This window comes from Zingiber officinale, chromosome 2A (assembly GCF_018446385.1).
Source record: "Zingiber officinale cultivar Zhangliang chromosome 2A, Zo_v1.1, whole genome shotgun sequence".
NCBI lineage: Eukaryota > Viridiplantae > Streptophyta > Magnoliopsida > Zingiberales > Zingiberaceae > Zingiber > Zingiber officinale.
The window spans coordinates 994,858-1,063,394 of record NC_055988.1 but is presented as its reverse complement, the minus strand read 5'-3'; the positions used below and the strand labels follow the sequence as shown (position 1 = coordinate 1,063,394).

Below are 68,537 nucleotides of genomic sequence, written 5' to 3'. Positions count from 1 at the left end.
TGACCGTGCACCATCGAGAGGCAGCTACGGTGGCGGAGGCTCAAGCTTCCCAGCTGCTGCGCCATCAATTGAAGATCCTGGCCAGTTTCCCACACTCGGTGGGAAGTAGAGCATTATTATTAAGTTTTAGATTGAGTTTTTATCAGCCTGCGAAAATTTTAGAGATTTTTAGTTCTTAAGTTAAGACTTGCCGCGTCTCCTGAGAAATCAATGTGTGTCGGTTCGGTTCTTCGGTTCGCTTAAACTTTCTATACTGAAGCTGTCTCATTAACAGTATTTTCTTAAATATGTTTGCTACTTGCATTTAAACACTATTAGTCTGTCGAGTTTTCTTCATCACAAATCTTTTCCTAGTTATGGTCCCTGATCAGTGGGAAAAAAGAATTCACTTTGAGAAGTTCTGCTTATGAGAAATTTTCTGGTTTCTTCGATGGGAACTAGTGACAAACAGAAATAATAAAGGATGGTAAGTTGGTAACTAGTTCAGTTGGTAAAGATCATAAAGTTGTTGATATTATTTATCCCAAAACTATGTAGAAACAAGATCACTATAGTCAAGAGATACCAAAACTATGTAGACCCAAATAAGCTAATATTACATTGCAATCTAACAATGTGACAAAATCTAGATCATTCTCATTAACACTCTTCCTCGCTCCCAGGCTGTTTGTGAAGTATCGTTTGGTGGTCTTTCTGAGACAAAACCTCCAAAGTTTGTTTCACTATAGAAATATTGTTGACTCCACAAGTCATCCGAGATAGTAAGTGATGGCATGCTTGCCACATAAGATCGCGGGGTCAAATTGCAGGGTTGTCGGGCCGTAAATCCCTAGATCCTGTGCAACTCACTTCACCACCATTTGCCTTCTTGACTGTCGTGATTTATCTCCCTCGTAATGGTCTGGGGTCGGAGGCACTGGGGGCGAGCAATTTCACCTTTTGTCACACAATAGGAATATTATTGTTGCTCAGGTCGCTCTTGTTTCCATTAGCATACCTTGGCGTTGAAGTGTAGCAAGAATCCTTCAAGTCGCCCTCCAAAATCCTAAGAACCTTCGCGGGTAAATCCAGTGTTAAACCTAAGGAAATCAATTTTCTTCGCGTACTCTGAGCTGCAGAACTCTTAAGGACGTACCTGGGACATCCGAGGCCTGGCATGAGGATCTCGTCTAATGCACAAAGACGCAGCATGCAACATCCAGTGTATTTCATCGTCAGAGTAATCGTTACCTAAACAAGGATCTATAAACTCTTCCATAGCATGTTCTTCGAGCAAAGGGCGCGCCTGTTCAACCAAGACAAAGCTTGAATGTATACTAGATAGTATAATACCTGCGCTGTGCGCTACTAAAAGTAAATTTAATCGTAGAAACAGTAAGTCCCACAAAAATGAGATGCTATCATTACTAAAAAAATTTCAATTTCACAAGTAAACAAAGAATTGAGCCAGTGATTAATGAAGTACAGAGGAATTTTGGAAACAAAAAAGTTTCCACTCACCCATTCTGTGAGGCACTGCTGACCCTTTGGTCGGTCTATATCAACAGCTCTCCGTCCAGTCACAAGCTCCAGCAGGACTACTCCAAAGGAATATACATCGGCTTTTTCTGTAATTTGCCCGGTTTGAGCATATTCAGGTGCTAGATATCTACAAATAGAGATGATTTTAGATTAATAGTCCAATCACTAAGGTAGAAGTTTTTTTGCTATGGTGCAAGATTTACCCAAAGGTTCCTATCACTCGTGTTTCGACACCAAGATAACCATCTGGTTGCCATCTCGCTAAGCCAAAATCACCAACCTTGAGTTACACATTAAAAGGTCAGGTGTCTTTATGTCAAAATAATCACACTCCAAACTATTAGAGGATATTAGCTTCAGATTCTTGAGGGGCAAATGGAATTTATATGAAACTAGGCTGCAAAACATTGGCAGAGTTTGTATCTAATATCATTATACTCATAGCAGCATGTATTAGGTACTAGTGCTGCTTTTCTTGTTCAGTTTGCATCTCAACAAAACAAGATAGTTGTGGCACGATTACGTTCTTATCATGAATAGCCAAACAGCAGCAAACTTTCAAAACCAAAGGGGACTAAGAACAGGAAGAACAACATTCAAAAGCTTTCATCAGGGTTAAACTGAATTAAGCACGGTAGGATTCAAGGCTATATAGAAAGTAGCGTAAAGAGTGATATCTCAAACAGAAATGTTGTAATTACGTCTAACACTCTAAGAATATTATGTGAGAAAACCAATAAATCCACATCAACTCAATTTTTGCTGCAGGGAATTTGAAACCATACCAATGGTTCAAAATCATGGGTTATAAGAATGTTATTTGGCCTCATATCTCGGTGGACTATGCAACCGACTCTGCACTCTTCATGAAGATATCTCAAACCTCGAGCAGCTCCTAAAGCAATTTTTTGCCGAGAAGACCATTCCAATGGTTCTTGCTTACGACCTACAGGAATAAAGGTTTATGATCTTCTAGGTCAGAACAAATTCACCACATGCAGCAATTTATTTTTAAGTACGAAACATTTAGATGGATATTAGTATAAAGTGCAATCATTACAAAAAACAAGATTTTGGAGAATATTCATTCAGAAACTTTTGACATTCATGTCTTAAACATATTAGAGCACTACTATGTGGTCATAGCCAATTTCTGCCAGTGACCGTAAGTACAGTTTTATTATGAAGAGGAGTTTCATTCTCAGAAGATTTGTGTAACATTGATATATAATGTACCTTATTCTTAATAGTTGTAGTAATTAAAGGACTTAAATGAATTTAGTACTGACCATAGAGATGAGTATCCAACGATCCATTACAAATGTATTCATATACCAGCAACCTCCTCCTATCTTCTACACAAAATCCGATTAACATCACGACATTCCGATGTTGTGCACAGCTTAGAACTTCCACCTCTGAGCAGAATTCTTGATCGCCCTGCGAACTAGCAAGTTTATGTTGCTTGACTGCAATTGCTTGACCATCTGGAAGGACACCTCTATGTACAGATCCAAACCCTCCCTCAGCCAAGAAATTTGCTTGCGAAAACCCACCAGTAGCAAGTTCTAGCTCTGAGTAGCTGAACCACCTAGGAGGCTTTCCAAATACAGGTGCCTTGTGCTGGCATATGGAGCATAGAGGAGGTGGTCCCGGAGGTGGATTTCCTGAGAGAGAAATAGCTTCTCTGACATTTCCACTGAAGTTCAAATCTAATTTACAACTCACAGAACCAACTTCATATTCTCTGTCCAGCTTGGAAAGTTTATCCAACAAGGCTTTGGCTGTAGACGTACGAGCACTACTATTAAATGATGGAGATCGTTCATGAATTTCCCTTGGCAATGGACAGCCACCTCCAAAAATCTCTGCTATCCAGGGCTCAAATTTTGCTTTACCAGGGCTAAGATTCTCACTATCAGAATCAGAGGAAGATATATCTACGTTCCTTGTATCTTTTGGAGCTATATGCTCCTCTTTCTGAGAACAACTGATTGCTTCAATGGCAAAAAAAGGAGAGGTTCCAGGATCTGAACTTGACATTGACAAACTTCCAGCTTCAGTAGTAGTAGATAATGTCTCTAAATCAGGACTACTAGTTGGTGTCACAACTGGTCCTCTAATAGATTTTTGAGAATCTTTGTTGCTGGCAGAAGTCTTTGAGCTATCTAACTCTGAGGGTACTTGACAAAGTAATTGCATCTCTGCATCATCAGATCCTACTAAATTCAAGCGAAGAACTTTAGGTTGGGAACGTTTCATTACTACTATGTTACATTGTAATTCATCAATGCAATACTTCTCTTCATTCTTCAGCTGTCTGTAGAAAGAAATAGCATCAAGATGTCAAAATGAGAAAGCAGCATAATTAGCTCATGTAGCATATAAGAGAAGCCGGTTGTTAAAAAAAAAAAAGTTCGGGTAGATCATTTCCTGTCTAACACTACCCAGTTCGCCTGGACTCGTTTGGATTCTGCAGCCACTGCACCACAAGGTGATCCAGAAACAATCTTTATCTTGACAATTATCTACAACGAAAAGGAATTAGGCACATTCAATGGGAAAATTTAAGGAAGACTATAGAGGATTGGCATAAGCAACTAACCTTGTTTGAATCATAAATGTCACGAAGTTGCAGCATCATTTGAGAGCAGGAATCGGTAATGTCAGACTTCTGCTCCGAAGGTGTACCAGGTTGTGATTTCCCATAGCCACTAGCACAGTCACCAGCAAATTTCGGAAATCCCCATAGTTTTCTACCTAAACAAATAAAAAATTTAATAAAGCAGATCAATCATACACCAGTGAAGACGAAATGTGCTAGCATCACATAGTTTAGTAATTACATTAAAAGGAAAAAAATCCACAGCCACAAAGAGTTTGGTTGTGATGCTTTGGCAAATATATGCCATCTACTAAGATGAAAAATTATATACAATATAAAGCATTATGATTGACTAATATATTTTACAGCAGGAACATGAAATATCAAATCCACCTCGTTGATTTCCAATTCCAAAAAAAAAAAAAAGTCTAACAACATTAGGCATAGTGACTTGTGAGTAACCAAATGAGCAAGACAACCGATTTGAAACAATCATAACCAATGGCTAGCTAACTATCAAGTTTCTTCTTAAGTTGAGAAAGAAATATAAGAGAATAGAAAACTAGAGAAATGAACACCAAGAGAAGCTAGAAAATGGTACCGGAACTGTGCGAAGGAACCACAACCAAGAGCATTATGCAATCTCCAGCCTGAACAACATTTGATAAAGCCCATACAAGTGCTGTCTTTGGGATCTCTTTTGAAGCCCTGATTGCAACAACAACCTTCACAGTCGCATCAAGACCCTTGACACTCTTCCCCTGCTCTGGCTGCTGATTGGTACTCATTTCTCCCTAACTCAAGAAGAACTTTCTTAGCTAAGCTCTTGGCTGCATGTCAATTTCTCCCGGTCATGTTTACTTGTATGAACCTCCATAAGACGAGAAAAAACAAGCAGAGAAATAAAGATAGGTCTTTTCTTTCACTGTTCCACTGGTCGGACCTACGAGGGGGAAGCCATTGCAGATGACCATCATCTGAACCACACCACGGAGAACTATTCTCTATGTTTAAAGCGATCCAAAAGGACGCTTTTGACCCAGCAGATCAAATGCTTTCACTTTGACCAACCAGAGAACTATTACTTTCCTTGTTCGTTACCATCGCCGTCTCTTTATATCCAAATTTTCTGGTCTAAGTCCAACTCATACAGAGGAACTGCATGGTACTTGCTCAGACGATGCGGTGATTTCATACAAAGCAAAAGGTGGTTTTCCAAAGTAAACGAATGGGAAAATGCAATGAATTAATAGAAATGTGCTCGCTGCTTTTCACAAGGAAACGGACAGTGACAAGTGGATGATGTACTGCAACGCTGTATGAACTCCCAAATCAGATTGCTAGAAACCCTAAACTCTGTTAAAAGAGCTTCTTCTCGGCAGCAACAAGGTATCTTCTTCAGGGAATCGAAAAAGGACGTCAAAAAAAAAGCCTTGAAAATTCTTATGAAATCGGAAGAAAGAATCGTCTCCTTTATCCACCCCACGAAAATCAACTGCAGATGAGTCTGAGCAACACAACCCTTCCCGACACCTTGCAAAACCACCACGACGCAGGAAGTGCCGAAGAAGCGTCACACTAGAACCCCAAGCTCGACGACGCTGTCGAAATCCATCTAAAACCAAACTTTTCGCCTCGGCAGGGCGCTGTTCCCTTCCAAATCCACGCCGTCGGTCAGACTCCCCGAGTAAGCCAGGGGAGCGGATGAATCCAGACGCAGGCCGACAGTGTTAAAAGCTGCTTCCAAATCGAGATTTCGCTCGCCAGATAACTCCAAAACAAGAGAACCCTAGTTCAAATCCCTTTCGTCCTCCGACGCGATCAAAACGAAGCAAAAACCTCTCAAATCTCTTCGGCTTTTGCGATCCCCATTCCGAACGCCTCCTGCGCGCTCTACTGAGTTTGCCGTCGGAAACCTCGTTTCCCAAAATGCCCCTCATGTTCTGCCACTTCCGCCGAACTACCCCTTAACAAGAATTACTGGATATAATATTTTTTGTAAAACATCCTCCAAAATTTTAACAATGTCGTTATAGCTAATCCTATTTCATTAGCACAAAACACGTTACATTAGTGCGACAGCTGGCAGAGTCTAATTTAATTAATAATCAAAAATTAATTAGAATAATATAATGATAGAGGCCCTCCAGATGATAATAAGTCAGATTTAAGTCGGATTATATATTTTCAAACTTCTTATTCATTAGGTATAGAATATTTATTTAAGGATGATAATAGGATAGGACAGAGATGGGTTTATCATCCTCATTTCCATCTTTAAATAACTGAATTTTACTATCCTCACTTTTTTAGATTTTAAGAATCCCTAAACTTAAATCAAGGAGATGAAATCTCCATCCCTGTTCTATTCTCTAAATTAAATTTATACTATTATTATTTTACTATTAATATTAACGATAATATTAATATTAATTTTATTATTAATGTTTTTTAAAAAATTAATATTATTATCAATATTATTTAATGACACTATTATTCAGAGCATATTTGGGAAGAGAGTGTCCTCTAAACCCATCCATCTCTTAAAAAACAATATCCTCTAATAAATATTTATAAATACTTTGAATCGATAACTTTAGAAATAATATCTTTCTTGTTGTTATGGCTAAGATAATGCATTTATTCTTATCTGTTTAATATTTAATATAAAAAAGTTAAATTAATTTTCTGCTCAGAGTTTATATTTCACTATTATATGGGTTTACGCACCTTATCAAATCCAATCCCTTACCAAATCTTTTATATATATATATATATATATATATATATATATATGTTCAAGGAAAAAAATTTAAGAAAAAGTTCAATAATAGACACATAAAGTGATGGAGTCCACAAAAATGAAATGACGGGCCATAATTTTATGTGTCTATCATTGAACTTTTCCTTGAGTTTATATATATATATATATATATATATATATATATAGTTATTAAGATAAGTGATTTTTTACCCAAAAGAGCTGTCATATATTTTTTATTTATTACCTTAGTTTTAAAACTACTAAAAAAAAAAAGATAAAAAATAGTGTTATTCTCTTCCTAATCCTCCCGCCAACTTCCTAAGTTCCCTGTCTCTCATCATTTTCCAATGCATCCCCTTCCTTCAGAATTAAAAAGGGTATGATATGTTTTCATATCAGGTTTATCGTTGGGCATGATACGATTCATATCAAGCCTACGGTGGCCTTGATATTTTCCCATATCAAGTTCACTGTTAGGCTTGATACAATCCCATATCAGGTCTACAATGAGTATGATATTTTTCCATATTAGGCCTATTCTGGGCTTGATATTTTCTATATCAGGTCCAGACTGAGCATAATATTTCCCATATCATGTATGTTGGGTCTGTAGAAAATATCAGGCCCAGCATGTGTCTGATATTTTCCTATATCATGCCCATGTATTGAAAAACAACGTGAGATTTAGGAGGTTAGTGGGAGAGGTAAGAAGAGAATAATACTATTTTTTTGTGCTCTTTTTGATAGTTTTGAAATTACGATGCTTCTTTTGATAAATAAAGAAACGTGACCGCTTCTTTTGATAAAAAACCGTAAGATCAAATATCATATATAAATGATATATCCTCTTGGATTCGGATCGGATCCTTGAGGAAATTATCATCTTAGTATCATCTCTGGTTGTTGGGAATACGACTATAAATGAACTGAGTCAAGTCGAGCTTTGAGGTGTTCAAGCTTATTTGATAGATAATCAAGCCGAGCTGAGCCGAGCCGAGCTTAAAATGAACCAAGTTTTTGAAATGATTGTTAAAGCTTGGCTTGGTTTATTTTTTATGAACTTGAGCTTGACTTGTTTAGATGTTATTGAGCTCTCAATTCAAACTTGGCTTGAGCTTGATTCAAACTTAGTTTGTTTAGATGCTATCGAGCTCTCAATTTAAGCTTGTTTGATTGTTTGAAAACTTTAGTTATTTGATTGATTATTGAGTTTAATAATTTAAACTTATTTGTTTATTTTATTTTATTTTATTATTTATTTAGCATATTAAAAAGAGTTTTATTAATGAATATGGTTTGTAAACATTGTTCATGAACGTTAACAAGTTGAATACATATGTATTCAAGCTTATTTATTTAGTTTAACAAGTTGTTCAAGTTTGTTTATTTAATTAATCTTATATATATTGACTGAACATAAATAAATTTTTACCAAATTGAATATCAAATTTATTTATGAACGCTTGGTTCATTTACCGTTCTAGTTGAGAATTGGCGTGCAATTTATCTCAACGGCTCGATTTGTTGTTTCTAAACCGGACGATGAACCGGAAATTGAGTCCAAGCTTTTGAATAAGGAAGGATACACGAAGATTTGAATAAAGAAGAAAAAGGATCAGCATGGTTAATAGGCCGGGCTGGGCCGGACCGGACCGGACCGGACCGGACCAAACACTAAATCCATTATAATTTTTTTTTCTTTTTCACTTTTACCGAGTGCATTGTCCACCCGGCCATTATTTGAGATGATGATTCATTTCTATGAATATGAGAATATTCTTTGCATGATATTCTACTTTTTGGAATCAATGCCTTATTATTTAATTTGATTCCATGTCATCGTCACTCAATTGGAGTGAATTCCGTAACGAAACTCAACTAAGTAACTTATTGATGATCAATGACTCATCTCTACCACTATCCTTGATTTCTATATAATACTCTTCTTTCTCTCCCACTTTGCATCACTAGAGCTTCATTTGACCTCTTGTCCATGGCCGGAGTAGTCGTAGTGTTTGATTTCGATTTCACCCTTATCGACTATGATAGTGAAAATTGGGTCGTGGATACATTCGGGCTCACGGATCTCTTCGAACGATTTCTTCCTACGATGCCCTGGAACTCTCTCATGGTTTGCTATCTTTAACTAATTCGTATTGGCATTAACATTGCAAATAAGTTCTTATTTGTTTTTCATCTCAGGATAAGATAATGAAAGAGTTGCATTCGAAAGGACTATCGATCGAAGACATTGAAGGGTGCTTGAGGACTATTCCATTAGACTCTCATATCGCCAGTGCAATTAAAATTGCTCATGCTCTCGGGTGAATCATCTTTTACCACATGAAACCAATCTTGAGATTTTAGTCATGACCAAGTTTTATTATTTCTTTCTTTTGTTTTTGGATTAGGTGCGAGTTGAGGATTGTGAGCGATGCGAACAAACTGTTTATAGAGACAATTCTAGTCAAACATGAGCTATTGGAGTATTTCTCGGAGATCAACACAAACCCTTGCTATGTGGATGAAGAAGGAAGGCTTAGGATCTCGCCATATCATGACCACATCATGTCGGTCCATGGGTGCAATCTTTGCCCTCCAAATATGTGCAAGGTATATTTAGTCTATTGAACAACACTAGTATAAAAGACCTACAATGGTTGCACTTGGTTGTAGGGGATGATACTTGATCGGATTCGAGCATCGGCCGCTATTGCGGGGAAGAAGCAACTCATCTATGTAGGAGATGGCAAGGGTGACTACTGCCCTTCCCTTAGGCTCACTGAAGGAGATTGTCTGATGCCGAGAAAGGACTTCCCTTTGTCTAAACTCTTGTATACTAATTCCGACTTGCTAAAGGCTCAACCACACCATTGGAGTAGTAGCGAAGAGCTCAAAGAAGTGCTTCTCCGACTCATCACTCAGGTAGAAGCTAATTCACTGTCCTTGGTGGGTTGCAATCACAAGGAAATTCAAGAATCTCCACAAGAAGTACTTTCTTTCGCTCTTGGAATGCATAACTAGTTTTGATTGTGTTTCAATGTAAACTAAGGAAACTTTCATATATTTGCTATTATGTATGAGATTAAGAAAGCTAAACTAAAGTTTAAGTTAAAAGGGCCAAAACTAAGCTACCAACTTTGGCAATGGATTAACTTTTGGATTTATTAAAGGGGGCATTAGTTTTTTATTTTACCCCTCCTGTTAACTATTGTTATGCTGTGTTCAAAGAATATCAACACTATGATATTATATTTCAATTATCAATATCATTTCGATGTTGTATAAATCTTAAAATCAATATCATTATGGTGTTATTTTTTAAAATTTCGTACTATAATGATGTTGTTCTTTGAATGCAGTACTTAACTTTTAGATTTTCAAAAGGCACATTTATTTTTCATTTTACCTTTCTCACCAACCATTGTGATGTTGTGTTCAAAGAAAAATATCATTATGATGTTGTATTTTAAATATGATCATTTTAGTGTTGTATAAATCCTAAAATCAATATCATTATGATGTCATTCTTTAAAATCCTGTACTACAATGATTCTATTCTCTGAAATCCAATACGTGATTATTATTCTTTGAATTTCAACGTTATAATAATAATTGATGAAAAGAATAAAATGGAAAACAAACGGGCACAATAAAAAATATATATATAAGTGAAATAAACCTTCTTAAAATTTCACAATTTTAAATGACAAGTATTGATGTAGCTTACATGTATTTCACAAGAGTTTTGTTTTACTTCTTTTCAGATGTCTCAATCGGTAAAAGTGAATAGGACCATTTGGATGAACGTTTTATATATATATATATATATATATATATATATATATATGCCTCTCCTAATATTTTTAAATAATATTATTTTTATATAATTTTTTTTTATTTTTTTAATATACGATCCTGTCCGAGCGCTGAGTCAATGAAAATTGGGGACGTGACGCTCTCTGCTACCTCCGGGTGATCTCCTCAGTGACGTGGGCCTCCGGGGAACCTGCAACAAAGTTGGGTCGGGAAGGGGTTCCCGGCGACGGCCCTCCGACGCTTAAGTCAGGCAGCGACGAGACGAAGCAGAGGCAAAGTAACGAGACTGTGGCTACAGTAGATGAAAAAAACATACCTCCGTCGAAGTCCGAAGGTCTTTATATATGACCCCGGAGAGGCGCGTGCACGCTTCTCGAGGCATGCACGTTCCTCAAAGCATACCTCAGAATGGTTGTGTTAGAAAGCGTGTCTGACGCCATCCCGCAACTATCCGAGCATATCTCTGCCACAACAGTGGAAACTTCCGCCGTACGATCCTCGGTACGGCCTGACCGTCGACCATATTGTTTGTCGACGGCAGATGTCTCGAGAATGATATCACTAGCTGCCCTTTTTGTCCTCTTCTAAGTCTTTTGTCTTCTACTGGGCCGGACGGGATACATGCTCGACCTCCAGGGTGCTTGGGTGCGTATGCGCATCGGACCGAGCGAGAAGGCCGCTTGGTCAAATACTCGGACGGGAGTACGATTTGGTTGATCCGCGGTTCGGCCGAGCGGATCGGCCGCTCGGCACAACGGTTCCTCTATAAGAGAGCTTGTGAGCGTCGGAAGCTCGACCCCAGGTCGAGCTGTCACGCGTCGGCCCGGGATTTACTCTTGCCGGTCGGCCAGACGACTTCCCCACCCCGCTCAGCCGTGACTTTGACTCTCCCGTGTCGTTGACCCCTTCCTATGTGGGTCTCCGATCCTTACCACCGGATTACGTGCATTCCCTTCAAGTCTAGTCGAAGGAGGCTACAAGTCCGACTGACTGGACTATTAGCTTGGTGATACCTCTACCGCTCGGCTACCGATGTTGGTGTCTATCCGATCGGGAATTGCGAAAGGGGGTGATGCAGCTCGGCAAGACCCCTGCTGGCACTTTGAAAGTTTTTTGCCAGCGGTTGTTCCACCGCTCCGACACTGGTCAATGCCGATGTCCTTAGAATCTCCTCGGAATTCGTGCAAATCCTCGTCATTAAGGCTGAGCATGCGACTACGCCTGCGTAATGGTGCTCATTAAATGCGACCCGTGAGCAGGCGCCACGTGGTCGCGCAGCCATCACTGCTCGCTCGAGCTGTCAGGGCTGATGTGACATTTGGTTTTTTGAATTCGACAGTCAGATCTGCGCCTCGGATTCTGTGACCTGGATCGGACGGCTCTGGTCGATTGAGCCCAACGTTTATAAGGACATCTCTTCTTCCCCCAGTCGCTTTGCGTTATCGCGTGCACGCATCCGAAGGCTTCTGTTCCATCTTGCTCAGTGCTCCGGCGACCTCGCTTTTCAGCGTTCCGGCAATCCCTTGCCTCCGCCATCCCTTCCTGTAAGAAATCCCTGCCCTTTATCTTCTTCTTTGTGCTTTCTTTAGTATTCTTAGCGACATCTGTGTTAGTTCTGCACTGTTCCGACCTTCTCTTTCATCCATCCCTTTGCTCTCTGGCTCTTGCTTTCTCTACTATTCCGGCGATGGTGAGCACATTGCAACCGTCTAATCCCTCTCCCAGCCTCTGGTATACGACCATGGAGAGCTAGTTCGATGAGGGTGACGCGACGAACTTCGTCTGCGACTTCAAACTCCCCTCCGCCTATAGATTGATATTAGCTACCTCCTCCGATCGGCCACACGACCCGCCGCCCGACACTACTTGTTTCTTCTGAGACCAATTTGTTGCCGGTCTGCGTTTTCCTCTACACCCATTTATCTTTGAAGTTTGTAATTATTTCCGCCTCCCGCTCAGCCAACTCGTCCCGAACTCATTCAGGCTATTGTGTGGAGTGGTCGTCCTCTTTAGGCTGCACTACATTCCCTTAGTCCCTAAGATTTTTCATTATTTCTACTATCCCAAACAATCCGAGTGGGGCACCTTCCTCTTCCAGTCGCGGATCGGCCTTATTTTCTTCGACAAAATGCCGACCTCAAATAAACATTGGAAGGAGTATTACTTTTACCTTCGTCTTCCCGAGCTGCCAGCTTTCCACACCAAATGACAAACCGTCGTGCCGACCCTGCCGAACCTTGGTAAATACAAGAGCCAGTCGGCCTACCTCCATGCAGCCAACCAACCGGCCGAGCAGAAATTCAACATTGATAAGCTGCTTTGTGAGGGCGTGTTGTACGTATTCGGATTAAGTCCGATCCGAACGAAGCTTCCGAGTAGCATGGGTAAGTGTTTTCCTCTCCCCCTTTCATTTTGATCTAACTGATTTATTCTTCTTTTATGCAGCCGACATCATGTGGCGCGCCAAGGCCGCTGATCGAATGACGTTGAGGGTCGCCGAGATAGAGGCGGCGACAGCTAAGGAGATGACCGACCGGGCATTGAGCCGGTCGGCTCAAATGAGGGTGAGAGCGAAGAAGATCCACCCGCCGTCGGAGAGTCGGCCGTACAGGAACTTGCAGCCGAGGCGGTCGGCGATGCTACTTCATCTGCTGGACATCCTATGCTGGAGGACGGTGGGCCCTCAGCTGACGATGCTCCGTTGATTACACGTAAGCGGCGCCGGACGGCCCCTCCTGCCCATTAAGCGTCAGAGCAGGTCGGCGCTCCTCCTGCAGCAATCGACCCAGCCCCATTTTGGTTGAGGCAATTTCCTCGGATCGAACTCCCTCACAACTCGATCTGCCAACGACCTCCCTCGAAGCGCAGCCCGTCAGTTCTCCGCCCTGAGCCCCTCGTCGGCTTAGGCGCTCGGGCATAATCTCCGCTCCGCTTGGCGAGTCGTCAGGTCGCTCAACTTCAGCCCAATCTGATCAGAGCGCCCGTCGAGTGATTAAGGCTATACTTCATCTCCCAACGGAAGAATTCCTTCTGGCGGCTGATCGGTCGACTGCCCCCGAACATCAGATCACCATCCGCGGGCCACTTGCCAAAGTATGGGAGGATGCGAGGGTCCGTGTTGCCTTAATGACTCCCGGTCAGCTCGGTGATAGCCATTTGCAGCATGCTACCGGGGTATGCCCCTCAAACTCTTATATAATTATTTTGCTAGGTTCTTGATGTTATCTTATATGAGCGCAGAATTGGGTAGAGAACATCGCGGTCAGCAACCGCCTAGCGGCGCTGGAGGAAGAGTTGAAGAAACTTCATATTTCTGGAGGGGCGCCAGCTCAGGGGCCCTCGTACGCCACGCTTCGGACCGAGCTGAATAAAACGGAGAAACTGCTAGCAGCCGAGCGGCACAAGTCTTCTGGCCTAGAAACCAGGGTAGCTGGGCTTGAAGCCCAAGTTAAGTCTCACGACCAGGAGATTAAGCTAGCGACCAACAGGAAGAATATGGTCGTTTCTGATTTAGAGGCGAAGAATGTGCAAGCCCGAGAGCTGGAGCAACGCGTCCAAGAATTGACCCACCTGCCGTCCACCGAGCGAGAAAGTCGCTCGGCTGATGAAGCTAAATTTCAAGGAGACAAGAAGGATCTCCAGGACACCCTCGAAGCTGCCCGAGCTGCCTTCAAGGAGTACCAAGACGGCGAATCAGGCCGTTTCGCGGTGATGAGACAGAACTATTTCCGCTCGGACGAGTTCGACGAGAAGTTCAGTGATCGGCTAGTCCTAGCCTTTGAGGAAGCCATCCAGGCTACAACTGCTTATCTGAAGGCTAAGGGTCATCTTCCGGAGACGACGTCTATCCCCCCAGAGATTTGGCCGGACTGCTGGAAACCATCCCCGAGCCCATCTTTGATGTTCTAGAGTGAGGAGCGCCTTTAAATTTTTAAGTTTCTTCTGTATACTCGTCGTTCAACGAGTTAATATTATCCGCATTTATCCGACTTTTATCCTACTTTTATCCGACTTTTATCCGACTTTTGTCTATGTACTGGCCATGCGAACGCATCCTTTCTGAGCAGCATTCGACGGTCTAGTCGCCGGTCTGACTCTGGGATTTAACGTCGCCGCTCGACGGTCTTCGGGTCGGGGGTTAATAGTTATCGGTCCGACTCTGGGATTTAACGTTGCCGCTCGACGGTCTTCGGGCCGAGGGTTTATAGTCGTCGGTCCAACTCTGGGATTTAATGTCGTCGCTTGACGGTCTTCGGGCCGGGGGGTTTATAGTCACCGGTCCAACTCTGGGATTTAACGTCACCGCTCGACAGTCTTCGGGCTAGGGAGTTTATAGTCGCCGGTCCGACTCTGGGATTTAACGTCGCCGCTCGACGGTTTGATGGAGATGGTCATTCAGTGAAAATCAGTATACCCTTGTGTTTGTGATTCAATTCCTGCTGCTAAAGGGTACAGGAGAACAAAACATACTTAAATGATTACATTGGCGCACCTTTCATCCAGCTCGGTACGGCTTGAGATGGTTCACGCTCCACGGTCATTTCAGCCGTCGTCCGTCTTGATCTTCGAGATAGTAGGCGCCCGATCGGAGCTTTTTAATGCCCTTAAAGGGGCCGGCCCATAGGGCCTCCAGCTTACTCACATCGCCGACCGACTTTACCTTCTTCCATACCAGGTCACCGACCTGAAACACTCTGGGGATTACTCGCTTGTTATAATTCTGCTTCATCCTTTGCCGGTATGCCATTAGCCGGATGTAACACCCGAAAATTCTCAAAAGACTTTTATAAATATCCTACTATTTTTCTGGAATTTTAGGATATTTTTATGGAATTTTTAGAGTAGTGGAAGTAGCAAAAATAAATAGAAACGTAAAATAACTTAAGCGGGAATTGATCCCGAGACCTATAGAACTCTAAGTCTTATAGATAACTCTACTAACCAAGTGAACCCAACAGGGCCGTGCTGAAAGAAAAGGGAATCAATTATATTTATATTTAAATTATGTGAATTAACCACTTAATATAAATAGGAAAATTATTAAGTGGGGAATTGTTTTAACGCAACTTCCTCTCCCTCAAACCCTTACACGCCACCCCTCTCCTTTCTCTTCTTCTCTCGGCACACCAAGCCAAAGGAGGCTAGGGTTCCATCCCAAGGGCTATAGGAGCACTTTCCGGCGATAACTCCGGTACGAGGACGCTCCCCTCGGTGAGAAGAACACAAAGACGTAGGAGGATCGTCGAGAAGATCGTCTTTCCGGAAAACCTAACGATTGGATTGTAAGGAAATCTAGCTCAGGAGATAAGAAACTCCTCACCTGCAGTATAAGTAGCTTTTCGTACGTTTTATGTATTAGTTTAGTCATTTACAGAATTTCAGCATATCGGGTGTAAATTAGTGCACACCAAGTGTTTGCTTTAATGCTTAGCTCAGTAGAATGCCACCATAGGCATTTCAATAGTTAGAGAAATGCAGTAGAAGCATTTTATAGCACATTTAGTCTTGCTACAACTTTTATGGGACTACGGTCCAATGGATAAACTCCCACAGTCGCCTCTAGGTTTAGATAACCTAGTTCTAGGTTCAGACAACCTAGTAAAAGCAAGACAAGAATTATTAGCTTATGTTCAGTATTTTACTTTTATCAGTGGCACTGTACTGGACTGAATGTCCATTGGGTTGGGCTCCCATAGTCGTCCCTAGGTTTAGATAACCTAGTAACTCTACTAAATTCGGGACTTGCAACCCCGTGTCTAGTTAGAGATGCGCGCATAGCAAGTACAGTTACCGGGCCCATCAGCAGCATGATTAGTATTTTCATCTATTTATGATATATAGTTTTTCAAAGCTTCACAATTTAGTTGTGTGATTACAGTTCAGGATTTATATCAGTTAGCATTTATTTAGTTAGCTATTGTATCAGTTTAGTTCTATCTTGTTGACACTAGAAGATATTGCCATGATCAGTTTTTGCTCTCTATGTTTTGTATGCCAGAATGCATGTTTTAGCATGTTCAACACATATTTCAAATAGCATGTTCTAAACGCATAAATTGCATCGTATGCATGTTTTGTGAGGTAGATGGTTTCTTACTAAGCTCCCAAGCTTACAGATACTTCTTTTTCCTTATACTACAGATAAAGGTAAAGGAAGGATGGATTAGCGGAGGCTAGAGGTCAATGCTACGAAGATGTGTGTGGATAGGAACTTGGAATGAAGACCCTTGGGAACTAGCAAATTTAAAGAATTAGAACCTTTGTTCTTTTTAATGTTTATGCACCTTTGGAATGTTTAAGAATTCTGAATTGTGAAACCATGCTTATACCATGCCTAGGACACTAGCTAGCTTAATGATGGGTAGTAGATCATGCATAATGTTAGTGTAAACCTATTACAATGTTCTCTAAGCATTTTAGGTTTATTATATTGAGTTGTGTATGTTCAAACTCTGAAATCAGAGTTCTGCAGTGAAATCAGAAACTCCAATCGATCGACCGATCGATTGGAGGGACCTCAATCGATCGGTTGATCGATTGAGAGCTGATTTCCGCGAACAGTAAGCTTCTGGATCGACCAGCCGATCGATTGGACTAAGTTCAATAGATTAGCCGATCGATCGGCCGATCGATCGGAGCTATTGTTGCGAACAGTAAGCTCTGGAATCGATCACTGGATCGATCGGGGAATTAGCCTCGCGAACAGAGAGCTTTGGAATCGATCACTGGATTGATTGAAAACTGGGGACGTGGTGCTCTCTGCTACCTCGGGGTGATCTCCTCAGTGGCGTGGACCTCCGGGGAACCTGCAACAAAGTTGGGTCGGGAAGGGGTTCCCGGCGACGGCCCTCCGACGCTTAAGTCAGGCAGCGACGAGACGAAGCAGAGGCAAAGTAACGAGACTGTGGCTACAGTAGATGAAAAAAACATACCTCCGTCGAAGTCCGAAGGTCTTTATATAGGACCCCGGAGAGGCGCATGCACACTTCCCGAGACATGCACGTTCCTCAAAGCATACCTCAGAATGGTTGTGTCAGAAAAGCGTGTCTGACGTCATATCGCAACTATCCAAGCATATCTCTGCCACAACAGTGGAAACTTCCGCCGTACGATCCTCGGTACGGCCCGACCGCCGACCATGCTGTTTGTCGGTGGCAGATGTCTCGAGAATGATATCACTAGCTGCCCTTTTTATCCTCTTCTAAGTCTTTTGTCTTCTATTGGGTCGGACGGGATACACGCTTGGACTCCAGGGTGCTTGGGTGCATATGCGCATCGGACCGGGCGAGAAGGCCGCTTGGTCAAATACTCGGACGGGAGTACGATCTGGTTGATCCACGGTTCGGCTGAGCGGATCGGCCGCTCGGCACGACGGTTCCTCTATAAGGGAGCTTGCGAGCGTTTGAAGCTCGACCCCAGGTCGAGCTGTCACGCGCCAGCCCGGGATTTACTCCTACCGATCGGCCAGGCGACTTCCTCACCCCGCTCAGCCAGGACTTTGACTCTCCCGTGTCGTTGACCCCTTCCTATGTGGACCCTCGATCCTTACCACCGGATCAAAATATATATATAAATAAATAAATATATATATATAAATATATATATATATATATATATATATATATATATATATATATATATATATATATATATATATATATATATATATATATATATATATATATATATATATATATATATAATTTGACCCCTTTAAAAAATATGTATAATATGTGGTAAAATTTGGAGAGATTATTATTATTATTATTATATAATATGTTTAATAATTATTTTAGTGATTTTGTATATGACCTCCGAAATTTAAAATTCTGGAATATATATATATATCTCAAGAGCCTTGAGCTGGGAGCTTCCCCAATGGCCCAGACTTGCTGGTCTCTTCACCGTACCACGTCTCTCCCTCTCCCGTCGCCGTTAATACCGCCGCCTTCACAATCCGGAAACTCTCTTCCGCCATCTTCAACCCCTTCCCCATCTCGCATGAGCACCAGCAGAGTCGCCCTTCCACGTGAGTGTTCCTCCAGAAGCTACTCCCAGATGCTCCAAGCGTTCACCTCGAGTAGATCCCTCACCCACGGGAAGGCCATACACGGACGCTTGATGAGGTCCGGATTCGACGCCGATGCGTACCTGTGGAACTGCTTGCTTCGTCTGTATTCACAATGCGGTTGCTTGGAAGCCGCTCGATCGTTGTTCGACGAAATGCCTCACCGCGATGATGTCTCGTGGACGACCCTCATGTCAGCGTATGCATGTACGGATCGCGCGGAAGAATCCTTGAGATTGTTCTGCGAGATGTTGACGGATGGAGCTCGGCTGAACGCTTTTGCTCTGGCCTCCTGTCTGAAATCTTGTTCGGTTGGTGGAGACTTGGATTTCGGGCAGCAGTTGCACGGGGTTGTTGTAAAAATGCAGCCTTTTTGTGATCTATTTGTTGGGTCTTCGCTTGTTGATCTATATGCAAAGTGTGAGCGGATGGATCTTGCTGAGAAAGTCTTCTTCAATCTTCCAGAAAAGGATGCCTTTTGTTGGAACACAATCCTAGGTGGATACGTTTCTGTGGGTGAAAACATGACAGCCTTTAAGATTTTTTGCCAGTTGATGCAGACTGGAGAAACAATCAGTGAGTTCACTTTGCCTACAGTTATCAAGTGCTGTGGGGGTTTGGATGATGTTAGACGAGGCCTGTCAGTTCATTGTTTTGTGATCAAGAGTGGGTTGGAACAAGATGGGTTCTTAAGTAGTAGTCTAGTGGATATGTACTCCAAATATGGTTTGGCTATGGAAGCTCATAAGGTCTTCATTAGAACTATTGATCCTGATATTGTTGTCTGGAGTGCGATTATATCATGCTTTACTCAGCTAGGATTGAGCACGGAGGCAGTTGAATTGTTTAGAACTATGGAGAGGGTAGGAGCCAAAGCAAATCATCGTACTCTTGCGAGTGTGGCAAGTGCTGCTTCTGAGTTAGGCGATCTAGCTCTATGTGCCAGTCTTCATGCATACATTTTGAAAAATGGATTTGAAACTAGAATAGAAGTTGGCAATGCTATATTAAACATGTACATGAAGAATGGGGCTGTAGGAGATGGGTGTGTGATGTTTGACACTATGTCGGACCATGACACAGTTTCCTGGAATTGCCTTCTCTCTGGATTTCACAGTGGGAATTCCTGTGACAAAGGGCTAAGAATCTTCAGAAACATGCTAACAAAGAATATCGCCCCTAACAGTTATACATACATCAGTGTGTTAAGATCTTGCACTAGCCTGAGAGATAGCGGTTGTGGGTCCCAAGTTCATGCTCATATTTTGAAGAATGATCTAGCTGGTGATTCTTTCATTGGAAGAGCTATGGTTGACATGTACGGAAGTAGTGGTAACTTAGAAAATGCTAGTTTGATCTTTAGTAGACTGATTGAAAGAGATGTATTTTCTTGTACTTTAATCATTACCGGATACACAAATACAGATCAAGGTGAGAAGGCCATTGATATCTTTAGACAAATGCTTCGTGAAGATATACAGCCCAATGAATTCACAATTTCTAGTTGCCTGAGAGCTTGCTCGGACTTGGCAACATTAGCTAGTGGTCGCCAGTTTCATGCCCATGTCATAAAGCGTGGACTGATTGGGTCGTACGTTTCATGCAATCTTGTTGATATGTATTCAAAATCTGGCTGTTTGATGGATGCAGAATCAGCATTCAGCGAGTCAACTTCGCATGATCTAGTTTCATGGAATGCATTAATCTGTGGATACTCTCTACATGGGTATGTATGGAAAGCTATTGAGTCGTTTAAACAGATGATAGAGGAGGGAGAGAGACCTGATGGAGTTACATTTATTGGTGTCCTCTCAGCTTGTAGCCATGCAGGTTTACTTGATGAAGGGATGATGTACTTTGATTCTATGACCCACATTTATGGAATCACTCCTACAATTGAGCACCAACGCTGCCTGATCGACATCCTGGGTAAAGCATCTAAGTTTTATGAAGTTGAACAATGTATCAATCAAATGGGATTGTCATCAGATGCTTTGGTATGGCAAACAGTTCTTGGAGCCTGTAGAACACATGGAAATGTTGAATTTGCAGAAAAGGTGGCAAACAAACTGTGCAAATTGGATCCAAGTATGGATTCAAATTACATCTTGATGTCCAATATCTATGCAGTTGCAGGAAGGTGGACGGATGTCACTAGGACAAGACAAACTATGGCTAGTCGTGGTGTCAAAAAGGAGCCAGGATGTAGCTGGATTGAGGTGAATGACCAAATTCATGTGTTTCTATCTCAAGATCATCCCGACTAACAACAGTGACCAAGTATATGAAACTGAAGGATTTGATAAGCAAAGTGTTTGTAGAGGATAGACCAGGTTGACACCTCTCAATATGGAGGAGAGAATACTCTTTCTGGCTTTCAAGGAGTGGAGCTGCCATATTCTTTAAACTTAAACATACAGAGGCAGATTGTTCAATTCTGGAAACATCCAAGGGTTCCCTTTTTTTATTCATCATCTTTGCTGCAAAGGCTCTTGGTCATTAGAGCAGTTGTTAGATTTTCTCCCTGATGACATTTCCAAAGCTTGGTCACCATGCCGCCTTCTCTTACTGCGGTAATTCAACCCCTTCAAAATTATTACAATTCAATGACAGATGAAAGTAACTCAGCTATTGCAAGAGTCTATCTGTTATTTGTGTTTCTTTAGTTGTAGCATGTGATTGCCTAAAATTGTCTTAGAACAACAGTGGAGATGTTTAGTGATCCTCGACACTATCTAGTATCTTCCTGTACCTAGGGAAAAAAATATGCAAAATTTATGATGCTTTCTTGACAAACTTGGATTTGTGTTTAGGCTAAGATTGAACCTTCAGTGTAATCTTCATAAACCTAGGAAAGCTGAGTATTACTCTATTTCCTTTTGTTCTCAATAATATTCCATTATCATTCAGGGGTATATTCTTGAATTTGATGGTCAAAGTACTCCCAAGCAGGAATGCAAACAGAAGATTTTGCAAGGTATTGCTGAGACAGGGACACACTGATACAAAGGCGTATATCGAAGTATCATGATAGAACACAGATGATAGAACTGATGACAAAAAAGACAGAAGGTTCAACTCCAGCAATGGCATATCTCTGAGACTGTAATGTCAAACTCTTCAGGTTAAACCAGAAGATCAATGCAGGTTCATGTTCATGTTCATATTACTTGCTTTCTTTCTCCATGAGATATTATGTACATAGAATTTCATCATTAGACAAGTTCAACTGGTTGAAGATGTAAATAATATAATGCAAAAAATAATGTAATAATTATAATTTAATTGATGTGATGGATTCAGGAATTCAAATTTAGAGGAGCAGATCACGATAAACAAGGGACGATATCCTCCATTTCTATTGGTGGAATCTCATAATATTAAGAGTTTCATTGTCGGTAGGGGGCGACCGCCGATGCCCCCCGTAGATCTGCCTCAATATAATTTTTATAGAAATACAATTATATATATATATATATATATATATATATATATATATATATATATTTTTTTTTTTGTTGAGTTTTTTTTTAAAATCTTTGTATGGGAGGTAGAAGGGGTCCATAAAATATTAAAATTAAGCGAAAAATCTTTTTTTTTTAAAAAAAAAAAAAATAACAAGAAATTGGTGGTTTCTGATGCTATTTATTGGGCGTTCACGAATCACAACGCCGCATCGATTCCCCGAACCGCCATGGCTCTCCTCCCTCGTACAGCGCGCCTCGCCCTTCTCTCCGCCCAAAGGTCGGCCGCGATCCATGCGGCCGCGCCTTTATCCTCCTCCGCTGGCCCCTCTCCATCCCCGGCGCCGTATGCGCGGGCGCCTCCCCCTTCGGCGTCGTCGCCGACGGGACTCTCGAAGACGGCAGAGTACGTGATCTCGAAGGTGGACGATCTGATGAACTGGGCCCGCCGCGGGTCGATCTGGCCGATGACCTTCGGGCTCGCCTGCTGCGCGGTGGAGATGATGCATGCCGGCGCCGCGCGCTATGATTTCGATCGCTTCGGTGTCATCTTCCGCCCGAGCCCTCGCCAGTCCGACTGCATGATCGTCGCCGGAACACTCACCAACAAGATGGCACCTGCTCTGCGCAAGTAAGATGAATTTAAATTTTTATCCTGTTTCTGATCTTATTCTTCAAACTGATGCCTTTTCCTGATGACGATGCATGATCCTTGTTCTGAATGGCCTTCTCATGAGTGTCAAAAATTTGATGGCTAGCAATTGTTATTATAGATTTTTGACTTTGGTGACGGATGATACTTCAGGTCTTTAGATCAGTTACTGTAGTTACAGAATTCTGGTGTTTATGGGTATTCATCATCCTGCTGAACATTTAGTTTGATAGTAGTTAAACTGAAAGGTAGTGCCGTCCAGTTTTGGTTTTTCTATCAACATACCACCCCTTTAGGAATTGATTTGCTTACTATCGTCTACAGATGTGGTTCAAAATTGCTTCGAATGAACTATTTTCCTGTATAGGTTTGAGTACAAGCATAATGGCTCTACAAAATGTTAGTCCCAACAGACAATGCCATTTTGTCCTAGTCCTTTAGGTAATTTCATGACATCCTAAAATGATTGGATAATATACCTTTTGTTTGATCCTCCGTGCCATAACATCTGCTTATTAGTGAGCTTCTGCAATTTATGTAATTGATTCAGTGAGCTTGTTGTTTACTTTGTTTTGGCTGGAATTGTTATATCTGAGGCATGGAATAGGTTTTCACTTGTATTGCTCATCGTTTTGCTGTTGTATATTCTTTGTTGAATTACATAGTTTTTCCCTCTCAAAACTTAAATGATCATGGTGATTCTGCCTCTTAATCTTAGATGTTGATTTAATCTCATGTTAAGATCTTTTGGAAAAGTTCATTTATTTTCTAGATTTACTCAGTCTATCTTATTATTCAATTTCTACCATTCATTAGTACTTCCATTCTTATCATCTTTGTACCACTTGCTTCATTATCAATGTCAAAGGATTCATCACTTGGGAGGTTTTCTAACTTGGTTCGTTTTCATAAGGGATAGTGAATGAGGAAGTGAGAGGCTGCAAGCCATCAGCTCTCAGTATATTCCTGGTTAAGCAAGTTTCAGTATGTTCTTTCAACGTAGTGGAGATGGTACATCATACTCTAGTTAGTGGCCTCTAAATAGATCAACTAGTTGGTACTTTTTTACATGTAAACTTCGTAACCTACCTTTTCTGGATTTTGCTTTGTCCCTATCTTAAATTGTTTGCCTATGATCTAAGGATGATCCAAAGAAAATAATGAAATGAGGCCCAAGTGAGTAAGATAAGGCCATTGGTTGATGCATGGGGTAATATGTAGATTCAAACAAGAAAGGAAGGTTTACCCGTGTGCAAGACTTACTCCAAGTGGACTATGGGAAACAAAAGGTGATAATCTTTGAGATGCTACCTCTTATTATAAGGGATAAAACCCAACTGGATGATGAAGGCAAGTCAAACCATAGTTGTGAAAAGTGCATGCCTGGGGTACGTCTAGGCGCAAGGCGTAGTTGGGTGGGCCATTTGCGCTTGGGCAATGACCCAGGCGTAGTATTTGAATGAAGTGCGCTTAAGCGCGCGCCTTTTGAGAGGTTAAGGCATGGTTTTCCTCCTTATTGAAGTTTTAAAAAAAAATTAAAAGGCCAATCCCAATCCATACCTTTAATTACCCTTTAAATTAATTAGATTGCATGTATGCATGCGACACATTTTCTTGCGTGTGTTTTCCTCTCCCCTAGAAAATGAACATCAATCTCCTTTAGTTCCTTGCAAACTTATTTCACGGATTTTCTTTGTGTGACTCTTCCTCTCCCCTAAAAATTAGCATCAACCTCTTTGCCCCTCTCTTCTCAAATGTGAACTCTTCTCTCACCTACAACATCAACACCGGTCTTCTGGATTTGGCTGCACTTTTTTGCTTTTCTCCTTTTGTTTTGTCACAACGGTATTTTTTCCCCCTCGCATATTTAATTTGAAGTTTGTTTTTTCTTTAATTTGAAATTTGAATTTGATTATGAAGATAAACTATTTCAATATTTGAATGTTAATGAATTTTAATAGTTTGTGAAATATTTGAATTTTGTTAGTGAAATATTTTTGCAGAAATTCCCTATATATATATTTGAATTATAAAAATTTATACCCAAAACTCTTTATTTCGGTATGGTGTGCGCCTCACCTTGTGTCAAGCGCCTCAGGCCCCACAACAATTATGCACTTTTGGGCACTTTACACCTTAAATAACTATGGGTCAAACCCAAGATCTTGATAATAATTTCCAATTCCCTTATCAATTAAGCCAGTATGGTTGACTTGCAACCACATAAGTATATATGCATTGGATTGACCTCCTTTTTTTTAGTTCTTGGTTGTTGTGCCTTACAACCATTATATCTGTCATCTCGATCAAGCCATCTATGTCTCAACTGTATGGGTTTGCTATATGAATCCCATCTCCTCATTGAGTTCATGCAAAGCACTATCACTGATAATATTTAAATGAAGATGATTTTCAGACTTTTCACAATAAAATCTATTCATGTCTTCTAAGGATAAAATCCCCTTACATATTACTTGTATCTTTACCCTTACTCTCCTTGTAGTTCCATCATCCACTTCCTCCTCGGAGGAAGCATAACAATCATAAAGGAGTACTCAATAAGGGGATTAAGATCCCATCTCAATATGAAGTTTGGTGATGACAGAGGTTTTTGAGATTCTGCATGGCTTCTGGCTACTATGCTTGAGGAAGGGATAAATCAGTGAAAGCGTCAAAGAAATAGGAGGAAGAAGGGTTCTAAGATCATATCACTAAATTGTCACAATATGAGTTTTACTACACGTTTCAAAGATTGCTGCTGAAGTTGAATAGAAGTTGCTGCCAAGGAGAAGGCAGGAGATTAAAGAAAACTGAGAAAATAGAAAAGAAGGATAACAACGGCCCCGTAGCTATGGGGCGTGCACATACACACACAAATCAACATTGTTGCACTGAACGTTTTGCTGCTCGATATGGAGGTGGAGTACAAGAACAGAAGATATATCAAGAGGAAGGATAAGGGAAGCAGGATCTCACAGATAAGGCAGAGATGGCTCTCACCTAAGAGTTGAATAAAGAGGGCTGCTCAACTATGCTAACACCATGAGATGACAGACTTGGAAACTAAGGGGGAGACACAATTTAGCTGTTGTAGCAAAAATGAATGCTTGGATCCATGCCAGTGAAGGGGATGCCAGCCAAAATCTAGCAGAGGAGGTTACAGCTTTTTAATTACGAGCTTGTGGGTTGCCATCTGTCGGGATTGTGTGGAAGAGGATCTGGATAATGGGAGGGAGAAAGGGAGCTCCATTTTAGGTGGGCGAACTGGCAGTGGATTGACAAGATTGATTTAATAAAACGTGATAGAACATCCAAGTCATTTCATACTATTGAAAATGGAACTTATCATAGTGTTGTCTGAACACATTCTCTTGAATGTTCCTGATACAAAAACTGCAATTATAGACAGGTCTGAATTATAAAATTTCCATCTCCTTGTGAGACTGGAGTAGAATGTGGATCCCTAACGGCAATTATAGCAGCTAGTTCACTTCATTTTTTTAGTTATTTGCTATTCTGCATTCATCACGCAACTGAAAACAAAACTTGATATCGTCATGAAAAATATATAGCATCTTCCTCACACTTTGATTTTCTCTCCTTTCTGCTTCATCCAGGGTTTACGATCAGATGCCTGAGCCTCGGTGGGTGATCTCAATGGGCAGCTGCGCGAACGGCGGAGGCTACTATCACTACTCATACTCTGTCGTTCGTGGCTGCGATAGGATCGTTCCGGTCGACATCTACGTCCCTGGATGCCCTCCTACAGCTGAGGCACTACTCTATGGCGTCCTCCAGCTCCAGAAGAAGATTAATAGGCGCAAGGATTTCCTTCTTTGGTGGACCAAGTAGAGCAGTTAATCAATCAATCACTGCTTCACAGAGTCTCATAGATCATGTGTTTTCATATCCCCACTTAATAATTCCATGCAGTTTATGCACTAGCTTGAATACTCTTATCAATGTCGTGTTAAGGTTTCTGCACAACCTTTTTTATTAAGTTGTGGTTTATGTGAAAGTTTTTCGGGCCTTTATGTGTATGTTTGGATTGTAAAATGACAGGAGGAAAAATGTATGAAATTATATAGACTTATTTTATCTTATTAGGTTGATTTATAGTATGAAATTTATGTTATAAATCTTCCATTATAAATCTCACCTCCACTGAAAAAATTTATAGGTAAGTTAACTCATGGGTCAATTAATTTTTTTTAAAAAATAATATCTTTAATATTTTATTTTCGAAAGATTTTATCAATTAAATTTATTAAAAAAATATATTAAATATAAATGGATGCAAAAATATACAACATAAAAAATATTGTTTTTATTTTAAAATTATAATAAAAAAATAATAAATTAATATAAAATTTGATTTATATGTATTTTTGCGGATCAATCCAAACCCATTGCTTATTGATCTGCACGGATTACAAATCTAGTCGGATCAATCTATAATCTAACTTAGATTGATAAAATTTTAATTTAATCTATCTAAATTATATAATTTTAGATTAATATAAAATTACATTTTTATTAAGTTTACATTTAAAGTTAAATCGAGTCATAGTTTTTCATTTTCTTGCAGTAGAATTACCAAATTGCGCACGATGAGCCCTAGCACTCGAAATCACCAAACTACCCCCCTTGGACTGGATGAATAAATTCCGGATGTCTTGATCGAAATCGTTGCGGTTGCTCTCCACTCTGCGATTTCTTCCCTCCGGAGTCGTTACGGTAATCTCCTCTTTTTTTTTCCTTCTAGATTTGCTGATCATATGCGTTCTCGATCTAAATTTCTCCTAATGGTTCGAAATTTAGTTAGATCTAGGGTTTGCATCTCGCCGATCCCTTCTATTTTCGATCATAATATAATATCTTTTTTTTTTTAACGGAAAAAGAGCGTAGTTGAGTTTTAGAATGCTATGGATCACTAAAGATGTCATTGTGCTTCCCATTTTTTGTTTTTTTCCCTCAGAATTTATACTTGTTTACCTATTTTTGCTTGCTATAAATGAATGGCTGATGGAATTATGCAGCTAAGTTTTTGGCATTGGCTTTGTTGTAATTTGTAGATGGCGGCGAGACTGCAGCAGCTGCGATCGAAGGCTGTGCAAGCTTCTGGGTTTGTGTGTAAGCACGGAGGCGCTTACTACAAGGAGCTTCTGGAGAAGAACAAACATCACATTGTGCAGCCGCCGACCATCGAAAAGTGCCAAGAATTGTCAAAGCAGCTCTTTTACACCCGTCTTGCGAGGTCCGCCTCTTTATGAATTATCTTTGCCTTGCTGCTCTATTGGGCATGAAGACTGATGAACATGAGAATGGTTTTTTGCTCTTCATTAGTGATTTTATTTGTCTTGCTCAACATAGATGTTGCTTATTTCGGCATCTGATGTCGATTAAGTCACAAGGTTTATCTACAACAGGTTAAGTAAAATATATTCAGGCAGCTGATAGTTAGATTACTTTGTTTGTCTGCAGATCCTTCCATAGACGGCCAATTGGATTTTTTTATTTTATGTCTTCATCTTTTCTTGTGGGCCATGTTTTTCCGTAAACTGTTAATAATAGATTTTGGTGCAATTATGATGTTCTAATCAATAAAGTCATCAACTTTTTCTTGATTTTCTGTTGAAACTGACAGTATATATACATTGTGATTGTTGATAATTAATTTCTCTATCAGATACATTTGGAGTTTCTTTGTTGCTAAGTATGTCCAGTTTTTATTCCACTTAAAACTGTCATCAACTTCATTTAACTATGAAAAAAGATATAATATTTGCAAACTAAAAGTGAATTTATTTACTTTCCATGTACACTTAGTGATAAACAGTTATGTCATTTGGGTTGACTGCCCTTGAATTGAATTTGAAAGATTAAAATTGCTGTTTATGTAGTTGGATTCTTTTAAATTTGTAATCAAGGTGATTTAGCCCCTATCGGTGATTTGTCATTAGCCAATATGTGCTTCTCACCTTTAGTGATTTCCCCTTAAGCTATGGGGTGGCATGGTATTCCACAGGAGAGGTTTTGTCATGGCACACAATGCAGATTTGTGTGACGGGCATATACTAAACTTTTTTTTTGCTTGCTTTGACCGCTCTTCTGTGCTGGTACAAGTGTTAGAGCGAGGTATAAGATGACAATTCTAGTTTTCTTTAGAGATTATTTTTGTTTATTTTGAATATATAAACAAAATCTAATTTAGGCATCACAGTTAATTATCTTGGAATACAACTAAGTTGATGAGCATATATGGTATGCTGGTGAAATACTCTTAGCTTCTTCAGCTTGTGGTGACATTTGATACTCGAACAAAATGCATATTGCCCCTCTAGCTGATGACCAAAACTATAAATATTGTAAGAATATCCATATCAGCAATAATTCTAGTGAAAAAAGACTTACAGTTCAGTATTCAACTTGTGAAAAACTGGTGTTTAATACTAAGGTCATAAATTGCATATATTTCAACAAATAACCTTTTTTCAAGTGTTTTAGATATTCAGACTTGGTAAAATTTGTTTTTTTTTTTGTATCTTACTGCTTGATGAATGAGAAAACTTCCTTGCAATAATTTCTGGTTTGGATTGTATTAAGTTCCCTGGAATGATAGATCTATCATTAATCTGATATGGTTGAGATAATTGATGAATGCTTCTTTTTTTAAGTATTCTAATTAGTCATCTTGTTACTTGGTGCTCTTACTGCTTTTTCAACTATGATTTTTGGTCTTGGTTTACTTGAGCGGATAACTAGCAAGGGGAGGGGAAGGGAGAGAGAAGAAAAGATGTATATGAGCTTCATGATTGATGTGTAATTCTTTGATCCTTTCCCTCTTCCTCTCCCTTCCCCTTCTACCTTTATACCTAAGTTAACCAAACCTTAATGTTGCAACGCAATTATGACAGTTCTCATTTTATAATTTTAAGTGCATCCAATTAGTACATGGAAGGATCAAATCAAGCTAACTAAATGGAAGTGAAAGCTTTGATTTATCAAATATAGCTTCGTTTCAACCTGAAAATGAACATGATTTCAGTTTTAGTTTTCTTTCAAATCTGGGGACAACAATAAACCAATAAAATATATATGTAGAATTTAACATATTATTTGATGAATTATTTATATTAAATAATACCAATAATATTTTTCATTTTTGGTTTAACCAAATCTAATCACCTACTTTCACTTAGAAAACTGTTAATTATTTTGCTTAGGTAAATTTAGAAAATTTTGTAGAAAATTGATAAACCTAACTATGCTCCCACCCATATTAAAACATGTTTCAAGATTGCAAGTTCCAATATTTATCTTTGTTGTAAGCTTAAGTTTTCAAGATGAATCTCTGTGAATGGGGAAAACATGGACAATTATTTACCACAGCCCCCAAATTCATCTAACCCATGTTTAACATTTGATTTTAAATAGTTACCCATAAATGATTGTTTCACTATGCTATTAGATTTGCTTATCGTGCATGATCCTGTGATTGTTTAAATTGTAGAATCATTTCCTAAAGTATGAAGGTAGCTGCTCAAAGTAATCTATTTTGCATTCATTGCCAGCAATGACCATATCTAACATACTTTTATTACAGCATCCCTGGTCGCTATGAGTCATTCTGGAAGGAGCTTGATGGAGTTAAGAACATATGGCGAAACAGAAAAGATCTCAAAGTCGAGGATGCTGGAATTGCAGCATTATTTGGGCTCGAGTTGTATGCGTGGTTCTGTGTGGGCGAGATAGCGGGAAGAGGATTTACTTTCACTGGTTACTACGTCTAAAATCTAAAACTAGGTCTGTCTTTTAAGGTTTTTGCTGGCGGATAATGGGTTTTTCTTTCATCACAATTTTTGATTTTGCCCACCTAAATTCATCAAGCTGCGAGTCAGCTAGACAAAATTGTAAGTGGAATAATTTGGAGGCTTACTTCCCATCTCAGTCAACTATGTGCTCTTGCTTTGAGCCAGATGAAGGAAACTATTATCGAGAAGGTTGTAAAGTGTAGAGTCCAGCCTTTCTTTACTTTCAATAAGGTTGTTTAAGTTCTCTCAAATTGTGGCTTGAAGTAGCTGAACAGCTCCAGTTGATCTGAAGCTCCCAGTTCATGCTGACCATCTACAATACCTCCCTTCAAACTCGTAACGCATCAACAGGTCATCTCATCTTCTACTATCTGTTCCTCATTTCAGCGTTCTACTTTGTTAACACCTTTTAGACAAGTGATACAGACATAATATTATTGTTCAAACAATGAATTTTATGAAGCTATGGTCTCATAATTCAACCAACACCTTTTAAACAAGTGATACAGACATAATATTATTGTTCAAACAATGAATTTTATGAAGCTATGGTCTCATAATTCATACATGAAGACAACTAAATTCACCATCATTGCTTCCCCTTCAGCATTTCCACCAGCAGCATCATGTTCATAACAGATGATTCACTGTCTTTTCTTCACCAAACAATCCACCTAAAGGAGCAGAGGAACCATCGGCAGGCGACTCCTCATCGGTCGCATCCTTCTTGTACCGTAGCATCACTTCCATGGCTTCGACACAAGCTCTCGCAGCAGCTGCTCGGTTCTCAGCATCTTCCCTTTTCTTCTTGGCTCGTTCCTCTTTAGCAAGAGCCTCGGCTCTCGCTCTCTCTTCCGCTTCCCGGGCCAACTGTTCTGCCTTCTCCCTCTTGAGATCCTCGTACAATTTTTCCAACTCCTCTCTACCTTCTTCCCTAAACACCTCATCCACCAACTCCTTCATTTGTTCACTAAATGCGACTCCATCATCAAGGAACAAACCCTTAAGCATCTTAAGACCATCATCCAGCCGCCTAGCATCGAGGAAACCCTTCAGTAACAATTCATAACTAGTAGCATTCGGTTTTACTTCCCTCTCCAACATCCGGTCGAAGAACTTATCTGCGTCGTCTAGGCGTTGGATCTTCACTAGTCCTCCAATGACTTTATTGTATGAATTTGCATTTGGCCTCAGCCCCAACTCCTCCATCTTGTGGAAATATGCAGTGGCATCATCTTCCCGATTCACTCCGAAGCACGCTTCGACCAGTAATCCATATGTGCATTCATCCGGATTGATCCCGCGATCGCTCATCTCTTTGTACAACTCCTCTGCCTCGGCGACCAACTTGTTACTTCCAAGATGTTCGATCAATTTGTTGTATGACTGCGTATCTGGGGTGCATTGCTGCTCGCCCATCCGCCCAAAGACCATGACGGCATCTTGAAACCTCCCTGCGAGGCAGTAACCATCTATCATCACGTTGAAGCTCCCCAAATCGACTGTGAACCTCCTCGGCGGACTGTGCTGCTTCAGCATTCTGCCGAATAGGTTGATGGCCTCCTCGAGCTTCCCGTTCCTTCCCAAAGCGTCCAGCACCAAATTGTAGCTCACTGCATCAAACTTAACCTTCGAGTCATCACCAAGGACGTCGCGGTAGATCTCCATTGCTTGCTCCTCCATCTTCTTCCCGAAGTAGCCTTTCATGAGGTTCCCGTAGACGATGCCATTAAGAATCTTCTCGCCGCCAAGTTTCTCCTGCAGTTCCTCGTAGAGGGTGATGGCTGTTTCAGGCACGCCGTTTTTGATGAAGCCCTGCATGATGTGGTTGTAGACGAAGGGGTCAGGGGGCATAAAGGCCTTGGCGAGCATTTCGTCCTTGAGTTCGACTGCTTGCTGGAGCTTGCCGTTGTCGACCAGACCCTTGGCGAGGATTCGCCATGTGGAGGGGGCGGGAGGAAAGAGGGCGTCGTCCTTGAGGAGGAGACGGAAGTTCTCGAGGGCGATGCCGGTCCTGCCGCAGTCACAATAGGACTGGATCAGGAGGTTCAAGGTGATGATGGTGGGCGCGATGTTGGCCTGGGTAATGAAGCGATGGAGGGCGAGGAGATCGGCGTGGCGGGATCGGAGGAGGAGGGCGCGGAGGACGGCGTTGGCGGTGAAGATGGTGGGCTGGCAATTGGAGTAGACGGAGTGTCGGACGAGGGAAGCGGCCTCATCAAGGTCGTTGTCGCGGATTAGGGCGAGGATGCGGTTGTGGAGGACGAGGCGACTGCCGGAGAGGGCTAAGATGGACTCCGGCGGCTTCGGGGCGCTAGGGTTGGGCGAGGAGGCGGCGGGAGGAGACTGCTTCTGGTGGACAAGGGAGGAGGCGGGCTCGATGCGAAGGCGGCGCTTGCGGCGGCGGCGATCTGCGGCGGCCTCCTCCGGAGTAGCGTAGGAGAGGAAACGGAGGCGGGAGACGGAGGCAAAGGGCGTGAAGGGGAAGTAGGATTTCAGGGATTTGAGGTGGTGGGAGGTGCGTAGAAGCTTCGACATCGCCATTTCTTCTCCGTCGAGGTTTTGGTCTGTGGAGACAGAGTTGAACGAGGGTTTTTAAGGTTTGCACGAAGATACATGAACGGGCCAATTAATACCATATATGGGCCTGGGTAAGGCCCAGCATACTATCTATCTAGGGTTCGAGTTCGAGTGAAACAGTGAAGATTTTGAAGCCCAACAAGGCGGTGATCGATCGGGCGTTCGGTGAGGCACGCGCTACCACCCCTACGGATACTGTCTACTCGCATCTTAAAGTATTAACACGTTTCTCAAAATTTTCCTAAGAAAGAACATGTCATAAAATATTTGTGATACCTTTCCTCAAATAAGCATAGAAATTGCTATGAGTTGACGGGCTGGAAGCTTTTAAAAAATTATTTGCCGGTGAAATATTCTCTGTCCTTTCCGATATAAATTTTCAAAAGAATACGATAAGACAGATATCTAAGTTCGGCTATAGGCCGACCGACTGTAACTCGACCGGTATATCACCAGCTCGATTGTATAACATGCAGCTACCGATCTATTCTTCATTCAGCTTTCATGTTGTTGGAGAGACGCATTGTGCCCAATCGGCCCTTATATCCGATCGGCAAGGACGGTGGACCGAGTAACTTTATATTCGGCTCTAAACCTCATCTGCAAGTTACGGAGGATGACTGATCGAACAGTCTGCTCGACCCTTCATGCCCGACCGGCACCGAGATCCTGCTCGGCCAATTCGCTTGGTCCATAGTCTTCAAGTTCATCTGACTCTACGATTTTGACCATTTGACTTTGACCTCCATATTAATTGATACTTATTGCTTTGACTTATTTTTGAAGGATCCATCATTATCACCGTATCAATTACACTTTTTAATAATCAACAGTAGATTTGGCCCTGGTTCCAACAGGTATCCAATTATTATCAATAGGGCAGATTATCGACAAATTCAAAGGGGGCTTAACCTGCAAGTTCAACATGTAGATCGACATTAGCAGTTCAGAACTGAAAATACATGCCGGAAGAAAATAAGAAACAAACTATTCAATTTCTCAAATTTCAGTGACACCATAAACCAATGCGCAAACGATATCTCACTGAGGTTGATGACTGACTACGAGATTAATGGATTCCGGTATATGAAACTTTTGTCATACAGATTCAGAGGAAGGATTCATTATACGTACTCTTATATTATTTTTTGTAAAAGATTATTTTTAAAATTTGAATGTGTGACTTTTTGATCACATGATAATAATTTTATTCCTTTTAATAATATTAATATGTAAATATAGATAATCTATCATTGGAAAAAAGAACAGAGACACAGTTCAGAAGAAAATACCATCTGATAATTGGAGTCTTCATCTATGTCTTCGCTACCCATATCAAATACCAACACCTGGACACCAACAAATGGACACCATGTATCTCTAATGATCACTCAAACAGAAAAGAATCCATGTTTAATTCTTAATTTTTTTTTTTTGAAAGATCAACCTTTTTAAACCACACTTGAAGAAAAAAAATATTCTTTTTGAAAATTCTTAATTTTTTTTTGAAAATTCTTGAAAAAACTCCTTTTGAAAACTCTTGAAAAAATTCGTTTTGAAAAATCTTTCTTCTGAAGAAAAAAAAAATCCTTTTGGAAATTCTTAAAAAAATTTAAAATATTTTGAAAAACTTTGGAAATTTTTTAATTAAAATTTTAAACATTAAAACACTTGAGAATTTTTATAATATAAAATATTGGAAAAATACCTTAACTAATTGAAAATTATGAAAGACTTTCAAAAGTTTAGTGAATATTTTCAAAATTGGTCTTTCAAAAGTATGGGTAGAAAGTCTTGACCAATGTCAATATTATTGGTGTAAAACCTTAGAAGTTTACATCTTAGAAGAATCTTAGGTCATATTCGTTTTTATGTGTGTCAAAAGGGAAAGGGAGAGAGATTAGCTTAAGTTAGAAAATTTTAAAATTTAGATCATCTTTCCTTGAGTTGACATAAGAAGCCCTTTTGAGTGTAACTTAAGAGTATTGTCAAATATTTTTTTAAAAAAAATATTGTTAGTGCAATCAACCGTCAGAGTTTTGATATTTGACAATATACCAGTGTCTGACTAAGGGTTAATCCAAACAGTACAAGATGTTGGAAAGTGAGACAAGAGTGAAGCCTAGTCGAGTCAAATATTAACTGAATAACTAGCAAGAGTGAAGTCTAGTCTAGTCAGGTCAAAGATTAATTGGATGATTAGCAATGACAAAATCTAGTTAGGTCAAAGGATGATTGAATGACTAATAAGTGCAAGACTTAGCAGGTTAATGAGAACCAGATGTTAAGCAAAAGACCAGTTAGGTCAAGGGCAACATAATGATTAGCAAGGAAAGTTTAAGCAGGTTAGAAAGGATCGGATGTTAGGCAAGGAAAAAGTTCAAGCATATCAAGGTGATCGGATGCTTAGTCCAAACAGGTTAAGGGTGACCGAATATTTAGCAAAGCAAGTCCAGACAAGTCAATGGTGACCAAATGTCTGGCAAGTGGTAAGTCTAAGTAGGTCAAAGTGAACAGATGTTTGCTGAAAGGAAAATCCTAATAGAATAAACTTTATGTAGAAGTCTTAGAGGAGTAAACTCTAAGCAAGAACCAAGTAAACCTAATAGGTCAGATATATTACAAGATTATGTTTTATTGGTTGATTGTGCATATTCTAGGTGCTCTAGAGTCTGAGTGACCGAAACAAGTCCAAGAGCTCGGATAAGGATAAGCTGCAATGGATAGAGCTAGATAAAGTTTTACCCAGAGAACGTAATGTCAACATCCAAGCATCCGGAAGGGATCTAGGCGCCCGATCCGAGTAAGACACAATGGGATAATGCTTCGGTGAGAAAGCACCACGTTAGTAATCCAGGTTCTCGGGGATGATCCAGGCACCTGGACATGGATAAGTCACGATTAAGTCATATCATATGAAGCTAGACTGTAGGCGTTTGAAAGGGCTTCCAACCTCCTGGATTTAGTCTATATAAGAAACCATGAACATAACCTTCAAATTATCAATTCCATCAATCACTTCATCATCGATTTGTGTGTTCTGTGCTCAAGGTTCTACTTGTGCGACTGGGGATGAGCCGGGAGAAGTGCGCAATACTCAGGACTTTTAGATCGACTCAACCACAAGTGTTTGTATTTGTTTATATACTGTTTTATTTGATCTATTTTTTATTGTGCCTTACAAAGTGTAAGAAGTTTTAGTTCCTCCAAAAATTATCTGGAAGGAGAAAGTTCTAGTGGACTTATGCTAAGTGCGTAGACCTTAGACGTAGCACCCTAGGGGTTGTGAACCAAGTAAAACTCTTTTGTTTGTCTTGGTCGTTTTTATTTCTATATTTCCGCTGCGTACTAACGACTTTGCTAGAACGAACAACATAAAATAAAGATGAAAGCGAGTGAGTGGTATTCACCCCACTCTAATGCATCATTAATCCTACACCCTAGGCTCAGGATGGTGCTCTAATACTTCACCAAGTCAGGATCTATGTTTCTCTTGCTGGGCCCTCTTAGCCTCTTCCATATTAATATATTTTTCATCTCGAGCAAGCATGATGCCATAATCAACAGGCGATTTCTTTGATAAAGACTAAAAAAACTCTTCGTCCTATAATCCTTGAGCAAATGTGCCCGTTAAAATCTCAAGAACAACATACGAGATTTCCTATGCGGTGTTGGTGAACCGTTGTATATATATTTCTTCAGAGATTCCCAAGGCTTTTGCTTGAGATTAAATAAATTAACCGAGGTAGGAGGGTACCTTTCGAACTAAAAAAATGACACAAAAATAAGGTAGCAAAGTTATCAAATGAATGGATAGATCTTGACCATAATGTATTGAACCATTACTGAGTAGGTCCGATTAAAGTAGTGCGGAAGACTTAACACTTGCCCCCCTCAATATATTGATGTAAAGGGTCGGGTTTTCAAAGTGGCATATGTCTAGGTTAGTCACCCCATTATATTCCGTAATTTGAGGAGATCGGAAGTGCTTGGGTAGAGCTTCTTTCAAAACCTCCTTCTAGAAAGGTATTTGTCAGGCGTCTACCCTTTTAGACATTATCAGCTTCACAGGTACTTCAACAACATGACTTTTCTCTAGACAATAGATGGCGGGCATGACACCCAAGGGTTCAAGATCCACAGGTCACTTGTCAGGGTGATAAAGGAAGCCTGGGAACTTTGTGGTTGAAGCTCAGGTATTGGCGGCCTTCCAACAGGGGCTGCCTCTTCTTCTTCAGCACAAGGAGCTTGAGCCTACCTTAAGGCCTCCTCCACTATAGTGACAACCATGTGTGAAGATTTCCAACGAAAAAGGTTTCCCCGTAGCTTCTTCTCGTCCACTAAGCACGATCGAAGAATGTTCACATATCTGTACAATGAAGGACTATCATGACTCTCATGGTTGGGCCTTCCCGCGAGCATCCGGTCACTCTTGACCTGCTCCGGGTCTCCCCGCGAGCATCGGTCACCCTAACCTGCTCCGGATCTTTCCCATAAGCATCCAGTCACCCCTAAATGGCATCCGATTACACTTAACCTGCTCTGGGTCTCCCTGTGAGCACCCGTCATCCTAACCTGCTCCGGACCTTTCCTGCAAGCATTCGATCACCTTGACCTACTCTGGGCCTCCTCGCAAGCATCTGGTTTGGACCATGGCATTGATATCAATTATTGCGTCCAAAAGAAATGCACATATCTCCACAATGATATGATATTGTCCACTTTGGGCCTAAGCCCTCATGACTTTGCTTTTGAACTCTTTCCAAAATGTCTCATGCCAATGGATATATCATACATTTTTTTAAATTCATGATCTTTTCCAAATCTTTTCAATGTGTGACTTTGATTGAATCCCAACACAAAGCATTGTCATTTTTCGTTTAGCAGAGACAATGCCAAGTTGATGGGTTCTTCTTCATCCACTTGGGCTCCTCCCTACACCAGCACTAATTGAACTCGTAGAAAATTAGGGCTTGTCGACAATGAACTTACGCCGCATCCTGCAACATAAATGTTGTTAGCGTTGGGTTGGCTTTACCGGTGCTGCCCCTTCAATGGTCAAGGCAGTGAAGATCTGGATAAAGAAAGACTTGCGATAACGCGAGTGTGCGAGAATAAAAATAGAAAGTGCGTAATGGAAAAGAGGGACCACAAGAAAACAATCATAACTTGTCCTACCTTCGTCAACCCTTATGTAGTTGCTTCCCAAGGAACAACGGCTGAAAGGAATCTCCATGTGTCGTGTCACATCTCCTCCCTTTTCTTCTTGAGGAGCTATTAGAGAACAATTGTCAGGAAGAACCTCCCCTTAGCATGACACTTCAGCTCCCGTTATCCCTTTGTGAAGTTGTTAGGGAGCAACCATTAAGTGGCAAAAACATAATGTGTCATATTTCCTCCCGTTATCCCTTTGTGAGACTGTTAGGAACAACTATTAGGGGATTCTCCATGTGACGTGCCACGTTTACTCTCGTTATCTCTTTGTGAATTTGTTAGGGAACAACCGTTAGGGGCACGTTTACTCTCGTTATCCCTTTGCGAAGTTGTTAGGGAACAACCGTTTGGGGAAACTCCAAGTGGCGTCGCTTGGTCTGACAATGCCCATGGCGACCACATATTGCATGTTACTCCTGCACACGGTAAATTTCACCCTGCCTGTATAGGCACTGTCTCAACCTCTCACAATGAGATGGTGGGACCCACTACTTAAGTGTGGGTCCCACCATCCCAATGTGAGAAGTTGGGACAGTGCCTGTACAGGCAGGATCGAATTAACCCCTGCACACGGTGAAACCATCATTCAAGATGTTTTAACCCGTACAGGATTCTCGATTGAGAAAGGATGATGAGCATGAGCAATGAAGATCAGTTCATGTGGGCACTCTGAATACCATCATATGTTTTCCCTTTTAATCGAACTGAAAAGTATAATGAATGAAGTCCGACTGAGTAATAAAGATCGACCGTGCAAGCACTTTGGATACCATCACTATTTTATTTTACTTTTTTATAATGCAGATGTTAGACTTTGTTCGATTAATCCAAGAAATAGATGATTTTTTCTCTCCCGTTATGGGATAAATCCTAAGTATAGCTTTTTACTTAGAGGTCAACATTCATTTTTATTGGTATTCGAACATTGATCATCTTCTTTATTCCTGTAAATATTTAACTACTGTAAATATTTAACTACTACATCACATATGTAGGGGCACTAGGCTTGCACATCTGTATATTGAAATTTTTGATATACTAGATATTTAATATGATATTATATGATGTTGATTTAATATGACATAAGATATAGCGTTATGTAACCAACCCTATGCAGAAGCGTTCTACTAAAATGTATCAAAAAGTTCGCCAAGGGTAGAAAGGGTTTATGCCTCGTGACAGATTCTCTACCTTGATAATTTTATCGTTATTGTTCTAATTCCCCATGGCACGGTCCATCAACGGACACATGTTGCTGTTCAATTAAAACAAAGCTTGTCTGACTAAATTGCATCAATCTCGGTACTTGGAGAGGATTTTCAGCTCCACCAATTCACCTCGCCACGGGAATTGCAAGCCACATGAGTATAGAATTTATACTAATAAAAATATAGTATATTGAAATTTTTGATATACTAGATGTTTAATATCATATTATATGATGTTGATTTAAAATTTTCTTATATCAAAATGTTTAATATGACATAAGATATAGCGTTATGTAACTAGGCCTATGCAGAAGCGTTCTACTAAAATGTATCAAAATGTTCGCCAAGGGTGAAAAGTGACATAAGATATAGCGTTATGTAACTAGGCTTATGCAGAAGCGTTCTACTAAAATGTATCAAAATGTTCACCAAGGGTGAAAAGGGTTTATGCCTCGTGATGGATCCTCTACCCTGATAATTTTATCATTATTGTTCCAATTCCTCATGGCACGGTCCATCAACGAACACATGTCAATCTTCAATTAAAACAAACCATGCCCGACTAAATTACATCGATCCTGGTACTCGGATAGAATTTTCGGCTCCAGCAATTCACCTCGCCACGGGAATTGCAAGTCACATGAGTATATAATTTAACCAGCCTTACGCAGAAGCATTCAACTAAATTAAATCAAAAAGTTTGCCAAGGCGAATTATGTCTTGTGACAGATCCTCTACCCTGATAATTTTGTTGTTATTGTTCCAATTCCCCACGGCACGGTCCATCAGCGGACACATGTCGCTCTTCAATTAATACAAAGTCTAGCCGACTAAATTTCATCGATCCCGTTATTCGGATAGAATTTTCAGCTCCGCCAATTCGCCGCACCGCTGGGATTGCAAGCCACATGAGTATAAAATTTATACTAATAAAAATATAGTATATTGAAATTTTTTATATACTAGGTGTTTAATATGATATTATATGATGTTGATTTAAATTTTTCTTATATCAGAATGTTAATACATAAGATATAGCGTTATGTAATTAGTCCTATACAGAAGCGTTCTACTAAAATGTATCAAAAAGTCCGCCAGGAGCGAAAAGGGTTTATGACTCGTTACGGATCCTCTACCCTGATAATTTTATCATTATTGTTCTAATTTCCCATGGCACGGTCCATCAATAGACACATGTCGCTCTTCAATTAAAACAAAGCCTATCCGACTAAATTGCATCGATCCTGCTTCGCGGATAGGATTTATATATTAAATTTTTGATATACTAGATGTTTAATATGATATTATATGATGTTGATTTAAAATTTTCTTATATCAGAATATTTAATATGACATAAAATATAGAGTTATGTAACCAGCCTTACGCAAAAGCGTTCTAATAAATTACATCAAAAAGTTTACCAAGGCGAATTATGCCTTGTGACTGATCTTCTACCTTGATAATTTTATCGTTATTGTTCCAATTCCCCATGGCACGGTCCATCAGCGGACACATGTTGCTCTTCAATTAAAGCAAAGTCTGTCCGACTAAATTGCATCGATCCCGGTACTCGGATAGGATTTTCGGCTCCGCCAATTCGCCTCACCGCGAGGATTGCAAGCCATATGCGTATATATAGTATATTGAAATTTTAGATATGCTAGATGTTTAATATGATATTATATGATGTTGATTTAAAATTTTATTATATCATAATGTTTAATATGACATAAGATATAGCGTTATATATGTAACCAGTTCTACGCAGAAGCGTTCTACTAAAATGTATCAAAAAGTTCGCCAGGGGCGGACATGTTTATTCCTCGTGACGGATCCTCTACCCTGATAATTTTATTGTTATTGTTCCAATTCCCCATGGCACGGTCCATCAACGGACACATGTCACTTTTCAATTAAAACAAAGTCTGTCCGACTAAATTGCATCGATCCTACTACTCGGATAGGATTTTCGACTCCACCAATTCGCCTCGCCGTGGGAATTGCAAGTCACATGAATATAGAATTTATACTAATAAATATATAGTATATTTAAATTTTTGATATACTAGATGTTTAATATAAAAATGTGGAACCGCCACGTTAACCCCAGGCAGTGACACCCCGGGGATCGACCCCTGGACCTTTCAGCCACAGAACCATGCACTCCCCATCTGTGCTACGCCATGGGGACTACTAGATATTTAATATGATATTATATGATGTTGATTTAAAATTTTATTATATTAGAATGCTTAATATGACATAAGATATAGAGTTATGTAACTAGTCTTTCGCAGAAGCGTTCTATAAATTGCATCAAAAAGTTTACCAAGGCGAATTATGCCTTGTGACGGATCCTCTACCCTGATAATTTTATTGTTATTGTTCCAATTCCCCATGGCATGGTCCATCAGCAGACACATGTCACTCTTCAATTAAAACAAAGCCTGTCCGACTAAATTGCATCGATCTCGGTACTTGGATAGGATTTTCGGCTCCGCCAATTCGCCTCGTTGTGGGGATTGCACGCCACATGAGTATAAAATTTATACTAATAAAAATATAGTATATTGAAATTTTTGATATGCTAGATGTTTAATTTGATATTATATGATGTTGATTTAAAATTTTCTTATATCATAATGTTTAATATGACATAAGATATAGCGTTATGTAACCACCCTTATCGAGAAACATTCTACTAAACTGTATCAAAAAGTTCGCTAGGGGCGGAAAGGGTTTATGCCTCGTGATGGATCCTCTACCATAATAATTTTATCGTTATTGTTACAATTCTCCATGGCACTGTTCATCAACGGACACATGTCACTTTTCAATTAAACAAAGTATATCCGACTAAATTGCATCGATTGTGGTACTCGGATAGGATTTTCGGCTCCACCAATTCACTTCGCCGCAGGAATTGAAAGTCATATGAGTATAGAATTTATACTAATAAAAATATAGTATATTGAAATTTTTGATACACTAGATATTTAATATGATATTATATGATGTTGATTTAAAATTTTCTTATATCAGAATATTTAATATGACATAAGATATAGAGTTATGTAACCAGCCCTACGCAGAAGCGTTCTACTAAATTGTCTCAAAATGTTTGCCAAGGTGAATTATGTCTTGTGACGGACCCTCTACCCTGATAATTTTATTGTTATCATTCCAATTCCCCATGGCATGGTCCATCAACGGACACCTGTCTCTCTTCAATTAAAACAAAGTCTGTCCTACTAAATTGCATTGATCCTGATACTCGGATAGGATTTTCAGCTCCGCCAATTCGCCTAGCCACGGGGATTGCAAGTCACATGAGTATAAAATTTTTACTAATAAAAATATAGTATATTGAAATTTTTGATATACTTGATGTTTAATATGTGGCAAAAGGCGATTCGCTCGCCCCCAGCGGCCCCCCGCCAACCCGTCCCTAGGCCAACACGGAGGAGGTAAATCACGGGTGGCTACTAGCCATTAGTGCAAACGGCCAAGACATGGGAGAGGTTATGCTCGGTCACGCCGAGTTTTGATCCTAAGACCTCATATGGCAACACCCTAAGTCTTAATCATCGTACCGCCCCGAGAGGATTACTTGATGTTTAATATGATATTATATGATATTGATTTAAAATTTTCTTATATAAGAATGTTTAATATGACATAAGATATAGCGTTATGTAACCAGCCTTACGCATAAGCGTTCTTCTAAAATGTATCAAAAAGTTCGCCAAGGGCGGAAAGAGTTTATGCCTTGTGACAGATTCTCTATCCTGATAATTTTATCGTTATTGTTCCAATTCCCCATGGCATGGTCCATCAGCTGACACATGTTACTCTTCAATTAAAATAAAGTCTCTCCGACTAAATTGCATTGATCCCACTATTCGGATAGGATTTTCGGCTCCACCAATTCGGCTCGCCCCGAGAATTGCAAGTCACATGAGTCTAGAATTTATACTAATAAATATATAGTATATCAAAATACTAGATGTTTAATATGATATTATATGATGTTGATTTAAAATTTTTTTATATTAGAATGTTTAATACGACATAACATATAGAGTTAGGTAACGAGTTATACGCAAAAGAGTTCTACTAAATTGCATGTAAAAGTTTGCCAAGGAGAATTATTCCTTGTGATTATGAGTAGATATTCGGTTAATTCAATCCATAAATTAATTAAATTAATCAAAAACTAATTTAATATTAACTAATCGAATTTGAATCAAATTAAAATTTTATTAAAATCGAATTAATCGAATGAATTCTTTCAGTGTTATTAACACTCAATTAACTAAATTTATTTAAAATAATAATTTAAAAAAATTATACAAAATTAATATCACTCTTCAATAAAACAATCCGACTAAATTGCACCGATTCCGGTAATGGGATAGGATTTCTCCGCCAATTCGCCTCGCGGCTCCTCGACTCCGTCGGCGGTATGTTTCCTCCTCGACCCATTAAATCCTGCGGATCGTCATCGCTTCCCCTCCGATCCCTCTTCTCGCTTCCATCTCCTCCTCCTCCTCCGCTTCGCGGGAGCCCTTGTTGGATCGCCCCTGACCTTCGCCATTGGCATTGGAGTCCATGGAGCAGCCGCTGCCGTCACACCCTCCCATCTTCATCGACCCCGAGTGAGCCCTCCTTCCTCTTCGCCCCCCTTTTGATCGCCTGTTTTTTTTTTCTCACGATTTGTCGATTTCGTTATAGGCTTGGCGCTGACACCGGCGAGAAGGATTCCAATTTGGTTTCGGCTGCTATGTTTGATGATACAGACCTGCCAACTGGTGTTGAAGCACCCGAACCTCGGTTGACGAATCCTCCTGCTGCCGAAGAGCCAAAAAAGAACAAGAAGATCATTGTTGAAGATGAGATCGATGTGAAGTATAAATCATTTAAGAAATTTGATACTGTTAAAGAACACTCGGATCACTATTTCAGCATCCCAGAGCATCTCGATGGTGTTCCGTCTTGTCGGGAAATTAAGGTAAGTGCCATCACTCTTAGGGATGATAATTTCCATTGATATGGTCATCTGAATCTACCCACCACGGTCGGTGTTATATGATCGATTGCATAAATAATGGAGATGAGATTGATACAGAAGTATAGCCTGGCAGTAGGGCAGGGATGTGGCAACGAATGATGATAATTTCCTAATCTCTTTTTATTAACAGCCTTCAAAAAATTGGGCAAAAAGGATTCAGCTTGAGTGGAAGCTTCTAGAGAAAGATTTACCTGGTAAGATCATTCTATTTTAGGTATTTAATTTAGATATGTTGAATGCCGACTTTATACTCTTTTGTTTATTACAATTGTTTTACACTATAAATTCTCTGATTGTATCAAATGCTTCTACAAGTCTACTGTTTGTAAAGAGTTCTTTTTTTTTGCTTTTCAAAATGCTTTTATTTAGTTATTTAGGCTTCATTAACAATTTATAATCAAGGAGGTTGGAAATGCTAGAATTTTAGATGTAAATACAATTCGTAGATCAACTTCTGCACTTCGCATAATTCTGCATATCTAGAGGATTCAGATATCCAAAATATTACCTTTCTATTAGGTGACAGATTGTGATGTGTTTTATTTTCTGAGAACAAAGTACAAAATTGTGGTTGTTAAATACTTGCATTGTTTATGATGATGCACATCAAAATCTTTTGGACAAGTCCACTAGTGGCAGTTAGGTCCTGCTTCTCAGGCAAACAGCACTGAAATTCAAGTTGCTCTGATATTTCAAGTTCAATATTGTTTCCTGATTGTCATTATCAATATTATCAAATGCCTCTGTGAGAGAATTCACGCCTTTAGATGTCGATTTGTAAGCTGGTCTTATTTGATTTCCAGAGAATTAAACTAGAATATTTGGTTATCAGGTTCATCATGCCGTTTCTTTTTGCCATGCTTCTTGGATCTGACATTGTCTGTCTTATTTCTTTCTTTTTCATATCCTGAGCAGAAACAATATATGTTCGCGTATATGAAGGTAGGATGGACATTCTGAGGGCTGTTATTATAGGAGCAGCAGGAACTCCATATCACGATGGTCTATTCTTCTTTGATGTATACTTTCCTCCACAATATCCACATGTTCCTCCTGTATGAAACTTTTCTCACTCTATTTCTATGTAACAATGTTTCTCATGAGTTTAGCCAAATTAACTAGAATTCTCCTTATTTAGATTCTTCATTATCACTCTGGTGGACTCAGACTCAACCCAAACTTGTATAAATATGGGAAGGTTTGTCTCAGCCTTTTGAATACCTGGTATGGCATGGGATGCGAAAGGTGGAATCCATCCAAGTCAACAATGTTGCAGGTCTTGGTTTCTATTCAGGCTCTAGTTCTAAATGCAAAGCCATACTTTAATGAGCCAGGATATGCACGAACAACTAATACAGAGTATGGGGAGCAGAAATCCCTCACTTATAATGAAAATACCTTTCTCTTATCCTGCACCACAATGCTATACTCACTACGGAAGCCGCCGATGGTATGCCATTTTGTTTTTGTATCTCTTATTTAATTACTTTTATTTTCCTTAAAACTATCAATATTAGTGCCAAACCTGGATGAAAAAGGCAGAAGGTTGTTGTTATTCCTAGATGTCAGCCAAAATTTATCTTAACTTATCAGCCCATCTCAAATAGTTGTCAAACATGGCTTATTGATGATGATCATATTGACTGTCAAGCTATTGGAAGATTTTGTGGATCATGCGTCGTTTCTTGCTTTCTGATCCTGAGTATGACTAGAATAATCGTTGCCATTGTTGATTCATGGCGATTTTGAAAGCTTAACCACTTAACCAACAACGTTGTGCAGCATTTTGGTGACTTCGTGGCTGGACATTTCCGTAACCGGGGGCGTACCATCCTAGTCTCGTGCAAAGCTTACATGGATGGTGCTCAAGTTGGATGTGTTGTCGGTGAAGGCGAGTTTAAGAGTTGTTCGACCACATTCAAGACATCTTTACAGAGACTATTCGAGGACCTTCTTATGGAATTCACTATCAAAGGCGCTAATTGTGATGGATTCCTGGCCGAGAAGGTCAAAGAAGGAATGGGCAAATACTGCTGGATGCTAGTTTTATCATCGTTCAAACAAGCTGGTAAATACTGCTGGACGCTAGTTTTATCATCGTTCAAACAGGTTGGTAAATATTTTAGTCTTGGCGCCCATTAATGGAAAAAAAACACAGCAACTGCATCATCTCAGGTTTTTTGGTTTTAGTTTGCTAGGCAATAAATCATTCTAAGGAAATGAGAAGTTTATTTGCATTGCATTTCTTTGGTTCATCAATGATTAATTTTTCTTCTAGGTTGATTTTTAATTGAGTTTACATTCAATTAGTCGCCCAGTTTAGTTGTTTGTAATTTCCATGCTGGGACTGGTTTTAATGTCTTAATCTTTCAAGAATCTATATGCATATTTTTTTGTCCCTCTCATACTCATTCTATGAAAATTTATTTCTTTATTTATTAATTTATGATGATATCATAAAGTTCAAATATATGAAAAATCTGAGATATTGGCGGCTGGACGAGGAGTTGCTGGCGCTTTCGAATTTGCCTCGTAGTTGGTGTGTATGGTTGGGTCATCCACCTCCAAAACTAACTCAACTAAAGATTTAGATACGTGAATTGTAATAATAATAAATTTTTCTTCGTCACCATGAAAACATTGATTTTTTGTATGTGAAATGATATTCATTTAATAAATCAAAATTATGAAAACATTTTTAAGATTTAATAGTTTTTCAAAAATATCTGTTATTAAAGTCAAAATACTTACCCTCTCATATTTTTATTTTGCTATAAAAATATCTCATTTTAAGATTGAAATATTTGTTTAGTTTTTAAATTATTTGTTGATAGAGAAGAGATATTTTGATATTAAAATGAACATTAATATGATTTTAAAGATATTTTTAAAAATGTTGCTAAACTTTAGGAAGATTTTTTAAAATTATCCTCCAATAAAAGCAACACCTTTTTAATGAGCATCAAAACTCCAAATATGTAATCCAATAATTTTGACTAAAATTTATAAATTATTTTTCCCAAGTTAAAAATAGCTATTATCATTTCAAGATCAATTCCAAATAATCAATTTTAAGAACTACTATGTCTAAATAAACAAAATCAAGATTGTAATATGTAATAAAAATTTAAATAAGTTTAGTCTTTACAAATATAGCACACATTGTATTTAAATGAAAGGCAATATATCTATTGAGTTAGTAAGGAGAATGAGACCAAAACACACCCAAAGCCTACTTTTTAATTAATAACTAAGGAGATAGGCATAATAATTATTAATAAGTTTGATCATCCCAATTAACCTCTCTGATATTTAATATATATAAACTTGTGGTTTGAAAGTTGAGTACAAAACATTTGCTTAACCAGCTTTACATGTCACAATGATAAATTCAATTCCTTATTATCATCAACAATGTAGGATAATAAAAAGAAACGAGTCATCGTACGTACAACATAAATTAGTACCTCATGCCTATAAATATATCAGACCCATACAATAGTGTAACGAAAGGACAGTGCTAGAGAACCCCAACAACACAGATTCTCACTCATAAAAAATTAATTTAATATCACTCTAAATCTTAGTAAAAAAAAATCAAGAAAAGTATGTTTTCTAACATCATCGGTCCAAAGTATTTATAGAAATTTCTCCACTTGCAATGTTGTTAATCTTAAGATGTGAAACTAAAGAGAACCATGACAATACATATTATAACATCTACTGTCGAGCAACAACTACACATTGTAGTAGCTACTGTCAGGTAGCTGCTACATATTATAGCAGCTACTCGATAATAGTTGCTACAAAGTGAAAGTATATTATATAACTACCCTTCTACCCTCATGGTTCCTAATGTGATGACAAGTGTTAACCTTTAAATTGGGTGAGAAAACATTTTGAACCATCCTATTAGGAAGTAGCTCGGTGCCTGACGATATCTTCATCTATCAACCTCTCCACAATGTTTGATTTTCTCCTCCGATGCTTCACCTTTATAATGAATATTTTGTTAAGGTTTAGTGTTTTGATTCTTCTCGTCGTCAAGTCTCAAAATGTAAATATTTAAATTCATGAGAATAAAATGTAACGTGTTAAAAACTAATTGCGGCAAAGTGAAAATTTCTCTTGAGATTAATTAGGAACAGAATTAACAAGAACATTGTTAATCATGGTCAACGCGCGAAGGCGTCGTGAAAGACTGGCAGATCCTGTTTCGAATCCGCTGTTGAAAATCATTTATTAATGAAAATAATTTCACAGTGGGTTTGACCGCATGCGATCGCAGGTAGTCCGACGGCTCGGCGGGGCACGACATTGTTGCGAACGAGTCGGCGACCGTGATCTCATCGGACGGTCGGCGGACTAAGCTGCGTGGCCTCGTGGTCGGGTGCACCTCCTCCACCGTCGGATCCAGCTTCCGCGCATCGGGCGGCGTGCTGGGCCTCGGCTACAGCGACATCTCCTTCACCGTCCGTGCTGGGCCTCGGCTACGTGATCGACGTGGCGGAGTGGGTGAAGTGCCTGAGAATCATTGACCTAGTTTCTCGGAGGTCAGATTTTCTGAACTACTTTTACAATTCAGAGAATGATCATTTTATATAGATTGATGAAGATAGATGATCACTATCTATTTTATAAATAGAGATTATTCATCTCACCCATGTATACAGAGGACCATCCTTTAAATTACAATTCACTGAATTTCTCTATCATCAGTAACATTCTGCAGAGGAGCACCTGTGGGACTTCGACATCGCCGACCGACGGCTCCGATTCAAGAACTTTTGTATTATTTATCCAATTGTCACAGCTGGATTCACCAATTTTTCTATTTCGCCCCCTCAAAAAAGGAATCAAAACTTTTGTGAAGTGTTTTCTCCAGTTTTTACTGATATTTCATTTGGGGTAAATTATAATTTTCCATAAATTGGGCAATGCAATGGAGGCCCATTACTAATTGGGCCGAAAGCCCATCTATTATCCCCTTAACTACACCCGATAGGTATTAATGGAGAAGGTCAGATCGGTGGGTTAGCTACGGACGATGAAGGACCCGTTCGAGGCGGCGGCGGAGGAGCAAGATTCGCCTCCGGAGTCGCCCATACCTGCCGAGGAGGACGTGGCGGTCGCCGTAGACGTCGACGAGGAGGAGGCCGACGCCCCGTCGCAGCCCCAGGCCTCCGCTCCCCCGGGACCGGCCGGCGCCGGTGGGGGCGGGAAAGGGAAGGAGGAGGATGAAGAGGAAGAGGAGGAGAACATGGATGTCGAGTTCGGCAAGTTCCCTTCTGGTGGCGACCCGGACAAGATGGCCAAGATGCAGTAAGTTTGCACCTCACTGAAAGCTCTAGGAAACATTTTGCATGTGCATTTGCTATTTAACTTTTGAGGCCTTCATTCAACTGCCGTTCGGTGATACTTGCTAGAACGCTCATTCTTCCTAGTTGTTTCTTGTTACTACCTCGGATTTGATTTTTTGTTAGCTTCATTAAGTTTCCATTTTTGCTCAATGTTCTGTCACGTCATTGGTCACACAAGTGTTTATTCACTTGACGCTCCATTACATATTTTTTTATATTTGTTTGTATTGATTTCCCTCAGGGCAATCCTTTCACAATTTACAGAGGAACAGATGAGTCGTTATGAATCGTTTAGGAGATCTGGCTTTCAGAAATCTAACATGAGACGGGTATGTTTAGCATTAACTCATCATGCTATTATAGATATTATCGCACACAAATAGTGAAATGACAGTTTGCTGTGAAGACATTTTCGCATTAGAGGAGGCATGAGACATTCTCTCAACAATGTCATCTTTGCTTGCAATAAGTTTTAGCTTATAGCCATCAGAGGGAGATGGCTTGTCTTAGGTTCTATAGTCATTCATGTAGATTAAAAGATTAATAATTGTTTGCTTTATTTTATTTATATGGCAAGGAATTTTTAATTGTGGACTTTAGAATTGAAATAATTTTGCTTGTGCTCTCTAAACAAGAAACAAAATGTTTAAAGTACTATTGGTTTTGTATTGGTAATATCCATAGGCTGGATTAAGATGCTGACATGATTGCTTGAATTCTGTTTTAGTGGGACTGCTCTCTGTGATTGCAGAATTCATGTGGAGATTTACTCCCTTTCGTTTGGCATTTTTATTTAGGTTACTACTTGTTTTGACAATTGTTATCAAAAGAAGTTTAAAGTATATATAATGATTTATATAAGGTATTTGTTTTAAGTATCTAACGTGAAGTGCATCTGTTGTATACATGTATTATGACTATATTGCCGTTATGAAGTTTTGGTGTCGTTTGCAACCATAATATGCAACCACCTCCCCTTAAATTGTGGACCATGCAGCTACCTGGCATCATCACTCATATTAAAGAACACAACAACACTATTGTAGCATGAGGCACCATCACCTGGAAATACCAATCATGTTAAAGAATTATACTATAGCATGAAGCCTGATGCACAGATGGCTTCAGATTTCATGGTCTTTTTGGCTGAAAAATGGATTGCCCAACATAGTTGTAGGGTGCTAAATCTTTTAGGCTTCTTGATTTAGTACCATTCCCGACCCCCACCCCACGAATACTTGCGATTTCAAAATTGTGTTTTTGTTTTCTGAGGTCTTCCACAGAGTTTTTGATGATAAGAACAAGAAACCTAAAACCATGGCAATATAGCAAAATAGATGTTCCCTCGTAAAATTGGTTTGCATGCTCATTTTCCCCGCTTATCAAAGGGATTACTTAATCGAGAAGATTGGTGAGATATTAAAACTTGTCTGACTTTGCGTGCAGCTATTGACGAGCATCACGGGAAGCCAAAAAATTTCAATACCCATGACTATTGTTGTGTCTGGCATAGCAAAAATGTTTGTTGGTGAGCTAATTGAGACAGGCAAGTTGGTTCTAGTCAAAATACCAGCATAATACTTTTTCTTGGCCATTTTATTGGCTCCTCAGGGTTGGTTGTTCTAGTTAAATACAGAGGATTCTTAAATTGCTGTGGTCTTGATTTTGAACTAATGTTGACGCTGCAGCTAGAATTGTGATGACGGAAAGAAAGGAAAGTGGCCCAATCAGGCCTTGCCACATCAGGGAAGCCTATCGACGACTCAAGCTCGAGGGGAAAATACCGAAGAGATCGGTGCCTCGGCTCTTCCGGTAGAAGGGTGGCTACCTGATTATTGACAGAAAACCATTTTTGGTTCTGGGGCTGGTCGGACATTCCTACTCCATGTACAGCATAATCCCTGCACTTTCAAGATTATAGTGGGTTGAAGCTGAAATTTGCCCCGTTAAGGCTTTGTTCAAGATTGCAATTCTCTCAAGTCATGTAACTGTCTGGAATGATCAGTCTGTTTGTCTAATTGAACTATGAAACATGCTTGGTAGAAGTAATTATAGATATCTTCTTCTGTAAAATAGATGTTTCTCCCAGCAATTACAGGATGTTGGTTTCTTGGTTGTTGGTTATGAATGCTTCTCGATTTATTCTGTTTGATCCTATTTGAAAGTTGAAGAGACACAATCGGAATGATGTGTCTGAAATGTTGACCTAGTTATTATGATCCAGAGGAGTTATTTTCTATGGTGATCAAGTCGTCAGAAGATTTTTGGTCAACATTTTTTTTCTTTTGGTCAACATTTTTTCTATGGTGATCAAGTCGTCAGAAGATTTTTGGTCAACATTACCGGTAGATAGCAATGTGGTTGCTTTGATCCTTGGTATCTCAATGTTTGAGGCAAGTTCTAAAAATATATTAGGAGTCAAATAAATAATAGAATAATGAACTGCATAGAGAATAAGCATAGAAAATGTACTCTAGCTCAGGGGCGTCCTCTAATAAGTCGGTGGAAATTTTTTTATCAGATTTATATTTTAGTTTCCTCTGATAAATACATACATAAAGTTGCATTAATGTGCCTTTTATACATTCAATAAAATTGGTTAAAAAAATATAATAAAGTTTGTAAAATATCATGAATTAGATCGAGTTCTAGTTTTAACGAATCAGCGGATAAATTTTTTTAATGGAATTGGACGAGTCCGGAGGATTAATCGCCAACTAAAAATAAAAATATAAAACTAGTAAAATATCATAAATTAAATAGATTTGTATATTTTTACGTCCAGTGGCCTCCCCTCCCTTTAAATATATCATGATTTATTGATTATTTTAATTTTTTAAAGTGTTATTTTGATTTTTTTTTAAAAAAAAACTGCATTGGCGTCCAAAATTGAGTTTAGTGGATTATTCATTAGCATGATCCTGTTGGTTGAAGAGATCAGCTGCTCGATCCCTACAGGCAACAGCCAATGCAACCAGAAGTTACTATAAATAGATGTACCACACGATAGGATCAGGCAGTGGGCCCGCCGCTTCCTTACTCTATTCGACTTCGACGAACGCGAAGCCAACTGAAACGACGGTTTGATTCCGCCGCGAGTTAACGTCGGCGCCCGCGCGTGTTCCAAACCCCTAATTCGCCCCAGGTCTGCTCTGATTCTTACCTTTTTCTAGGATTCCGTATACCTTTTCTCGCTTCTTCTGTTGATTTGATGGTGTCGTTCTAGCCTCTCCCTTTGCCTCGCTACTCGCGCGATTTGGGGAATCTTTTGTCCCATGCGAATTTGTCCAACATCCTGATTGAAATCGATTCTTTTGCGTACCGAATTCTGTTCTGTTTCTGGTACTCGTCGATCGCTTGCTGGGTGATTGTTTTAGTTTAGGTTTCTTTTTGTTGAGCTCTTGCGGAGAGATTGGGTTAGTGATGGTGTCGTGCTGGAAGAAGCAAATACGACAACGCGGTAACATTTAGGATTGGAGAAAAGTTGGAATTTTGTGAATGCTCAAGAAATTTACAAGACAGGAAATTTGTGTAGAGATTAATTTACTTTCTGCGTGCTTTTATACAGTAAACGATGAATCTAGATCTTGAGGCAGAATTGAGAGCAGTGTTTTCATGAATAAGGTAGGATTATTTCTTTAAAAGAAAATTAATCAAAAACACTATTAGAATTGGAATTGCTTGTACAACATTTACAATTCGGCATAGTTTTTGCTGCTGTACAAGTTTCTAATTTGACCTCTAGCAGAAATGTTTTCCAATGTGAATTTTAGTTTGCTAGATAAACTTTTAAAATGGTTTGTTTAAAGGTCGCAGCTGCATATGCCTCCAAACTGTATTATTATCCTATTGCATTGAACTCGACCCCAAAGTTCTAAGCTGGAAGTGATTATTGGTCTTTAGTAGTTTTGGCAAATTCATATTTTTGCCCTGTATTGTATATGACCTCCATTTTTTGAATATTTTCTAACAATAAATTTATTTGTTACTTTACCTTGGTCAGGAATCCTATTCAGGGACTAATAGTTGGTTATGAAGCTATTTATGTTGAATTGATTTAATTCCAAGTGTTTGATAAATTCTTATTCTACTCAATATTCGTCGAGTACCTCGAATATCTGGATTCTGACACGTCTCTTTTTAGTTAATATTAATCTTACTATCTGCAGAAATTATAGAGATAACTGACTATTGTGTGTTCAGGTTTCATTAAAAGTATTCATAAACAATTTGGATAACTGATGTCTGTTGCTAAGTATCTTAATGCAATCAAAAATTCTGTATTATACTTTTTTCTAATGGCATAAAGGTATACGATTAAGTTGGTTTTGCTTGTCAATACCTTTGTGTAGGTTGGATTCAAAAAAGTAAACCAACTTGATGGATGGTATTTACGGAAAGATAGATGTCTTCCCAGAACACTTCCAGTCCATCAAAGCATCTGAAGAATCTCCACAAGGAAGCAGTTCAAGCGTTGACCATAAACTGAGGTGAAATATTACATTGCTATATGCATGCATTTCAGTTCTGTTGGATTTAGACAGTATCATATTTCCTGTAATCTTCACTGGTCCAGATCACGTAGTCATTCATGGACTGTAAGAAGGGTACTGGGTGCTGCATCTCTGTTGAACTTGTTTTCACTACCTCGTCTTCCATGGGGATCTGGCAATGATGATGATAAGGTTACCACACAATGTCTAGTATCGGAGTGCCTTGAGTCATGTATTAAGCTACTGAGAATAATTTTCTTGCTATCAGGTAGAACTCACTAGAGCAGAATTTGAGTCTCTTTGGTCTGAAATTGAAGATGCTGAGGACAGAGAGATGCATCTAAAATCTCAGTAAGTTTCATTATTTTTTTACCATGACCTCAAATTGCATGACTTCTGCAAAATCTTGCTGTATGGATTCTAATTGATATTCCACTTCTGTTTTTCTTTGTTAATTGGATTCTCAGTTTACCCCATCCCCCTTCTCTTCTAACCTGTTTCAGGCATTGATAGTCCAACATTGCATCCGAATGGACACTTGACAATTGGCACTGCTTTCATCACACATAATTTTTAAGATATGTTTTAAATATTTAGATCAACAACTATGTTGGATACCTGTATATGAGTCAGAGCAACAGATCTTTTCAGTGGTTTCTTCAACCTCTGGTGCACAAGAATGTTTTGAGAGCAGAAAATGTAGTCCATAATAATAATTGAAAACATTGCTTTTAAGCTACATTCTTTTTTTGCAACAATCTTAACTCTTAAGTGAGACACAGAATTTAGTAGCCGAATACTAAAAGTGCATGAGTATACAGCAGATCCTTTTTCAGTTAATTTTATAGACAGATGCACAGATTTCTGTCATTGCTCAAGATACACCATAGATTTGTGTCATCACTGCTTAGTGACCTAGTAGCTTTCGTAGTTGTTTCACTTTCCATTTGCTTGATGTTAAAATATTTCCCTTTTGTGCTAGGCTGGAACATGCTGATGGAGTTTTGAGATGTGCACGGCTTTGTGCTTATCTCTATGTTCGAACTGTATGCATATCTGCCCCTCTTTCTTTCTCTCTCCCCTATGAATGACCAAACTAAGGAATATAGTATAACATGGATCTTATTTTGTGTAGAGATGGACACAACTTCCTGGAGAACCTCCTATAATAGATGATGATGATATAGATGATTGGATTCCCCGATTCGTCGTTCTCCACGGTTCATGTATCTATTATTATCTCAGATCATTTGGTAATTTGCTTGCATCTTTAATTGCATTATTTCCCTTTATCTTGTGTTCACTGAGAAATTATTTTATCAGAAGATTTGAGCAAATGATCATTCCTCATTTGGTTCCAACATGTCATGTAGGAGCTTTAGAAGATCTTAATGCATCTCACATGTAAACATCTGTTCTCCTAGGAGTGTACACTAAACAAAAATTAACCCAACATGAATATGAATGCACATTTATTTTTCTTTTTATCCAAAAACATATTGTTTTGCCTTCTAAGATACATTGTGTTTGTTCAAATCTGTATTTTATTTTCCATTTCCCCAGATATGAGTCCTCAGGATACTACAAATCTATCTGATATTGTTGAACTGGGATCAATTCCAAGCTTCATCGATGAAGACAAAGAAACAAGATATGGTTTTTACCTTTTAACCAGTCAAGGATTACGATTTGAATGCTCAAGTAGTTCCAAAGGACAGGTAGATATGTTTTTCAGGTCCTTGCCCAATTCTGAAGCTTTGAATTATAAGCAAAATTGTACTCTCTTGACAAAATTCTTAATCAATGTGCTTGCAAGATTTGTCGTTCAAATGCTATTGTGCTATTGTATATAAGGCTTATTCTCTTGAATCAGGTGGAATCATGGTGGACTACTCTAAGAACAGATTTGGAAGCTCGAGTCTGCGTCAACTCTTCATGATTCAAATAAATCACAGGGTCTATTGGATAGGTTATATAGCGTAGGAATTTGTAAATACTTCTTCATGGTGTTTCAATTGGGTATTTTCGTAGCTATTTGTGCATTTATGAGGCTTATATTTTACTGGAAATATTTTGATCCAATCGATTTAGATATTATTAGTGGTTACCCACGTCTCAAGTATAATATCTATGGTGAGCAATTGTTGGTGTGGTTTCGAAATTTAAAATTAGTCTAATATAGAATATATTTTTAAAAAGATATTTATCTAAAATAAAGGCTTTCTACATAATTTTTTTTTAAAAAAATTAAAAGATATTTATTTCTATAAAACCTTTATGCCTAGAAATTCAGCTGTATAATTTTTATTTCTCTTAGTAAAACAATAAGATATGAGTCGTCTCATAATTTATTTTCCGACTATTGCTGATATTTATCAATGAGAAAAAAAAAATCATTTCACCTTTTAAAATTAAAAGATATTTATTTCTATAAAACTTTTTTGCCTAGAAATTTTAAGCCTCGTAATTTTGTAAGCGGAAATTCAGCTGTATAATTTTTTTTTTCTCTTAGTAAAACAATAAGATATGAGTCGTCTCATAATTTATCTTCCTCGACTATTGCTGATATTTATCAATGAGAAAAAAAACATCATTTGGCCTTTTAAAATTTTAGTACCTCTATATATATATATATATATATATATATATATATATATATATATATATATATATATATATATATATATATATATATATATATATTACCCTACGTCATGCATCCGTGCGGAATGATGTGATGGATCGATCCATTAATCGATCCAATGTGATTGAATTGATCAGTGGATTGATTCAGCCCCGCTTGCCTGTCTTTTTGCATGTGGTGGATCGATCCAGCTGGGCTGGATCGATCCAGCGCCGATGCCCTCGTCTTCTTGAGCCTAACTCGTAATCATGGATGATTCCTATCGCAATCCGACCCCAACCGTGGCTGGAACCCTCTAGGTTCACTTTTCCCTCTGATTATAGTAAGGCTTAGGGTAGGCGGCCGGAGGTCATTGACGGTGGGAGGGTGCGATGGGTGCGAGAAGATAAGGCAAGCTGGCTGAATCGATCCACTGATTGATCCAACACGGATTTTGATGTGCACCGCACCAAACTGCACGGATGCGTGCCGCAGGCTAATATTAGTGGATCAACTCAGCCAATCTGCCTTGTCTTCTCGCGCCGTGGCGCCCGTTGCACCTGTCGCGCTCTCCCACCATCGGCGACCTCCGGCCGCCTGCCCCGAACCTTATTATAACTGGAGGAAAAAGTGAACCCAGAAGGTTCCGACCACGGTTGAGGCTAGATTGCAGCCGGAATCGTCCAGGATCACGAGCCGAGCACATGAAGACGAGGGCATCAGATCGATCCAGCAAGGGGCTGGATCGATCCAACTCCCACTGGATCGATCCAGCCCCCCTAGATTGATCCACCACACAAGAAGAAGACAGGCAGGTAGGGTTGAATTGATCCATTGATCGATTCAGCCACGTTGGATCGATCCATCGTATCGTTCTGCACGGATGCGTGTCGCAAGGTAATATTTTCATGTATATATATATAATTTAATCAGATATTTGGATCGGATATAGATAAAATTTTATTAGATCTATCTCTATATTCGAATATTCATACTCGATTATCTGATATTTAATTGGTCCAATAAATTCCTTTACACCCTTCGAGAAATTATATCCCTAACTTTTCATATGTAAAACAATTGGCAGAAACTCTCCTAAGTATTGTTGATTTGCTCTGCCGTTATTATTAGTAAAAGTGACGTAAATTCAGAATAATAAAATGGTAGAAACGCTTTAAGATTTTATAGAAGTGTAAGACAATAATAGAGAAACAATACTGAAATAATAATTATAAAAAATGAAGTGAAAATGATAACAATAAAATTATTACGTGGTGTTTCAAAAGAAAAACAAAAGAAAATTTCCTCAAATATCAAATAGGAATTTGATGCCCAAATCAATTCACAACATAAAGGGTAAAATGCCACCTTTTAGCTCATTCACCTTCGTTTCCCCACCTTAATGTTTGTGTGCAGGTAAATCACAGTTTTCAATGCCTTAATCAAGAAAACCACTCCATATAGTTGTAACTCAATGGTATATTAGACTGCACATCACCGAAGCGAGCAAGCATTTCAAGCATAATCTGTTGTTTGAACAGAACTAAGCAATTATAGCACTTATGTTCTAAACAGATTGCAGTAAAGAATGCTGAACCAAGATAGGGTCAAAAAGGATAATGTAAGAATCGAATTCAAAGGTCATTCAGCAGCTTTATTTATTTGGACAAACGATCCAAAATGAGTAAATAACTACAACATCTGCAGATACAAAATACCAGTATTGCACTGTTTTTTGCTTGTTGCATAGAAAACTTCAGACGGCATTAAACAGGCCGGTTCAGATTTAAAATAATTCCTCATAATCATATCATCACTCTCCACGCTTTTAGCAAAGCATGTTAAGAGATTGCTAAAGTTGATACAACAACAAGCCATAATCTAGGTAATATACACAATACAGTTACATCCAACAGCAAAAGTTGTGTGGAATATTTAACCTCTACACTCGATGTTTGACGTCTTGATTTCTTGTCAGCCCTTCACAACAGGTAGCTTTGCAGCTGGCCACTTCTTCCTATCATGGTGAGTTTGGTACAATGAGCTTCTTTGGGGAAAGGTGTTTTCAATTCTGTGCTGGGGAAATATACATTTAGAGCTTTGATCTTCAATTACTCGCATGTAAACATTGTCATCATCTGGTAGGCTGAAATCAGCAGGGTTTTGGTTGATGATGCAATTTACAGTACCGCAATCATGCCTCACTAACTGCACTAGTTCATCCATTTTGCTAATCGAGGCCTGACCAATGCCAAACTTATGCAGAAAAGAATCGCCAGCTTCTGTATTCTTCTTGTTATTTACATTCGCTGAGAGACTGGACTTGGTAATTTCTGAAGAAGCATGCATTTTCTCTCTCTCACCGATGCAGAAAGAAGGCAGCTTATTAAAATACCAATCTTTATAACCCAATGATGAACTGTTTGATTGAGACATGATCTCTTTTTGCAGCAAAGACCCAAGATCACCTATTCTAGGAACTGGGCGATAAGGTCTACTAAAGTTTCCTTCATTTTGATCACAAGTAGAGTATGCAGCTGCACATGGATTTTCAGGTGTCTCCCTGATTTGGAGACCAACTTTCATACCTAGAATCTCAGGGGGGTGATTTAAAATAGAATTTTGAACATTTCCTGTGAAGTTTAAATCCCATGAAGCAACTGAATGAGCTGCCTGATCAACAAGCCTAAGCAAATGCAATGCTGGAACAGTTTCATTGGTATGCAAATCTGTGGGAACAACACTTCCTGAATGAAGCCTACTTCTGCCTTCCATGAGATATGATCGGGCCATTTGAGTTCCATTTGTTGATTGCCGAGATGTTCCTCCCCCACTCACAAAACAGGAGCCTATGAGATTCATTCTTTCAGATACCTCAGACTCCTGAGAAACTGTCGGCTGAAACCTATCAAACAATGAATCATAAGGAACCACTTTCCCATGATTGCAACAAGGCTCGATATTCCTAAGGTCAACTCCATATTTTCTGTCCATGAATGGTGATGACAGAAAATGATGAGTAGTTCTGCTTGAACATGGGGCGGAAAATCCCTGATACTTTTGGTAGGATTCCAGATCTTGCAGCCTCATTTGGTCCCAAGAACCTTGAAAAGGATAGATTTTCTTAGAATCATCAACAAAATCAGTTGCACATGATCGGTGCCCATCATATTGTGGAATTGTCAGAAACTCTGTAGCTTGCTGGTTAAGATCAATAAGGATTTGCTTCCTATGCTCAGATTTGCTGGCTCCACATTCAGCATTCTGGTTAATGCAGGAAGCAATAGGGATAGCATATCCTGTATCATTAGGTTTGGCATAGCTGTTATATTTTGCATTTGAAACCTTGTCTTCACAATGTCCAGATGCGTATGAATCAAAACCTTGTCTTATCTTACCTTGTGCTATTGATAGTTCATGTTTGTTCTTACAAGTGACATGAGCATTCATTAAATTTCTTTCATGCTGTTTTTTTGCTAAGAGTTCAACAATGTCCATTGGAATATCATCAAGAGTTTCCTTCTCAACTGCCTTTGCAGTCTTTTGTTTCTTAACCATTTCTTTCTGCAAAACAAGCGAGTATGAGTGCGTCAGAAGAGAAAATCATTTATCAACTAATTGGACATTTGTCTCACTAACATAATAGAAAAAAGGAACAAACATACCACTAACTAGTATACCTCTAAAATCCATAAGAACCTCAGGTATCATCTTTCTAGTGAAAACAGAAGTATTATTTTGTCAATCACATGACTACAAATTTAATTATTTAGTCATTCTAATGTGCTTTGGTGTGACAGAAGCAAGAACAGCAGGCAATACATAGATGTTCTACAAAGTTGGTTGAATTGTCTATTTCACCATCTGATTAACTTAATTTCAGGAAATTTCCATGTTAGACTCCTGCATAGTTCCATATTAGTGGACAAGAAAAGATAACAATGTCTCAATTAATAACACAGTATTTTTATTTATTTTTTGATTCAAGATTCTTTTGCAACAGGTATGTAGTGGTCTAGAATGAAGTATCTGATGTTAAACAATCAGTTGGATACAAGGATACTGTTATTATGACACTTGACTAAATTAAAACAAAGAAAAAGAGTCTTTCTGCAAAATAAAAACAAACACAGAGATGAAATGGTGAAGAAGGAAGAAGCTCCCTCTTCCCCTCAAGAAGAAAGAATTTGGGTCATACCTCTGACCATTTTACTTGGGAAGAATCTCTGCACTTGACATGAGACACTTTTTTCCTTCTAGACTTTGTGTCACTACTACTATCTAAATTTCCTAGAGCAGGTGGGAAGCTGCTTGCAGAATTTATTCTTCCCATGTTAGGAATGGTATTTCCAGTGTGAGCTTTTTTCATTATAGCACCTCTAGAAATCCAATCTCTCTCTTGCGGAATGAAGCAATTGTCATTTGAGTTTACTAGAAGTACCTTTTTTTCCTTTTCAACAACTTGCTTTTTTTTATGTTTACCCACTTTTAAACATTGCCGAAGAGGATTTGTACCGTTGCCATTTTGTTTACTGTCGTATATACCAGCATTATTATTTATCTCCTGGATTTTGACATGCTCTTTTTCATGAAGAACTTTCTTTATGTGAGAATCATCAGTGACTAATTTCTTTGAGACCTTCTTCAGCCAATGTATCAGAGAAAGTTCCTCCTCCTTGTTCTGATTAACTTCTAAACCATCATTACAAGGAGTGCTACTTAGATCTCCAAGTTGAGCTGCAGACTTCAACGCATTAAATCCTTGGTTGTTATCTACACCATATGTTTCTCTATGTCCTTTGAAAGTGCAAATCTTTTTAGATACGTGCAACTCTTCACTCTTCATAATATCATCAATAAAGCGTACCTTCCGAACCTTTTTATGGTTCACTTTACCATGTGAATCACCAGACACACTGTCCTGAAGTGGGCAACAGTTCATACTACTCGACAAACCCATCTTACAGTATGATGCTCCAAATTTTCTCTGCTCAAAATTCACCGGATGATAATCAACCGCAACAGAAGTTAGAGCATTATCCCCTAAAGCACCAAGTTCAGCCTCAAACATCTTCTTGCAGTCTTTGTGCTTGCCATCAGGTTTTACATTCACTTTTGTTTTAACAGTAATTCCTTCACTGTCTCTATGAAATCCATCAGGACCTCCAATGTTAGAACCTCCATTTGGTTTGTCACAAACAGCATGAGAAGCATCGTGATAACGAAAAGCAGACAAGCATTTGTCTTTACTGGCAACTATTTTCCTTCTTAGACCCATTCCTTCTCGGAATTCATCTCCAGCCACAGAAGAGGTAGGTTTGCATGACCAATCTTGATTCTCTTTGGATCTAAAATTCCTATATATGCATTTTTGGAGACCTGACAAAAAGACAGTAATAGGTAGAAAAGTTAATAACTAAAATACTTGTGGCAAATTAACTTTTACCTGTTCTTGCCACATCTTCTCTTGTGAATCGGTTTGCTTTCTTTCCATGACATGGATCTGGATTGAACTCGACACGGTTTATGTCAGTAGAAGAATCTGACACTAGCCTCTCTCCAGGTATGATATTTTCAGCGAAATTCTTTGGGCGAGAAAATGATCTTTTTGCATTAGAATTTAAAAAAGATAAGGAATTTTCTTTCTTTGTTTTTCTGTTATCAAGTACACCTAGGTCTGCATTTCCAGTTCTATCTTCAGAGGTGCAGTTTGTATGAAGGCAATTCACACAATTCCATCGTTTGAATTTTGAAACATGTAATAGAGGTAGCTTGTTTGAAGGGGTATTAGAACTTTCATTATTGGGCATAAACAATGGCCAACAGGTCTTTACATCTCTTTCCCGAGCACCAGCAACATAACCACTGTAAAAATGAAAAGACATTAATAATGGTTTTACAAAAAAGATAAGGAAAATGTGCTTGGTTGGTTAATTTCAATGTCCTTGAGCATCATAGTTTAAAGTATTATTAAGTAATCATCCATATAGTCTATTATCTAGAGAAGAAAAAGTATTTTTACTGTCGAAGAGGTATCTTATTGTCAAATTTAGAAGTTCTAGCTTGACATTGAGAATGTAGCAAAAAGAAAGCTCTGAGAAAGTTGATTAAGAAGCAAAATGCACATGATAGATATCTACGATTACCGAATGGTAAAATGATTGCAAATTTCAGAATCTTCCTCGTTATCAGTCCTAGGAAGAGATTGTTTTCCCTCATCGAGGAGCTCCTTCAATGATGCTTCCATTACTTGACACAATCAAAATCATATTCCAGGCAGTTTTAGGAAGTTGCATCCGGTAACTGTTTCTTGCTGAATATCAAACAAGACAATGTGCATCAAACCCAACATTCCATAAAGAGTCTATTTAGCTTAAAATGGTAAAAAAGAAACACCAAACATATAACACATTGAGACGTGATATATAATACGTTGGTTGCATGTATAAATGCATTAAAAAGATAGCTAATTGATGTAAAAAACTAATTAATGAAACAAGATGGTAATAGCTTATGAATGTGTTCAAGAATATATAAGTCGGCCACACGAAATAGAAATGAACTAAAATCCATTTATCTCGCTGTCATTCACTAGATAAGATGCTAGCTATACTTGCTAACCACTTAAAATAGAAGAAACTGTCACTGAAAGGACTTGTATGAGGCCCCAGCACCAAACAATGGTTTAAGCTTAAAGATTCAGAACAAACATTTGACTTAGAGAAAAATAATAGTCAGTTTCATTTTATTTACCAGAAGCTCAAAGTTGCAAGTTGGAGCATGAAATAAAAGAGAAGCAATATTTTGAAGCTCCACTCATGACGACGAACGAGATGAAACATCAAACACCCTTTACCTGCACAATATTGAGCATAAAATAATACGTCCAAAAGACAAGACAAGAAGTTACTTAAAGCTCTAGAACAAGCTACATAAGCTTCCAAAAAGTTTTTTTTTTCAACTTCCCATAGTATGAAACCTCACATAATAGTTAACTAAACCAAGACAGAACTGAACTTAATAAGAAGCTCTGATTAATCAATCCTGAGTTTCCTACATAAAATGATAGAACGGAAAAAAAACACACTCACTATTTGTAGGCGATTCCACATAACCAGAAAGAAACAGCAGGCTTCACTATATCGACGCCCTAAAGCCCGAAACCAAACAGCAAACCCCCTTTTGGAAAGAGCACCTCGGCATCCCGCTTGTATCTAAATCAGACCTAATTGTACAATAAACCGTACACAAAAACAACCCATGAAACAAAAGCCATCCTCCACCCGACTCAAACCCGGCACTTGAACAAAAGCAGAGAAGTAGACGGGATAAAACCGATAAAAAATCACAACTTTAGCCACAAACTCTTCCCAATTAATAGCAAGAGAGTTCCCAAACCTGAAAAGGAAGCCTCCGGCTTCTCCCCCTCCTCGTCACGGCTCCTCCCTCGCGCAAACCGGCGGATCGGGTGGAAAAAAGCTAGGAGTTGGGGATCAGAGACGGATCGATCGCGAATCTAAAAGGCCCAAAACCCGACCTTTTTCTAGGGCTCCTCTTCCTCCACCTCCACTCCTATGTGCAACAAAAGCAAGCGACATAGTGCTCCTCCACGCGATTAATTTAACGCACGTCCATGTGCCATGTCATCCTCCACCCACGACACACACAAATGCTCGTCCACAGTAACTGAGCTAAAAAAAAACCCTAACCCTAACCTTAACTCGAGTGACCGGGAGGGTAAAAGCGGGCAGCTAACCACGGTTCGACGGCATCTGATCTCGGCCCCACGACGATGACGCGCTGAGGTTGGAAAGATCCCCGTTTCGTGGGCTGGTGTGGGGCCCGCGGGAAAAGGCGTGGTGCGAAATGCGAGTAGATGACGCAGCGGCCCGCGTCCTTGACTGCCTGAATCCACCATGAGAGATAAATACACGGACAGCTTCACCGTGCTTAAGTTTTTTCAATGCGTGTAAATTCTTTTTTTTCTTGGGCCAAAAGCAAAATATGAGATTTCTTCTTCTTCTTCGTTTGACGTTAAGGGCAGAGGACAGCACTGCAATAGGTCAGTCTAGAAAAGTTTGGAGGAATAAAGAAGAAGTTTAAGGACGCCTGTATTATCATCAACAGTTCATGCAAGTTGACGAGATCGATGCATGGCGAGATGAGGCGGTGGATCATGGTCGACGGCGGCCGGCGGCGGAAGCAGAGGGAGTTTCGTGTGTGTTAATGTTAGAACATGCTCGTACAGTGACGGATTCAGGAATTTAAGTATGGAGAGGTGATCATGATGAACAAAGGACGATATCTTCTATCTCCATCGGTAAAATCCCATAATACGTATATGCTTCTTTGCTTTTGATGAACTGAGAGCATGTGTGTTATATGCATGGAAAGTGATTGAAGGAGTCAATTTTTTTTTTTCTAGATTAGAGTTAGACAAGATGATTTTATGATTCAGATCTGACAGGTATGGGAAGTGCAATTAATGAATCTCTCGTTCACTCACAGGGAAAGTTAAATAGTTGTTAAGGGAACAAGTAAGAGACAGTAATTAAGACAAGTTTGTTTTAGCCAAGATTGGGTTTCATTAAGCATGTTTATCGGCTAGCTCATAAAAAGAAGTTGGAACAAGTACCAGAAAGTAATTAATTAAGGTTTCATTAAACATGTTTATGGTGAGGACAGATCCTCTGGTCCGTAATTTACGGATCAGGGGATGGTCCACTATTGTAGACCCTTAATTTGGATAGACCCTACTAATTTAAAGATGGATTTCATTCAAATCAATGATCCTCCTACAATGGAGCAACCAGAAGATCCTACCCCATTTATGATGGAACTAGTATTGGACAGTAATTAAGGTTACATTAAACATCTCTTGATAACTGCATGTTTTAATTTGCATATTTGAATGAGAAGGAAAGGAATATAAAGGAAATTGTTTTGCAAAAGGTCACACGCATTGACTATTTTTAAAGGTAATCAGTCTGGTTCCATAAAAGTATTTCACCGATCATCAAAGTAAATCGGAAAGCACACACGACGCCAATCTAGAAATCCAACATCCTTTGATTACGTCTCCTATTTAGAGGAAAAATTCCTACTAATACGTCGTATTTGAGGTTCGAACCATGGGTACGTAGATGACAATCTGAATATTTTACCACGGTATCGTAACACGGAGACGTAAAAAGTCACATGCATGCACATAGGAATTCCTTCATTTTAACTTTAATTTATCAAGGTAAACAAATAACAGAGCTGAGAGCCCTAAAATTTGGACTCTTCTCTATCTTCCTTGCATGTAAATACTTTTGATTCACGATCATGGTTGCTACCCTATCATAATCGTGAATAAAAGGTTTGTCCCCGTTGGATGGAGGGTTGACTAGTATATAGTGGGTTGTTACCTTAAAATTTGAGGTCAATTTCTATTAGGTTTGTATCTTATCTTATGTATTAGTCATTGTTCAGATTAGTAGTCATCCGTAATTTACTACTTTTTACAGATAGATTGTAAGAGACGTCTAAGATGAGTATTATCATCTTTTTACCACCATAATTGTGAATCAAAAGGCTCTAAGGACTGACCAAGTTGATTCATACAAGGGTGTTATGTTTATAGGTCTATAGTTGATTTCTAACATGTATGGAATGCTCTACTGGTTATCTCAACATCTTATATACATTGTTGTTGTTGGACGAAAACCCCCATGATATATTTACCTTCCTTTTAGACAATATGAGGATCATCTTGGAGGGGCTTTCATGATAGTTTGACTTTTTTACTACCAATATGATTGTAAGACCTCCTCATATTAAAGACTAATATATATACTAGGGCAAATGCCTTTATTCCTTTTCAGGGAGGATAGAGTCACCCTATAAGGCCTGCTAACTTTTAGTCTAATGAATCAAATAATAAATAAATAATATCCCAATTGAATTAACTTGAGACAAATTTATATGTACATTGGTAAGCTTTGCTCACAAACATTAAATGCAATCAACAAACTCACCAAGATTTAAATATATCTATTTTAGTTGCCTTTATACATAACGAATATAAATTTTAAAAAATATCTTATACATGGACATTACTTGTGGATATTAAGCTCATTTACAACCAGGGAAACAAATGGATCCCACCCAAAGAAAGAGTTGACAATATTGTAAATTTTGTATCATATGCTACTCATAATGGGGTAAGAGTGTTAATTCGGATGGTCGGATTGGATTGGGTCAGATTAAGTTTTTTTTTTAATTCAACTCGAATCGAGTTCAACTCAAAATTCCTAAACTCGACCCGGATATCTAAAAAATTCGATTTAAAATGATTTTTTTTATTATTTTTCCTATAATTATGTACTTTTATTTTAATATTCTATTATTATTATTATATATATATATATATATTAATATACGTAAGAACATTTTAATTTTTAAAATAAATTTTATCTAGCTCCAAAAACCCACTAAATCCTATATTTAGGTCAACTCGAACCCAACCTGACCCAACTTAAAAAATTTTAATCCTCTAATCCGAATATGAAAATGTTCAATCCAAATCTGATTTTTTTCGGATCGACTTAAATTGAGTCGTCAGATCGGGTTCATTTTTGACACCCATATAATAGGGGTTGCATAGTGTTAAATAAATATATTTAAGATTTAAGATTTTACACTAAAATAAAAAAAAATCATGAACAAGATATAATTATCTGGGTTTACGTCATTTGGATCATTTGATTCGAGAGACTTGCAGCTAAGTAACTGGTGGACGGATTTTTTTTTTTTTTTCCATTTGTTTGACTCGGATCACTTGACCCACTTTAATTGGACGTTTGTTTATTTTTTTTTTTTAAAAAAATCCTTTAGTGCATCGACTTCATTCCACTACAAGATTTTTTTAAACGACATCGTATTTATCAAAATAACACCATTTACTACACAAAATTACGTCAGTTAAAAATGATGTGTCCCCTTATTCGGACGGTCATGATATCTTCATGATATGCATCCTTTAGATATGATTTTACCTATTCGATCAGTGAGGGGGCACAAGAACATATTATTTTTGGGACAGACAATCTCAATAAAAAAACAGCCCTATAATTCCTATTAATCTACAGACTACATGAGTAGTGGGCGGCGGCAGATTGCCTCCTCAGCCTGACCGGTGCATCAGCCCCAGCTCGTAACTCATATGATACCCTTTCGTTTTGATGATTTGATAAGTGGCAGGCTTGATGAATTAAGATGATCGGAAAGAATTTTATG

At 39.0% G+C, this 68,537-nt stretch overlaps 11 protein-coding genes across 15 annotated transcripts in view; 8 read left to right on the top strand and 3 right to left on the bottom strand.

The window, feature by feature from the left end:
- The window catches only part of LOC122040450 (RGG repeats nuclear RNA binding protein A-like), a 4,577-nt gene extending 4,263 nt beyond the window's left edge, over positions 1-314 (top strand). Inside the window, exon 6 of the mRNA XM_042599765.1 lies at positions 1-314. This exon is cut by the window's left edge and continues 86 nt beyond it. Within this exon, the coding sequence (XP_042455699.1) occupies positions 1-109 (109 nt within the window). The 3' untranslated portion in view covers positions 110-314.
- A 192-nt stretch (positions 315-506) lies between these two features.
- Positions 507-6,068, bottom strand: LOC122040448 (inactive protein kinase SELMODRAFT_444075-like). The gene is made up of 9 exons (XM_042599763.1): positions 4,728-6,068; positions 4,127-4,281; positions 3,955-4,049; positions 2,811-3,841; positions 2,307-2,467; positions 1,725-1,801; positions 1,501-1,648; positions 1,136-1,285; positions 507-1,053 (listed from the first exon to the last, which is right to left on the bottom strand). The coding sequence occupies exons 1-9, from the start codon at positions 4,912-4,914 to the stop codon at positions 943-945; spliced, it is 2,115 nt and encodes a 704-aa protein (XP_042455697.1). The 5' UTR covers positions 4,915-6,068; the 3' UTR covers positions 507-942.
- Positions 6,069-8,852: 2,784 nt separating this feature from the next.
- Positions 8,853-10,098, top strand: LOC122040449 (thiamine phosphate phosphatase-like protein). Its single transcript, XM_042599764.1, has 4 exons — positions 8,853-9,021; positions 9,093-9,214; positions 9,302-9,503; positions 9,567-10,098. The coding sequence occupies exons 1-4, from the start codon at positions 8,884-8,886 to the stop codon at positions 9,912-9,914; spliced, it is 810 nt and encodes a 269-aa protein (XP_042455698.1). The 5' UTR covers positions 8,853-8,883; the 3' UTR covers positions 9,915-10,098.
- An 8,497-nt stretch (positions 10,099-18,595) lies between these two features.
- Positions 18,596-22,083, top strand: LOC122040447 (pentatricopeptide repeat-containing protein At4g39530-like). 2 transcript variants are annotated; one of them, XM_042599761.1, is made up of 2 exons: positions 18,596-21,350; positions 21,730-22,083. In XM_042599761.1, exon 1 carries the CDS (start codon positions 18,711-18,713, stop codon positions 21,042-21,044), a length of 2,334 nt encoding a protein of 777 aa, XP_042455695.1. In that variant the 5' UTR covers positions 18,596-18,710; the 3' UTR covers positions 21,045-21,350; positions 21,730-22,083. The 2 variants fall into 2 exon arrangements, with proteins under 2 accessions (XP_042455695.1, XP_042455694.1); XM_042599760.1 differs by having other exon boundaries at positions 21,688-22,083.
- Positions 22,084-22,442: 359 nt separating this feature from the next.
- On the top strand, positions 22,443-26,996 carry LOC122040444 (NADH dehydrogenase [ubiquinone] iron-sulfur protein 7, mitochondrial-like). Its single transcript, XM_042599758.1, has 2 exons — positions 22,443-22,872; positions 26,511-26,996. Exons 1-2 carry the CDS (start codon positions 22,472-22,474, stop codon positions 26,743-26,745), a joined length of 636 nt encoding a protein of 211 aa, XP_042455692.1. The 5' UTR covers positions 22,443-22,471; the 3' UTR covers positions 26,746-26,996.
- Positions 26,997-27,489: 493 nt separating this feature from the next.
- Positions 27,490-30,904, top strand: LOC122040446. Its single transcript, XM_042599759.1, has 3 exons — positions 27,490-27,630; positions 27,969-28,150; positions 30,500-30,904. The coding sequence occupies exons 2-3, from the start codon at positions 27,969-27,971 to the stop codon at positions 30,684-30,686; spliced, it is 369 nt and encodes a 122-aa protein (XP_042455693.1). The 5' UTR covers positions 27,490-27,630; the 3' UTR covers positions 30,687-30,904.
- Positions 30,905-31,181: 277 nt separating this feature from the next.
- On the bottom strand, positions 31,182-33,309 carry LOC122040443 (pentatricopeptide repeat-containing protein At3g49240, mitochondrial-like). Its single transcript, XM_042599757.1, has one exon. It carries the CDS (start codon positions 33,249-33,251, stop codon positions 31,338-31,340), a length of 1,914 nt encoding a protein of 637 aa, XP_042455691.1. The 5' UTR covers positions 33,252-33,309; the 3' UTR covers positions 31,182-31,337.
- A 10,812-nt stretch (positions 33,310-44,121) lies between these two features.
- Positions 44,122-47,156, top strand: LOC122044341 (putative ubiquitin-conjugating enzyme E2 38). Its single transcript, XM_042604841.1, has 6 exons — positions 44,122-44,368; positions 44,445-44,721; positions 44,912-44,975; positions 45,697-45,836; positions 45,920-46,231; positions 46,564-47,156. The coding sequence occupies exons 1-6, from the start codon at positions 44,322-44,324 to the stop codon at positions 46,921-46,923; spliced, it is 1,200 nt and encodes a 399-aa protein (XP_042460775.1). The 5' UTR covers positions 44,122-44,321; the 3' UTR covers positions 46,924-47,156.
- Positions 47,157-49,793: 2,637 nt separating this feature from the next.
- LOC122040442 (transcription initiation factor TFIID subunit 11-like) lies at positions 49,794-52,214 on the top strand. The gene is made up of 4 exons (XM_042599756.1): positions 49,794-50,103; positions 50,383-50,470; positions 51,588-51,687; positions 51,830-52,214. Exons 1-4 carry the CDS (start codon positions 49,829-49,831, stop codon positions 51,955-51,957), a joined length of 591 nt encoding a protein of 196 aa, XP_042455690.1. The 5' UTR covers positions 49,794-49,828; the 3' UTR covers positions 51,958-52,214.
- Positions 52,215-53,160: 946 nt separating this feature from the next.
- Positions 53,161-56,731, top strand: LOC122040441. 2 transcript variants are annotated; one of them, XM_042599754.1, is made up of 9 exons: positions 53,302-53,601; positions 53,710-53,765; positions 54,494-54,631; positions 54,718-54,826; positions 54,903-54,985; positions 55,617-55,680; positions 55,770-55,887; positions 56,198-56,352; positions 56,508-56,731. In XM_042599754.1, exons 3-9 carry the CDS (start codon positions 54,522-54,524, stop codon positions 56,571-56,573), a joined length of 705 nt encoding a protein of 234 aa, XP_042455688.1. In that variant the 5' UTR covers positions 53,302-53,601; positions 53,710-53,765; positions 54,494-54,521; the 3' UTR covers positions 56,574-56,731. The 2 variants fall into 2 exon arrangements, with proteins under 2 accessions (XP_042455689.1, XP_042455688.1); XM_042599755.1 differs by lacking the exons at positions 53,302-53,601; positions 53,710-53,765 and adding an exon at positions 53,161-53,286.
- Positions 56,732-58,874: 2,143 nt separating this feature from the next.
- On the bottom strand, positions 58,875-64,887 carry LOC122040440 (protein EMBRYONIC FLOWER 1-like). Of its 3 annotated transcripts, none has more exons than XM_042599752.1 (7): positions 64,656-64,887; positions 64,349-64,482; positions 64,011-64,113; positions 63,404-63,570; positions 62,704-63,122; positions 61,456-62,636; positions 58,875-60,821 (listed from the first exon to the last, which is right to left on the bottom strand). In XM_042599752.1, the coding sequence occupies exons 4-7, from the start codon at positions 63,502-63,504 to the stop codon at positions 59,232-59,234; spliced, it is 3,291 nt and encodes a 1,096-aa protein (XP_042455686.1). In that variant the 5' UTR covers positions 63,505-63,570; positions 64,011-64,113; positions 64,349-64,482; positions 64,656-64,887; the 3' UTR covers positions 58,875-59,231. The 3 variants fall into 3 exon arrangements, with proteins under 3 accessions (XP_042455686.1, XP_042455687.1, XP_042455685.1); XM_042599753.1 differs by lacking the exon at positions 64,349-64,482 and having other exon boundaries at positions 58,875-60,556; positions 60,656-60,821; XM_042599751.1 differs by lacking the exon at positions 64,349-64,482.
- Positions 64,888-68,537: the final 3,650 nt, after the last annotated feature.

Coding starts and splice junctions, on each gene's coding strand:
- LOC122040448 (XM_042599763.1), bottom strand. CDS start 4,914: ATGAGTACCAATCAGCAGCCAGAGCAGGGGAAGAGTGTCAAGGGTCTT. Junction 4,050..4,126: donor ACATTTATGATTCAAACAAG/GTTAGTTGCTTA, acceptor TTTTCGTTGTAG/ATAATTGTCAAGATAAAGAT. Junction 2,468..2,810: donor GTTGGATACTCATCTCTATG/GTCAGTACTAAA, acceptor TTATTCCTGTAG/GTCGTAAGCAAGAACCATTG.
- LOC122040449 (XM_042599764.1), top strand. CDS start 8,884: ATGGCCGGAGTAGTCGTAGTGTTTGATTTCGATTTCACCCTTATCGAC. Junction 9,215..9,301: donor AAAATTGCTCATGCTCTCGG/GTGAATCATCTT, acceptor TTTTTGGATTAG/GTGCGAGTTGAGGATTGTGA. Junction 9,504..9,566: donor GCCCTCCAAATATGTGCAAG/GTATATTTAGTC, acceptor ACTTGGTTGTAG/GGGATGATACTTGATCGGAT.
- LOC122040447 (XM_042599761.1), top strand. CDS start 18,711: ATGAGCACCAGCAGAGTCGCCCTTCCACGTGAGTGTTCCTCCAGAAGC.
- LOC122040444 (XM_042599758.1), top strand. CDS start 22,472: ATGGCTCTCCTCCCTCGTACAGCGCGCCTCGCCCTTCTCTCCGCCCAA. Junction 22,873..26,510: donor ATGGCACCTGCTCTGCGCAA/GTAAGATGAATT, acceptor TGCTTCATCCAG/GGTTTACGATCAGATGCCTG.
- LOC122040446 (XM_042599759.1), top strand. CDS start 27,969: ATGGCGGCGAGACTGCAGCAGCTGCGATCGAAGGCTGTGCAAGCTTCT. Junction 28,151..30,499: donor TTTTACACCCGTCTTGCGAG/GTCCGCCTCTTT, acceptor CTTTTATTACAG/CATCCCTGGTCGCTATGAGT.
- LOC122040443 (XM_042599757.1), bottom strand. CDS start 33,251: ATGGCGATGTCGAAGCTTCTACGCACCTCCCACCACCTCAAATCCCTG.
- LOC122044341 (XM_042604841.1), top strand. CDS start 44,322: ATGGAGCAGCCGCTGCCGTCACACCCTCCCATCTTCATCGACCCCGA. Junction 44,976..45,696: donor TCTAGAGAAAGATTTACCTG/GTAAGATCATTC, acceptor TATCCTGAGCAG/AAACAATATATGTTCGCGTA. Junction 45,837..45,919: donor AATATCCACATGTTCCTCCT/GTATGAAACTTT, acceptor CTCCTTATTTAG/ATTCTTCATTATCACTCTGG.
- LOC122040442 (XM_042599756.1), top strand. CDS start 49,829: ATGAAGGACCCGTTCGAGGCGGCGGCGGAGGAGCAAGATTCGCCTCCG. Junction 50,104..50,382: donor GACAAGATGGCCAAGATGCA/GTAAGTTTGCAC, acceptor GATTTCCCTCAG/GGCAATCCTTTCACAATTTA. Junction 51,688..51,829: donor TGGTGAGCTAATTGAGACAG/GCAAGTTGGTTC, acceptor TTGACGCTGCAG/CTAGAATTGTGATGACGGAA.
- LOC122040441 (XM_042599755.1), top strand. CDS start 54,522: ATGGATGGTATTTACGGAAAGATAGATGTCTTCCCAGAACACTTCCAG. Junction 54,986..55,616: donor GAGATGCATCTAAAATCTCA/GTAAGTTTCATT, acceptor CTTTTGTGCTAG/GCTGGAACATGCTGATGGAG. Junction 55,681..55,769: donor CTTATCTCTATGTTCGAACT/GTATGCATATCT, acceptor TATTTTGTGTAG/AGATGGACACAACTTCCTGG.
- LOC122040440 (XM_042599752.1), bottom strand. CDS start 63,504: ATGGAAGCATCATTGAAGGAGCTCCTCGATGAGGGAAAACAATCTCTT. Junction 63,123..63,403: donor TGCAATCATTTTACCATTCG/GTAATCGTAGAT, acceptor TCATTTTTACAG/TGGTTATGTTGCTGGTGCTC. Junction 60,822..61,455: donor CCCAAGTAAAATGGTCAGAG/GTATGACCCAAA, acceptor CTTGTTTTGCAG/AAAGAAATGGTTAAGAAACA.